The 72,089-nt window shown below is 35.2% G+C and overlaps 3 protein-coding genes across 3 annotated transcripts; 2 read left to right on the top strand and 1 right to left on the bottom strand.

Moving 5' to 3' along the window:
- Nucleotides 1-7,307: 7,307 nt before the first annotated feature.
- Nucleotides 7,308-8,990, top strand: LOC139874838 (uncharacterized). Its single transcript, XM_071862231.1, has 3 exons — nucleotides 7,308-7,511; nucleotides 7,721-8,152; nucleotides 8,892-8,990. The coding sequence occupies exons 1-3, from the start codon at nucleotides 7,308-7,310 to the stop codon at nucleotides 8,988-8,990; spliced, it is 735 nt and encodes a 244-aa protein (XP_071718332.1).
- A 32,395-nt stretch (nucleotides 8,991-41,385) lies between these two features.
- LOC139877901 (putative cyclin-D6-1) lies at nucleotides 41,386-45,471 on the top strand. The gene is made up of 6 exons (XM_071865303.1): nucleotides 41,386-41,683; nucleotides 41,792-41,872; nucleotides 41,976-42,074; nucleotides 43,255-43,456; nucleotides 44,892-45,022; nucleotides 45,106-45,471. The coding sequence occupies exons 1-6, from the start codon at nucleotides 41,528-41,530 to the stop codon at nucleotides 45,274-45,276; spliced, it is 840 nt and encodes a 279-aa protein (XP_071721404.1). The 5' UTR covers nucleotides 41,386-41,527; the 3' UTR covers nucleotides 45,277-45,471.
- A 99-nt stretch (nucleotides 45,472-45,570) lies between these two features.
- On the bottom strand, nucleotides 45,571-48,576 carry LOC139874837 (uncharacterized). The gene has a single exon (XM_071862230.1). The coding sequence runs from the start codon at nucleotides 48,574-48,576 to the stop codon at nucleotides 45,856-45,858; it is 2,721 nt and encodes a 906-aa protein (XP_071718331.1). The 3' UTR covers nucleotides 45,571-45,855.
- Nucleotides 48,577-72,089: the final 23,513 nt, after the last annotated feature.

Here is a 72,089-nt window from a genome sequence, read left to right as displayed (position 1 = left end):
TATGGCTCGTTACGACTTGATTATGTAGCATGTGAATCACGTTGTCAAGTTTCATGCGAGAATCAAGTATAAAATACGATTAAAACGATTGCATAAATGTTTGGTTAAGTTTGACTAAAAGTCAAACTTAGTCAAAGTCAAAATCAACGGGGTCGGGTCGGGTATCCGACAATTTTTCCACGATGAGAAAGTATATATAAGCATGTTGGCCAAGTTTCATGTTAATCGGAGTTACGAGTAAGCGGGGGTGAAAACGTGAAAAACAAAAGAATTTGGGACAGTCCAGAATGGCGCGCCGCGCGGGGTTTTGGCGCGCCGCTCCATTTCTCGGTTCAGCAAGTCTGGCAGTTTTCAAGTGTTCCAAACGAGCCAAACTTCAAACAAACATAATTTACGAACCCTAAACACTTAAAATGCGTATCTTATATCGTTGGAAAGGTATTTTGACAAGGAATACAACTAACCCCTTTTCATCAAGTAAAAACATCATTTACAATAGCCGAAATCTCGTCAAGTGATCATTAAATGTTCAAAATCATCGTTTCAAGTTTACAAAATGCATTTTAAGATTCGGGAATCCAATTCACACATATGATATGCCGTTTTGAAGGTAATGAAACATACATTACAACTAAACACTTACTAATAACATTTCATGGCATTCGAAACATCAAAAGTTCGTTTTAAGTCTATCAAACCCTAACCAAATTCACAAAAATCAATAATCATGTTCTTGAAGTTTTCTTACTCAACCTACGCATCAAAACGAAGCTAGTGATACTAGTAACACAATTAAATCATAAACTTTAACAAATTAACAACATTAACTCATCCAAAATCAAAGATTAAGCACACCCATTTCAAATGTTCAAACTAGTTACTCAAAACAACGAATCGAGCAAACAAAACATATATTCATGTTATACACGAGCCATAGACACTAACTAACACCATTTCAAGTCAAAAATAAGAATTTAGAGAAATCTATAGTTTTAGAAATGTTACCCAAACTTGATGAAATTGGTACCAAAATGTAGAGGATGAAGAGAGGATCACGAAAATGTAATTTGTTTTGATGTTTGCTTCTTGATTCGAATTTAGATGAAGATTTTGTGAGTTGGGTGTTTAAGTTCATAAAATAGAAGTAGAGGGAAAATGGGAAGGTGGAGGATGGAGTGAATGAATGGTGGAGAGTGGGGTTTGACTAGTTGACCTAGTCAACTAGTTAGGCCCCTTTGCAACTTTGGTCCCTCAAGTTTCAAAGCGGGTGCGGGAATTAACCGAACGAATATTTTAAATGTGCTAAGTAAACGAGAGATGTTATAATCCAATAACGGGAATATCAAGAACATTAGTTAACGAAGGACACGAATTTAGATAACGGAAGATATTATCTAAAAAAAATAGACGGTGTTAAAATAAATTTAACGGAAAATCGCGGATTTAGCTTTCTACGTTTCCGAAACGGACTACACCTTTTCAAGGTGTGACTTTTAACATTATGCAGTTTCCCACATTGAATTCGAAAGATTTACGTCTAACATTGGCATAGCTCCTTTGGCGACTACGAGCCATCTCGAGCCTTTCTCGGATTGGAACGATTTTAACGGTTACTCCATGAATGAGTCCGGGTTCGGTGTCTTGATTATCATTTACTTGGTTCTACAAAAGGAGAATGACGTTTCCGGTCATATAAGATTTCAAAAGGTGTGACGTTAAGACTTGAATGATAACCATCGTTGTAAGAGAATTTGGTTAAAGGCAAAAACAGTTCTCAAGTAAATTTGAAGTTGATAACGCAACTCGTATTATGGTTTCCAAGGTTTGAATCATGTGTTTGCTTGGTCCATCGGTTTGTGGATGATACGCGGTACCCATGTTTAAACGTGGTCCCGAGGCTTTTTGTAAGGCACTCCGAAATCTAGAAGTGAAACGAAGATCTCGATCCGAGACGAGGTACATTTCTTTAAGGTATATTTGAACAAGTTTGTTAGGACTTGAAAACGTTTGTTGGAACAAGTTTCTATTTCTCAAGAATTTTGCGCCACGGAAGATTTATCGGTTTCCGAAAACGTTCGTTAGGAATATTCCCCCTCATGGCGAATACTAGTAAAATGTGAAGAGTCTCTCTCTCCATTGAGAATTTAGATAAAAGATTTCCTTAAACGGAAGTACGAGTGTAATGCGACAGAAGTTTTCGCCTCGATGTGAGCATACCAAACATTTTGTAGTTCGTCGATAAAACTGCGCGAAGACGAGATAGTATACACGTGTATCATATGTTTGAAGTCGAAAGAATTTGTCATTCATTCGGAAGCATAACTATGGTTCGACAATAATCGACGATGTGTCCCGGGTATGGTTGTTATCAGTATTCTCGGAGTTTTCGGATGTTCAAACAAGAAAAATGAAATCATGTACATGGCACATGGTGGTGATTAGGTTGATCGAGTCCAACCACCATCACGTGTCATTAGAACTTCGGTATGACTTACTATAATATAACCACGTTGATCGAGTGTCGTTATATTATACTAACTCATACCTCCATTCCCACATCACTCTATAGACTCAAGTTCGTATAATCGTGAAGATTTAAAATGAATAAAGTGTAACGACGTCTCTAACGTGACTTGTATTGAATCGAAAGAATTAGTGCAACTCTAAATAAGCGTTCCCTGAGGGAAGTGTATAAATGATTGTTCACGTCAATGCAGTTCAAGTCAAACAATAATGTATTCCGGTACGAGAAGTGTTACGAATCATGATAACGAATAGCACGCAACCGTAGTGATAAATAGTGATGACGATACTCACCTAGAGTAGTGATGGTAGTAACAAGAAGTGGTAGATAGAAAGGAACACCGGTGTGACACCAATAGTAAGTTGAAATGGTGGCGAAAAACAATCTGGGAGACAGAGTTCCCGAACAAGTGTGACTAATGAAGTCGTCATCATCCTTACGCGTATGAATCATGAATTTACGTGTGTTGCCAGAATGTGTAAAATACGGGTTCGTATGATGAAAGTTTGGTACCATTAAGAAGTTTGCCTAAGAATGATTCAAGTATAAATGCACAAGTAGTCAAGTAAGTGGTATCTATAGCAAATGTATGTCAGAATGCAATGGCTAACTATCCGGTTGTAGTCTAGATTCACTAATGCGTCCTAACGACTCTGTCAGACAGACTAATGCATATCCTAGATCCCTACAACCAACGCTCTGATACCATCTATGGCGACCCGCCAAAATCGTCATTGACGGCGCCGCTAACTTAGGTCCCGTTGCGTGGTCATAGTCCCTATATGAGACGCGTTTGACCAAAATTATGTCGCATTCATTTGAAAAGTACAAGACTTGCAAAGTTTAGTTTACCAAACGGTTCGACAACAAGTTTAAGTTTACAAAAGTTATAAAGTATAAATGAAATAAACTTGCGACATAATATAAGTTGAAAAATCACGGTTGCTATAATTAGCGTAAGTATGTAAACAAAAGTTTGAATCCAAAGGTGCTATCACTAGCGTATGTATGTATGTATGCTTGACCCCAAGCAAGAAATCAGAGTGTATGCAAGTATGCTTGACCCCAAGCAAGTATGAGTGTACGCGGAAGCATGTATCAAATAGCCAAGTATGAACCTGAGAAACATATAGAAAACTGTCAACGAAAACGTTGGTGAAATCATAGGTGTTTTAGTAAACGTTGTATTTGAACCACAAGATTTAATATAAGATGATTATCAAAATCATTTGCATTCCAAAGTTGTTGTTTGTATCGCGGGCACCCAATTATCAAACTTAACTATTTTGCACCCTTTGCGTAGTGTTAGAACATACACTATACACGAAAATATATTTCATCTGCTAACGGTAGCGAACCGTCCGAATGAGGCTCGTTAAGCCCATGTGGTCACATAATATAAGTTCTCGTTTACACCCTGCAAGTGTAACTAATGATAATTTAATTGAGGATTTTTGTACAAACCCGTACGTGGAATGTTTGTTTTCGTACTTGTGTTCAAAGTGTAAAAGTATGATACGTATATGTTTCTCATCCCATAGTTTAAAGCATAAAAGTTGTTGAAAGATGGGACTATGATCTCACCTCGAGTGCACGAGTATAAATGTACTTTACAAAGTAAACGTGTGCATGAAAGTTGCTTAGCCTTGACCTAAACAAGTAAGTTGTATCAATTAACCGGTTACGACACAAGGTCGGGCGAAATGTGTTCGATTAGTCCTATGGCTCGTTACGACTCGATTATGTAGCATGTGAATCACGTTGTCAAGTTTCATGCAAGAATCAAGTATAAAATACGATTAAAAAGATTACATAAGTGTTTGGTTAAGTTTGACTAAAAGTCAAACTTGGCCAAAGTCAAAGTCAACGGGGTCAGGTCGGGTATCCGACAATTTTTCCACGATGAGAAAGTATATATAAGCATGTTGGCCAAGTTTCATGTTAATCAGAGTTACAAGTAAGCGGGGGTGAAAACGTGAAAAACAAAAGAATTTGGGACAGTCCAGAATGGCGCGCCGCGCGGGGTTTTGGCGCGCCGCTCCATTTCTCGGTTCAACAAGTCTGGCAGTTTTCAAGTGTTCCAAACGAGCCAAACTTCAAACAAACATAATTTACGAACCCTAAACATTTAAAATGCGTATCTTATATCGTTGGAAAGATATTTTGACAAGGAATACAACTAACCACTTTTCATCAAGTAAAAACATCATTTACAATAGCCGAAATCTCGTCAAGTGATCATTAAATGTTCAAAATCATCGTTTCAAGTTTACAAAATGCATTTTAAGATTCGGGAATCCAATTCACACATATGATATGCCGTTTTGAAGGTAATGAAACATACATTACAACTAAACACTTACTAATAACATTTCATGGCATTCGAAACATCAAAAGTTTGTTTTAAGTCTATCAAACCCTAACCAAATTCACAAAAATCAATAATCATGTTCTTGAAGTTTTCTTACTCAACCTACGCATCAAAACGAAGCTAGTGATAATAGTAACACAATTAAATCATGAACTTTAACAAATTAACAACATTAACTCATCCAAAATGAAAGATTAAGCACACTCATTTCAAATGTTCAAACTAGTTACTCAAAACAACGAATCCAGTAAACAAAACATATATTCATGTTATACACGAGCCATAGACACTAACTAACACCATTTCAAGTCAAAAATACGAATTTAAAGAAATCTAGAGTTTTAGAAATGTTACCCAAACTTGATGAAATTGGTACCAAAATGTAGAGGATGAAGAGAGGATCACGAAAATGTAATTTGTTTTGATGTTTGCTTCTTGATTCGAATTTAGATGAAGATTTTGTGAGTTGGGTGTTTGAGTTCATAAAATAGAAGTAGAGAGAAAATGGAAAGGTGGAGGATGGAGTGAATGAATGGTGGAGAGTGGGGTTTGACTAGTTGACCTAGTCAACTAGTTAGGCCCCTTTGCAACTTTGGTCCCTCAAGTTTCAAAGCGGGTGCGGGAATTAACCGAACGAATATTTTAAATGTGCTAAGTAAATGAGAGATGTTATAATCCAATAACGGAAATATCAAGAACATTAGTTAACGAAGGACATGAATTTAGATAACGGAAAATATTATCTAAAAAAAAAGACGGTGTTAAAATAAATTTAACGGAAAAACGCGAGATGTTACATTAGGGATTAACCTTGGGCGGTTTACACATTTGTTATATATATATATATATATATATATATATATATATATATATATATATATATATATATATAGTCGTATTATTGTGATGTAGCTAACCCTCCGGGTGTAGCTTGATGGCGTTGGTCTTATCGTTGTTGGTGTACTTACATTGTTGATTTATTAGCCTGTTGTATAGCGATCGTACAGTATGTTTAGATTAGCTTGCCTTTATGCTCGGACTCAGGTATGTGCTACTTTATTATTGTTGTGTGGTGTGTCCATTTTATGCATATATATGTATGTAGTATATTCTCACTCACTAAACATTAGCTTACCCTCTCGTTGTTTACATTTTTATAGGTTCGCAAGGTGGCGGCTTGGGTAAGCATGGGGACTAGTGCTTTGCGGGTTGCTTTAGAAGATTGTGCTTTAGACTTTTGATTAGGATTGGGTAGCATTCCCAATCACCATGCTCGGTTTTGTTGAAAAGTAAAATAGTCGGGTCAAGGTTTACCTTTTGGTTATGTCAAACGGGTCTTGGGTTGTATGCCCATTTTGTATTTCAACTTATGTAATGTATGTTTTAAAGTCGATTAAACTTACTATTGTAATGAAGATGTTTTTGGAAACATAATTGGGACCTAAATGTTGTAATTATTATTACGTTAAAAAGAAAAAAAATATGGGCCGGAATACGACGGGTTGGGTCGTTTCACTTCAATAGAATATTAATGTGTTTAGATAGAAGCCTACAGAAACACTTTATGAAGCTTGTACTCGGTTTGGTAAGACGTTGAGAGAGTGTCCACAGCACGGGCTAGACACCTTTCACAATGTCCAGATTTTTTTATAAAGGGTGTGATGTTGCCACCTGTATTTCTATTAATCAAGGTGCGGGTGGATCGATTATGGATAGACCGAGGAGGAAGCCTATGAAAAATATAGAGAAACAAGCTGAGTATTCCACGAGTGGCATTAAGAGAAAGTGGTGACCTGATCTTCTACAGTCGTGAGCAGCGGTGCTTTCGACGATTTTGGTTCTATTAGTTCTAAGTTGGAAGGTATCTAGGAATATGGAGAAACTGAACAAACAAATACATGCCATGAAGGTAGGATGTGATTTCTGCGTGGGTCTTAATTTGGGTAAAGACTGTGATGCGGGTTTGACCATCGTTCAAAAGGAGGAGATATCCTACATATCCCAACAGAATAATAACCAGTTATAGCGTAGGGGTCAGTATAACCATAACTTCAATAATCCTTACAGCCCGCAAGGTCAGAATCGGAATGACAATTTGAAGTTCATGAGATTTTAGATTGTGTCATATTTGATTGACCGCTTGAAAATAACTCAGATGGAAGCTTTGAAGGATGAACTCCTGAAAGCTGAAATATTATGAAATGAAAATAGGATATAATCAACGATTCTCGTAGTTTAAAGACTTTTAATAATAGAATTTAGGTTCCATTACGATTCTCATATATGCGATCAGGTATAAGCAGAACACCAAAAATCCTATGGATCGTTCGCCAACTCAAGATCCCTGTATGGAAGTGGGAGTACATAAGGGATTTTGTAACAAAGTTACCCTGAACCGAGAAGGGACACAACATGATCTGGGTGAAAGTTGATAGATTGACCAAAAGCACACAATTTTTGGTTGCACGTGAGACATCTTCACTTAATAAACTAGCTCAGTTGTATGTGAATGAGATTGTAGTTCGTCATGGGATACCGTTATCGATAGTGTCAGACAGAGACTCGAAGTTTGTGTCCAACTTTTGTCAGAGTCTACAACAGAATTTGGATACTTGTGTTAATCTCAGCACAACATATCATCCTCAGACAGATGATTAAAGTGAGCGTACTATTCATACTTTAGAGGATATGTTAAGAGCCTGTGTATTAGAGTACGGTGGATCGTGGGATTCTCATTTACCTCTGATTGAATTCGCCTACAACAACTCGTACCACTCTAGTATAAACATGCCACCTCATAAAATGTTGTATGGTCGCCGATGTAGAACTCCGACTTGTGTTTAGAAACTGGGGATAAACAATATGCGGGTCAAGAAATAGTAAAACAAACTACAGAGAAAGTAGTTATTGCGCGTGAAAAGTTAGAAGCTGCGAGAGATGTACGCAGATCCGCGCAGACGACCGGGTACCTTCGCGGTTTCGGTAAGAGAGGCAAGTTAGCACCAAGGTACATTGGGCCTTTTAATATTCGAAAAGTGTTGAATGATCAGACAGTAGTTTTAGATCTTCCTGCAGAGTTGGATGGTATTCACAATACATTTAATGTATGTTACCTCTGTAAGTTCAAAATACACGATGAAAGTCAAATTCTACCACTACAATATTTGAAAGTTGATATGAGTAAAAAGTTAGTGGAAGAGCCTGTTAAGATTGTAGGCCAGAAGATTACAAAGTTATGTCATAAGCAAATTCTAATGGTATTGATCGAGTGAAAGCATAGTTTAGTTGCCAACCTAACTTGGGAAACAGATGAACTGATGAGAACTCGTTACCCTTATGTGTTTGGCCTTGACCAGTTTCTGAGGACGGAATCTTCTTAAGGAGGGGGGGGTAGAGTTGTAACAACCTTAAATTGGCCTAGCGGTAAATGACCATTTTACCTTTCTCTTATATTAATTTACTAATTTATAATTATATGCTTATAACTACTTGATTGGTCAGTTATGTGCATTTTATGACAAGGGTCACAGAACATATTGGTTTGTTGAAATTGGACCTCGTTAGGACAGTTGAGGTGTCAAGATTTTAGATAACAGGTAAATACTCGTGTGTTGCATGGAAGAGGTTTTCTTCATGTGAAGAAACCCCTTTTGCTTTAAAACTTCTGCTTCTACTCCTTGCTTCCATATTCTAGAAACTTGACTCACACACATATAGAACCTAAGTTCCTATAAACCCCAATTCCCAAATATTGTGTTTGATCTAGTTTAAAAGCTGATTTTCATTTCTTGTGATTTCAGTGATTCAATAAGGTATTTTACAGCTGATTTCATGTGCAAATTTGAAGTGAAATCGTGATTTTTATTAGGTTTCGTACAAGAATGGAGTTTGAATCAAAACTAGCATTTGAAGGTGTTGTAAACACCAATTGTTGTTAAAAAAACATTTTCATATGGTCTTTATATGATCTCTATACCAGTTTTTGTGTCAAAACAGTGCAAAAATGATATTTTAGGTGAATTAGCTCGAAAACCTGCTAGTGCTGCTTCAAATAAACTGCATCCGTACGGATGTAGACTGTATCTGTATGGATGAGTCTTGCAACAGTATGGATGGGTGTAACCATACGGATATAGATATCATAGAATCATATGGATGGGATACCAATCCGTACGGGTGGGTCATGGATTCTTACGGATGATCCAGATCCGTACGGTTGGACATCAGCATATATAGTGTGTTTCATTAAATTATTTTTTAAAGCCGTTATGCTGTCTGTGTGTCTAATTTATGTTTAGAACACTGTTATGTCTCTGTTTGTGTTATCTTTAGATGATAAGGACATAGAGAAGTCTCGGTAACATTAGAATTCTAAGTTCTTGTTATTTATCAGGTGAGTGGGACTATCTTAACTATTGTATGTATGCAGTAGCGGGTTATGCTATTGTTGTCCTGCCATGTTTGACCTGATTTGATAGTATATAATGTACTATGTTGATTGTGATGATTATGTGCACATAGGTATTGTCGGCTATGATTTGTGTAGCTCAGCAACTGGCTATGATTTGTGTACCTGGGCAAGAGGTCAACTATGATTTGTGTGGTTGGGTTCAAGTGTTACTCTTCGTGTAGTATAGTTTGAATGACGCATCCCCTGCGTCCGGATTACTATACGAATGAGACAGTAACATGAACTATCAGTAAACTCCAGCCCGATCAGCTAGGCACATACAAGTCGCCCGTCCTTTTGTTACTGTATTGGTTGTTTAATTGTTGTGTCATGCAATTGTACTTAGCTTGATGCTAGATGCCTATAGTTGTTAGGATGTTTCCATTCACTTAGCCATGTGCAAGTTAGGTTACGCAATGTTGGATTTTGGGGAGAAGCTGATTTGATAGATTTGTTTGACATAGCTAACTCTGATGGCTGTATTTTACTAAAAATATACTAAGTTTTGTGTAATAACGTAACACTTGGATTACTGTAATAACTGCGCACTAAGTTAATGACTTAATTATGGTTTGATAATGTAACATATTTTCCGTTGTGCTTTAAAAAAACAGAAAAGAAAATATGGATGGTGTTACACAATTTATGTGCAGGGGTATTTTTGAAATTTTACCATTAATTTTAAGTCTCTGTTTGATATTTAAATAAAGAAACACATGGTTATGAGTTCTAAAAAGTTCTCCCTATATCCTTTCACTATATGTATATATGTATTTCGGTGGTAAATGGATATATCCGTGAATGATAAAATGTCATTCACATCCGATTTTTTCACACCATCCATATCCATATCTATTTGTAATCAATTTATATCATCCATACCCACTTTAATTGATCAGATCAGATGGATATCGGATGGATCGAATATTTATTGCCATCCTAATCATATGAGACAAGATTTAAACACGTAGGGGTCTTTTTCTTAGGCTAATTTTACACATGAATCACGATCAATGGTTAAATTAAAAAGTTCCTTAATTTTGAGAAAACTTTTTTTTTTCTTTTGAAAAACAAGTATTTTATAGAAATCGAGGGAAAAAACAACCATCGAGAACTATACAAGAAAACTAAACATTAACCCTTCAAACGTAAAACGAAACTACTGAAAACATTATACTGTATATGTTATATTATTTACAAGACATTAGGGCAATATAGATTCAGCCGATTCCTGATCTGGTGCTTGAAGAAGACACGTAGAAACACAGATTGAGTAGACATTGATGCTATTTCAACGAGAAAGTTCCTTGATTTCAAAATATATTTTTTTTTTTAAAAAAGAAAGCCTTTAAGAGAAATTGAGGAAAAAAAAAACAATCGAAATAAAAAAAACAAAAAAACTCAAATAAAAATAAAAATCTATAGATTTCGAGAAACCTTCACATTTCAAAAGCAAATAAATAAACGAAAAAAATAGGAAATAATAAAAAGTTATATGATGATTAAATTAAACCTTAAACATATGAACAAAAACCTTAATTTTACAAAATTGATGTTTTATCATGAAGAAAGATATATGAGCTAATAGAAAATCATCTTGACGCCAGAATTATTGAAGCTCCTCCTTGGCTAGGTACTCACTTCGATCTTCGTTAAAAATATAGAACACTAATAGTTATTAGGGAAAAAGTTCACATTTTGAATAAACTATAATGATAAGTCCACACACAAATTAATTATCAAAAAGTCATTGCAAATCACAAGGATACCTCACGACCTTGTGAATTGTTATTTTTCGGCAGAGGCGTCTCCAAAACATGTGTGAACTGTGCAGCTGAACATGTTCCAAAATTTTGAAATAGTTCAAAATTAAAAAAAAATCTATATAATAATCCGTTCAACTATACAATTTTCAAAATCAACTCAAGAATTTTATCAAAAAGTTGAATTGCACCAGATTTTTTTCCCTATTTTTTTTTATATCATCATCTTCTATTCGTTTTAAAAAATTTAATGTTTATAAGAACTCAGTTTTTATTTATCCCACAAGTACTGTCAAACAAATGAGATGACCCTGTTCGATCGTGACCGAAAATTTAATGTCGCAACAAATTTATCAGTCATGACCGGTAGTCTCCAGTCAAATTGATCGTGCAACTTGTAAGTGACTTTGCTACTGCTGATTAAACACGATTATTCACAATGTCAATTTGCTCGGGGGATGTAATATACTAACAATAACAACATAAGTACCATATATATAATATATAATAATATATATAATATAATATATACCATAATATGATAAGCGTAAAGTGAATAGGAGACTATTCTATAATCAGTTGGGTATATAACTAGGTTTTGAGCCCGTGCGTTGCACGGTACTCAAAAATCGTTTCAAATGAGTCGGTTATTTTACAACGCTTGATGTTCATTTTCAGAACATATAGTTTGAAATGAAGCTGATTTTGGTTTTTTTTTTTAATTTTTCAAGCTTTATAAAAGGAATGGTGGTTAAAGCTTAAACCCGTTTCAATTTATATACGGAGTAGTTATTAATTAATTCTATTTAAGTAATAATATTAAATTAATAAATATTATTTAGCTCCTTAATTTTTGGATAATTATGAAAGATACATGTGGAGTTTACACATGTCACAATTAGTTACAATTAAGGTGCAAATGACATGTCATGTTTTTTACACTCTCTTTTATATAAATATATAGATATATCATTGATTCATGTGATTATAAAAAAAAAAGTTAAACACTTGAAATAAACTTTTAAGTTGTTTTTAACAAATAATGTATTATTTATATACTCAACTTGATTGTATAACGATCACATGTTCTTCATCCTCACATAATACAATACAATACTAATATAATATTATCATTAATATAATAATCATTTTTCAACCTCAATATAATTGTATTCATATGAAAAAAGAAACTCAAATAGTTTTGAAAAAAAACGATCATTAGAGCACTGGGTGTCGTTCAGTGTCAGTTTGATAATTGAATGTTGACTGAACTGACACTAAAAACTGACATTACTAAGAGAGAGAGAGAGGAATTCGTTTAGTGTCAGTTTTCAATATCTTGAAAAGAGAAAATATTTATTATTTAATATTTTACGTATATATTTATATATTTTAATATATAGTAGAATTAACACACTCGGAATTAACACAATCTTAAAATACAAATACATTTCCTAAATACGATTATTACATAAAATAAAGTCCTAAAATACATAAAATAAATTCCTAAACGAAAATACTATAAAACTAATCAGTATAGTATCCGTCTTCGTCTGGATACACGTGCATATATCCAGGCTGATACTCATCAGGATTGAATTCAAGATACACATCAATTTTGCGTTCGTGTATGTTAGCCGCCCCTACGATTCCATACCATTTTTACGGATAATCAAGATAATCAAATTTCTTCGTATCTTAATTGAAATACAAAACCGAAGTGTAGATGTAGCGTAGATGTTCATCAAGTAAACCTAACAATCTATGAAAATCAAAGCCACAGATGTTTATTTCATCAAACGAAATTTTCGATCTGTGATGACCCGGAAATTTCCGACCAAATTTAAATTTAATCTTTATATGTTTCCGAAACGATAAGCAAAGATTGTATTGTTGAATATCAAAATATTTGAATTGTTTCATATATTCAATTGATCTTTGACTGTTCCCGGCGATTCACGAACAATTGTTTGTAATTAAATATGTGTGTGTGTGTATATATATATATATATATATATATATATATATATATATATATATATATATATATATATATATATATATATATATATAAGTATATATGATAATTGAAAATAATAAAATATAAATTTTAAACACTAGAATTAAATATGTAAAAATAAGGTACAAAATAATTAAGTGTAATTTAAAATGAATTTATATATAATTATATATGATCTCCATGTATAATTATTATTATATATATTGTAATAAAATTTATAAATAATAAATATTCAAGAAAAGTTATTATATGATATACTATATGATGTTATATAATTAATAGTATATAATAAAAGTTAAAATATAATTGTTATATTAATGTTATTACTTTCATTATCAATATAAATAATAATATTAATATTAATATCTGCATTATTAATAATATTATATGGAATTTGATACTTTTGATTTGTCACATTATTATTAATATTATTGTTATCATTGTTAATATCATTATAACTATTAGTAAAATTATAATTTTAGTATTATGGTTAATATTAGTATTATTATTGGATATTATTATTATCATTATTATAGTTATTAGAAAATAATGCAATTTAATTATTTTTATCATTAATAATATTATTATCATTTTATGATTATTAGTATTATTGTTAGTATTATTATTATTATTATTATTATTATTATTATTATTATTATTATTATTATTATTATTATTATTATTTATTTTTATTATTATTATTAGTAATTAAAAATTATCAATTATTAATAGTACTAACATTATCATATTATTATTTGTCATTTATTATTATTATTATTATTATTATTATTATTAATATTATTACTAGTATTATTAATATTAACAAGTACTAAAATAATCATACTAGTTAATTATCAAAAAATAAGAATTTGATTTATATATACAGACATATAATCTTTTTATATAAATAGAGTTACATATAAATACATATACATATAAAAAGAATACAGATATACGAATAAATACATATACAGTTACTGTGATACATAAATTGATACAGATAATCTTCGTATTCTATTTTCCATCATTTTCAAACTATAGATAATTTGTTTCTGTTTCATAAAGCGTACCAATTAAGAATTTCATCACCAGAATCAAAAAAAATCAGTTGGAGTCGACGTGATCTTTTTATTTTTTTATTTCTGACAGAATATTGTGATGTCGAGCAAATCAAGCTATAATACAAATGATAAAGGAGTTAATCCAGCTGTAATTATACCTGTTAAACTCCATATAAAACACTACTAATGCAACTTGAGCGAAAAGAACAAAAATCAAAACTTAAATTAAAGAACCCAGGTCGTATTCTCTGTTCTTGGTCGTTCTCAGGTACTTCGAATTCGATTGCCATTTTAAAATATTTAAATGTAGATATGTTAGAAAACCAATACTTAAACTATCTGGGAAGTCTTAAGGTTCGATTTTTCTTATCAAGTCTGAATTCGCGAGTCAAAGACGATTTTCAAAAAAGTCAAAGATTGTGTTCATCATAAAATTCGGATTCGTTTTAATGTTTTATGATCAATTGATGATGGGAAAAGTTTCTAGGAGGGATTTAAAGTCTTTTTCATCTTGAAATTACAAACTAAAACTGTCTAGATCGTTGGATTGATGTTAGAGTTCAAAACGTGTTCTTGAGAAGTCTGTTACAGCTATTTCTTTTATTTTCTGTTTAAAATTTATTTAATCAATTATTGAGGGTCGTTTCAGTTTGTCAATAAGGCCTAGTTTCGATCCTTAAATTGTTATAACAAATTGTTATCTTCGATTCAGTTCTGTGATGAAGAAGAAAGTGGGAACAAAATTTAAATAGGTTAAATAAAATAAAAGGGGGAAATGAAACAGATATGTCAAGGCAGAGGGACGGTTTAGTGAGTGTGCAGGTGAGTGAGAGGTCTCGGGTTCGAGTCTTGCAGCAGCCATATTTTTTTAGAAAATGCTTTATGAGGTAGTTTACTCTCACTTATTATTATTATTATTATTATTATTATTATTATTATTATTATTATTATTATTATTATTATTATTATTATTATTATTATTATTATTATTGTTATTATTAATAATATTATTATTATGATTATTCTGATTTTTATTTATTTATTTTTTATTATTATTATTATTATTATTATTATTATTATTATTATTATTATTATTATTATTATTATTATCATCAATTATTGTTATTATTATTATGGTAACATAACTATATGATTATTATTATTACCCTTTTGTTAACTAAGTAACATTTGTAAGTATTATTAATGTTATTATTAGCATTGATATAAGTATTATTATGATTAGGATTATTATTAGTTACTATTAATATTACAAGTATTATAATAATTATTATTATTACTATCAATGCTAAAATAAGTATTAAGTATCTTTCATTATTATTATTATGATCATAATCACAAAAATGAATATTATTATTATCATGGTTAAGTTGATTATTAGTATTACTATAATAATGCGATTACATATTATTATCATTAAAATGAGTATTATTAACATAACTATAAATATTATATTCATCATTAATGTTAATATTAAAATTATTAATATTATTACCACTAATACGATTATAAGTATTACTATTTATATTATCATGAGTATCATTATTACGTAATTACTAAAATCATTATCATAACCAACACTAACAATAAAATTAATATTTTTACAATTATTATTATTAATATCATTATTTTTATCACTAAAAGAATTATTATCATTATTATTAATATTAAGTATTATCATTATCATTTTTTTACAAAGGATATATATATGTAAAGATATATTTAATACCTATAACATAACAATATTTTTAATATATATATAAATGAATATATATATAATATACATGATATTAATATAAAAATAATATAACTAATATATATATATATATATATATATATATATATATATATATATATATATATATATATATATATATATATATATATATATATATATATATATATATATATATATATATATATATTGTTCGATTACAGTTATGTATATTAATAAATATACAAATGATATAGGTTCGTGAATCCAAGGCCAACCCTACAATTGTTCAATGCCGTCATATGTATTTTTACTACAAAATACATTATAGTGATTTTATTAATGTTTTACGAAATAGACACAAGTGATCAAAAACTACATTCTATGGCTGGATTATGAATATTAAATATCACCCCTTTTTAGCTTGGTAACCTAATGATTAGGAAACGGGTATGGCCCCTAATTGACGCGAATCCTAAAGATAGATCTATGGACCTCGACAAGTCTCATCCGGGGTAAGGATTCTTTAATACTTCGAGATTATTATTATTATATAGACGAGAGGTTCTGTTTGGGGATATTCTGTAGCGACCCGACCAAATCATGTTTGACGGCGCCGACTACTTAGGTCCCGTTACATGGTCATAAGTCTTTAAGACAACGTTTGGCCGAAAACATGTCGTATTCATTTCATAAGTATGGATGTTTCAAGGTTTACAAAGTAGTTCGACAACTAGTTACATAAGAAAGTTTAAAGTACAAATGAAACATATACGACACAATTTGAAAGTAGTCAAAAGACGCTCCACGTATGCAAGTATACACGACATCCAAAGCAAGTATCAAAAAGAAATGTGCGGAAGCATGTATCACCTAATGATCAAGGACCTGAGAAAAACATAGGAAATCTGTCAACGAAAACGTTGGTGAAATCATAGGTTTAATTAAGTAGGTGAGTAAATGTAAGTAGAACCACAAGATTTGCCACATTGATAAAAGAGTAATACATTCTAAAAGTTAATATTCACGAGCACCCAATTATCAAAGCTTAACATTTCCTTCCATAGTACCCCATCACAATAGTGCTAGAACATACACTGTTTCTCAAAATATATTTCATCCGAATAACGGTAGCGAACCGTCCGAATGAGAGTTTGTTAAACCCATATATCCATATAACATAAGTTTATCGCTTACACCTGGCAAGTGTAACTAATGATAATCGAATTGAGGATTTTGTTCTAAACTCGTATGTAGAATGTTTATTTTCCTGTACTTGTGTTCACTTAGTAAAAAGAAACGTTTATGTTTTCTCATCCCAAATATAAGTTCAAAAGAGTAAAAGTGGGACTATGATCTCACCTTGAGTGCACGTTGAAATGTCCCGTTCTTATTGATTAAAAATGTTCCATATTAATTGATTTCGTTGCGAGGTTTTGACCTCTATATTCGACGTTTTTCAAAGACTGCATTCATTTTTAAAACAAACCATAACCTTTATTTCATAAATAAAGGTTTAAAAAGCTTTATGTAGATTATCAAATAATGATAATCTAAAACATCCTGTTTACACACGACCATTACATAATGGTTTACAATACAAATATGTTACATCGAAATCAGTTTCTTGAATGCAGTTTTTACACAATATCATACAAACATGGACTTCAAATGTTGTCCTTATTTTAGTATGCAATAGCGGAAGCTCTTAGTATTCACCTGAGAATAAACATGCTTTAAACGTCAACAAAAATGTTGGTGAGTTATAGGTTTAACCTATATATATCAAATCGTAACAATAGACCACAAGATTTCATATTTCAATACACATCCCATACATAGAGATAAAAATCATTCATATGGTGAACACCTGGTAACCGACATTAACAAGATGCATATTTAAGAATATCCCCATCATTCCGGGATCCTCCTTCGAACATGATATAAATTTCGAAGTACCAAAGCATCCGGTACTTTGGATGGGGTTTGTTAGGCCCAATAGATCTATCTTTAGGATTCGCGTCAATTAGGGTGTCTGTTCCCTAATTCTTAGATTACCAGACTTAATAAAAAGGGGCATATTCGATTTCGATAATTCAACCATAAAATGTAGTTTCACGTACTTGTGTCTATTTTGTAAATCATTTATAAAACCTGCATGTATTCTCATCCCAATAATATTAGATTTTAAAAGTGGGACTATAACTCACTTTCACAGATTTTTACTTCGTCGGGAAGTAAGACTTGGCCACTGGTTGATTCACGAACCTATAACAATATATACATATATATCAAAGTATGTTCAAAATATATTTACAACACTTTTAATACATTTTGATGTTTTAAGTTTATTAAGTCAGCTGTCCTCGTTAGTAACCTACAACTAGTTGTCCACAGTTAGATGTACAGAAATAAATCGATAACTATTATCTTGAATCAATCCACGACTCAGTGTATACGTATCTCAGTATTGATCACAACTTAAACTATATATATATTTTGGAATCAACCTCAACCTTGTATAGCTAACTCCAACATTCACATATAGAGTGTCTATGGTTGTTCCGCAATATATATATATAGATGGGTCGACATGATAGGTCAAAACATTGTATACGTGTCTATGGTATCTCAAGATTACATAATATACAATATAAGTTGATTAGGTTATGGTTGGAATAGATTTATTACTAACTTTCACGTAGGTAAAATGAGTAGTTTTTATCAATCTTGTTTTACTCGCCATTTCTTCGTTTCTAATCCGTTTTGAGTGATTCCAGTGGCCACGGTTTTGTATTGAACTTAAATTTATGAATCTAAACAGAAAAAGTATAAGTTTATAGTCGAAAATATAAGTTACAAGTCATTTTTGAAAGAGGTAATCATTTCCGTCGAAAGAACGACATCTTGATGACCATTTTGAAAAACATACTTTCACTTTGAGTTTAACCATGATTTTTGGATATAGTTTCATGTTCATAAGAAAAATCATTTTTCCAGAAGTATAGCTTTTAAATCAAAGTTCTTCGTAGCTTTTAATTATCCCAACCAAAACAGCCTCCGGTTTTACTACGACGGCGTATATCCAGTTTTATGGTGTTTATCGTGTTTCCGGGTTTTAAATCATTAAGTTAGCATATCATATAGATATAGAAAATATGTTTAGTTGATTTTAAATGTTTAGTTAGAAGGATTAACTTTATTTGCGAACAAGTTTAGAATTAACTAAACTATGTTCTAGTGATTACAAGTTTATAACGTTGAATAAGACAGCTTTTTATGTATGAATCGAATGATGTTATGAACATCATTACTACCTCAAGTTCCTTGGATAAACCTATTGGAAATGAGAAAAATGGATCTAGCTTCAAAGGATCCTTGGATGACTTGAAAGTTCTTGAAGCAGAATCATGACACGAAAACAATTTCAAGTAAGATTTCCACTCGAAATAAGATTGTTATAGTTATAGAAATTGAATTAAAGTTTGAATATGATTATTACCTTGTATTAGAAAGATAACCTACTGTAAGTAACAAAGGTTTCTTGATCTTGAATGAATACTTGGAATGGATTTAGAAAACTTGGAAGTAAACTTGCAATCTTGGAAGTATTCTTGATTTTATGAAACTAGAACTTTTGGAATTTATGAAGAACACTTAGAACTTGAAGATAGAACTTGAGAGAGATCAATTAGATGAAGAAAATTGAAGAATTAAAGTGTTTGTAGGTGTTTTTGGTCGTTGGTGTATGGATTAGATATAAAGGATATGTAATTTTGTTTTCATGTAAATAAGTCATGAATGATTACTCATATTTTTGTAATTTTATGAGATATTTAATGCTAGTTGCCAAATGATGGTTCCCACATGTGTTAGGTGACTCACATGGGCTGCTAAGAGCTGATCATTGGAGTGTATTTACCAATAGTACATACATCTAAAAGCTGTGTATTGTACGAGTACAAATACGGGTGCATACGAGTAGAATTGTTGATGAAACTGAACGAGGATGTAATTGTAAGCATTTTTGTTAAGTAGAAGTATTTTGATAAGTGTCTTGAAGTCTTTCAAAAGTGTATGAATACATATTAAAACACTACATGTATATATATTTTAACTGAGTTGTTAAGTCATCGTTAGTCGTTACATGTAAGTGTTGTTTTGAAACCTTTAGGTTAACGATCTTGTTAAATGTTGTTAACCCAATGTTTATAATATCAAAAGAGATTTTAAATTATTATATTATCATGATATTATGATGTACGAATATCTCTTAATATGATATATATATACATTAAATTTCGTTACAACGATAATCGTTACATATATGTCTCGTTTCAAAATCATTAAGTTAGTATTCTTGTTTTTACATATGTAGTTCATTGTTAATATACTTAATGATATGTTTACTTATCATAATATCATGTTAACTATATATATAACCATATATATGTCATCATATTGTTTTTACAAGTTTTAACGTTCGTGAATCACCGGTCAACTTGGGTGGTCAATTGTCTATATGAAACCTATTTCAATTAATCAAGTCTTAACAAGTTTGATTGCTTAACATGTTGGAAACACTTAATCATGTAAAATAACAATTTCATTTAATATATATATAAACATGGAAAAGTTCGGGTCACTACAGTACCTACCCGTTAAATAAATTTCGTCCTGAAATTTTAAGCAGTTCGAGGTGTTGACGTATCTTCTGGAAATAAATGCGGGTATTTCTTCTTCATCTGATCTTCTCGTTCCCAGGTGAACTCGGGTCCTCTACGAGCATTCCATCGAACCTTAACAATTGGTATCTTGTTTTGCTTAAGTCTTTTAACCTCACGATCCATTATTTCGACGGGTTCTTCGATGAATTAAAGTTTTTCGTTGATTTGGATTTCATCTAACGAAATAGTGAGATCTTCTTTAGCAAAGCATTTCTTCAAATTCAAGACGTGGAAAGTGTTATGTACAGCCGCGAGTTGTTGAGGTAACTCAAGTCGGTAAGCTACTGGTCCGACACGATCAATAATCTTGAATGGTCCAATATACCTTGGAATTAATTTCCCTCGTTTACCAAATCGAACAACGCCTTTTCAAGTTGCAACTTTAAGCATGACCATCTCTCCAATTTCAAATTCTATATCTTTTCTTTTAATGTCAGCGTAGCTCTTTTGTCGACTTTGGGCGATTTTCACCCGTTGTTGAATTTGGATGATCTTCTCGGTAGTTTCTTGTATTATCTCCGGACCCGTAATCTGTCTATCCCCCACTTCACTCAAACAAATCAGAGACCTGCACTTTCTACCATAAAATGCTTCAAACGGTGCCATCTCAATGCTTGAATGGTAGCTGTTGTTGTAGGAAAATTCTGCTAACGGTAGATGTCGATCCCAACTATTTCCGAAATCAATAACACATGCTCGTAGCATGTCTTCAAGCGTTTGTATCGTCCTTTCGCTCTGCCCATCAGTTTGTGGGTGATAGGCAGTACTCATGTCTAGACGAGTTCCTAATGCTTGCTGTAATGTCTGCCAGAATCTTGAAATAAATCTGCCATCCCTATCAGAGATAATAGAGATTGGTATTCCATTTCTGGAGACGACTTCCTTCAAATACAGTCGTGCTAACTTCTCCATCTTGTCATCTTCTCTTATTGGCAGGAAGTGTGCTGATTTGGTGAGACGATCAACTATTACCCAAATAGTATCAAAACCACTTGCAGTCTTTGGAAATTTAGTGATAAAATCCATGGTAATGTTTTCCCATTTCCATTCCGGGATTTTGGGTTGTTGAAGTAGACCTGATGGTTTCTGATGCTCAGCTTTGACCTTAAAACACGTCAAACATTCTCCTACGTATTTAGCAACATCGGCTTTCATACCCGGCCACCAAAAATATTTCTTGAGATCCTTGTACATCTTCCCCGTTCCAGGATGTATTGAGTATCTGGTTTTATGAGCTTCTCTAAGTACCATTTCTCTCATATCTCCAAATTTTCGTACCCAAATCCATTCAGCCCTATACCGGGTTCCGTCTTCCCAAATATTAAGATGCTTCTCCGATCCTTTGGGTATTTCATCCTTTAAATTTTCCTCTTTTAAAACTCCTTGTTGCGCCTCCTTTATTTGAGTAGTAAGGTTATTGTGAATCATTATATTCATAGATTATACTCAAATGGGTTCTCTGTCCTTCCTGCTCAAGGCGTCGGCTACCACATTTGCCTTCCCCGGGTGGTAACGAATCTCAAAGTCGTAATCATTCAACGATTCAATCCACCTACGCTGCCTCATATTCAGTTGTTTCTGATTAAATATGTGTTGAAGACTTTTGTGGTCGGTATATATAATACTTTTGACCCCATATAAGTAGTGCCTCCAAGTCTTTAATGCAAAAACAACCGCGCCTAATTCCAAATCATGCGTCGTATAATTTTGTTTGTGAATCTTCAATTGTCTAGACGCATAAGCAATCACCTTCGTTCATTGCATTAATACACAATCGAGACCTTGCTTTGATGCGTCACAATAAATCACAAAATCATCATTCCCTTCAGGTAATGACAATATAGGTGCCGTAGTTAGCTTTTTCTTCAATAACTGAAACGCCTTCTCTTGTTCATCCTTCCATTCAAATTTCTTCCCTTTATGCGTTAATGCAGTCAAGGGTTTTGCTATTTTGGAGAAATCTTCGATGAATCTTCTGTAGTAACCAGCCAATCCTAAAAATTGATGTATATGCTTCGGAGTTTTTGGGGTTTCCCATTTTTCAACTGTTTCAATCTTTGCCGGGTCCACCTGGATACCTTCTTTGTTCACTATATGACCGAGAAATTGAACTTCTTCTAAACAAAATGCACACTTTGAAAACTTAGCGTACAGTTTTTCTTTCCTCAATACTTCTAGCACTTTTCTCAAATGTTCTTCGTGCTCTTGATCATTCTTTGAGTAAATAAGTATATCATCGATGAAAACAATGACAAACTTGTCAAGATATGGCCCACGCACTCGGTTCATAAGGTCCATGAACACAGCTGGTGCGTTAGTCAATCCAAACGGCATAACCATAAACTCGTAATGACCATAACGCGTCCTAAAAGCAGTTTTTGGAATATCATCCTCCTTTACTCGCATTTGATGATATCCAGAACGTAAATCGATTTTCGAATAAATCGACGAGCCTTGTAGTTGATCAAATAAGTCGTCAATTCTCGGCAGTTGATAACGGTTTTTGATGGTAAGTTTATTCAACTCTCTGTAGTCAATACACAACCTAAATGTACCATCCTTCTTCTTAACAAACAAAACAGGAGCTCCCCATGGTGATGTGCTTGGTCGAATGAAACCACGTTCTAATAGTTCTTGTAGTTGGCTTTGCAGTTCTTTCATCTCGCTGGGTGCGAGTCTGTAAGGAGCACGAGCTATTGGTGCAGCTCCTGGTACAAGATCTATTTGAAATTCAACGGATCGATGTGGGGGTAATCCCGGTAATTCTTTCGGAAATACATCGGGAAATTCTTTTGCGACGGGAACATCATTGATGCTCTTTTCTTCAGTTTGTACTTTCTCGACGTGTGCTAGAACAGCATAGCAACCTTTTCTTATTAGTTTTTGTGCCTTCAAATTACTAATCAGATGTAGCTTCGTGTTGCCCTTTTCTCCGTACACCATTAAGGGTTTTCCTTTTTCTCGTATAATGCGAATTGCATTTTTGTAACAAATGATCTCTGCTTTCACTTCTTTCAACCAGTCCATACCGATTATCACATCAAAACTCCCTAACTCTGCTGGTATCAAGTCAATCTTAAATGTTTCGCTAACCAGTTTAATTTCTCAATTCCGACATATATTATCTGCTGAAATTAATTTACCATTTGCTAATTCGAGTAAAAATTTACTATCCAAAGGCATCAATGGACAACTTAATTTAGCACAAAAATCTCTACTCATATAGCTTCTATCCGCACCCGAATCAAATAAAACGTAAGCAGATTTATTGTCAATAAGAAACGTACCCATAACAAGCTCCGGGTCTTCCTGTGCCTCTGCCGCATTAATATTGAATACTCTTCCGTGGCCTTGTCCATTCGTGTTCTCCTGGTTTGGGCAATTTCTAATAATTTGGCCCGGTTTTCCACATTTATAACAAACTACATTGGCATAACTTGCTCCGACACTACTTGCTCTGCCATTACTCATTCTGACACCATTTGTTCCTTTCGTTCTGTTAACCCCTAGTCCGTAGACCTCACACTTCGCCGCGCTATGACCATTTCTTTTACACTTGTTGCAAAATTTGGTGCAGAACCCCGAGTGATACTTTTCACACCTTTAGCATAGCTGCTTCTGATTGTTGTTGTTGTTGCAGTTGTTATTGTTATTGGGATGATTGTTGTAGTTGCTGTTGTTGTTGTTGTTGTTGTTGGGCCATTTGTTGTAGTTGCGATTGATGTTGCGATTGTTGGGATAGTTGTTGCGATTATTATTGTAATTGCTGTTGTTGTTGTATTGGTGATTCTTATCATCATTTTCCTCCCACTTTCTTTTGACTTGCTTCACATTGGCCTCTTCAGCCGTCTATTCTTTAATTCTTTCCTCAATCTGGTTCACTAGTTTGTGGGCCATTCTACATGCCAGTTGTATGGAGGCGGGCTCGTGTGAACTTATATCTTCTTGGATTCTTTCCGGTAATCCTTTCACAAACGCGTCGATCTTCTCTTCCTCATCTTCGAACGCTCCCGGACACAATAGGCACAATTCTGTGAATCGTCTTTCGTACGTGGTAATATCAAATCCTTGGGTTCGTAACCCTCTAAGTTCTGTCTTGAGCTTATTGACCTCGATTCTGGGACGGTACTTCTCGTTCATCAAGTGCTTGAATGCTGATCACGGTAGTGCGTAAGCATCATCTTGTCCCACTTGCTCTAGATAGGTATTCCACCATGTTAACTCAGTACCTGTGAAGGTATGCGTAGCGTACTTCACTTTGTCCTCTTCAGTACACTTACTTATGGCAAACACCGATTCGACCTTCTCGGTCCACCGTTTCAATCTGATCGGTCCTTCGGTTCCATCAAATTCCAAAGGTTTGCAGGTAGTGAATTCTTTATAGGTGCATCCTACACGATTTCCTGTACTGCTAGATCCAAGGTTATTGTTGGAATGTAGCGCGGCCTGTACTGCGGCTATGTTTGAAGCAAGAAAGGCACGAAATTCCTCTTCACTCATATTCAAGGTGTGTCGAGTAGTCGGTGCCATTTCCTTCAAAATAGTAAAATGAAACGAGTTAATCATATAGAATATCAAGAGTAGTCAATAGTATTTCGTAGCGTAATATGAACTTATTTATAAAAGCTCTTTCTTCATATTAGCGTTTTATACTCTTTAATTCGGGTAGTACCTACCCGTTAAGTTCATACTTAGTAGCTAACATACCATTTCAACTACTACAATTCTATATGAAAAACTAATCACAAAAAAAAATATAGCATATTCAAACCTTTATACAATAACTTGCAAACTTACAATACCGCTATTTTACATATTGCATGAAATATAACACATAAAACTTTGATACAAAGTAGTTGCGAAGATAATTCTAGTTAATAAATAAGGCGTTCAGCAAAGGCAATAAAGACACGTAATTCATACGTCCAGAAACAAGTCATGCATTCTGGTTTTACTAGGACTACTTCCCATCCTTGGTCTTGTGGAACATAACCGTTATGGCCGTTGATAAGACAGCGTGTTGTAACATCGTCAAAGGGACGAGGGTTACGTAATGTCCAACAGTCCCGTAACAATCTAAAAACCTCATTTTTTGCCCCAATTAGCGACTCCGTCACTTGTGGGAACGTTTTGTTTAATAGTTGTAGCCCGATGTTCTTGTTCTCACTTTGGTGAGAAGCGAACATTACTAACCCGTAAGCATAACATGCTTCTTTATGTTGCATGTTAGCCGCTTTTTCTAAATCACGAAGTCCTATATTCGGATATATTGAGTCAAAATAATTTCTTAACCCGTTGCGTAAAATAGCATTTGGGTTCCCCGCAATATATGCGTCAAAGTAAACACATCGTAACTTATGGGTTTCCCAATGTGATATCCCCCATCTTTCGAACGAAAGCCTTTTATAAACCAAGGCATTCTTGGAACGTTCTTCGAATGTCTTACAAACTGATCTCGCCTTAAATAGTTGTGCCGAGGAATTCTGACCGACTCTAGACAAGATTTCATCAATCATGTCTCCGGGTAGGTCTCTTAAAATATTGGGTTGTCTATCCATTTTGTGTTTTTATACTGTAAAATAGACAATAGTTAGATTCATAAAAAATACTTATTAATACAAGCAATTTTTACATATATCATAAAGCATAAGCACACTATATCACATATATTACACCACACAAATACAACTATCTTATTCCAACTCGCTCGTTTCTTCTTCTTCGGTTTTGGTTCGTTTTGCCAAGTTTCTAGGGATAGTTGATGTTCTCCTAATACGAGCCGTCGTTTTCCACATTGGTTTAGAAAAACCTGGTGGTTTAGAGGTTCCCGGGTTATTGTCACAACTTAAGAAATACGGGTGTTGACGATACATATAAAGTTCATCGGGTTTGGAATCAAATTTCTCTATTTTTATGCCCTTTCCCTTATTGTTCTCTTTTGCCTTATTAAATTGTGTTGGGGTAATTTCTATAACATCATCGGAATTCTTGTCGGGATCCGATTCATCGGAGAATTGGTAATCCTCCCAATACTTTGCTTCCTTGGCGGAAACACCATTGACCATAATTAACTTTGTTCGGTTGGTTGAGGATTTTCTTCTACTTAACCGTTTTATTATTTCCCCCACTGGTTCTATTTCTTCTTCCGGTTCCGATTCTTCTTCCGGTTCTGATTCTTCTTCCGGTTCCGACTCTTCTTCCGGTTCCTCTTCGGGAACTTGTGAATCAGTCCACGAATCATTCCAATTTACATTTGACTCTTCATTATTATTAGGTGAGTCAATGAGACTTGTTCTAGAGGTAGACATCTATCACATAATATCAAACACGTTAAGAGATTAATATATCACATAATATTCACATGTTAAAAATATATAGTTTCCAACAAAATTTGTTAAGCAATCATTTTTCAAGTAAACACGGTCGAAGTCCAGACTCACTAATGCATCCTAACAAACTCGATAAGACATACTAATGCAAAATTCTGGTTCTCTAAGACCAACGCTCGGATACCAACTGAAATGTCCCGTTCTTACTGATTAAAAACGTTCCATATTAATTGATTTTGTTGCGAGGTTTTGACCTCTATATTCGACGTTTTTCAAAGACTACATTCATTTTTAAAACAAACCATAACCTTTATTTCATAAATAAAGGTTTAAAAAGCTTTACGTAGATTATCAAATAATGATAATCTAAAACATCCTGTTTACACACGACCATTACATAATGGTTTACAATACAAATATGTTACATCGAAATCAGTTTCTTGAATGCAGTTTTTACACAATATCATACAAACATGGACTTCAAATCTTGTCCTTATTTTAGTATGCAACAGCGGAAGCTCTTAGTATTCACCTGAGAATAAACATGCTTTAAACGTCAACAAAAATGTTGGTGAGTTATAGGTTTAACCTATATATATCAAATCGTAACAATAGACCACAAGATTTCATATTTCAATACACATCCCATACATAGAGATAAAAATCATTCATATGGTGAACACCTGCTAACCGACATTAACAAGATGCATATTTAAGAATATCCCCATCATTTCGGGATCCTCCTTCGGACATGATATAAATTTCGAAGTACTAAAGCATCCGGTACTTTGGATGGGGTTTGTTAGGCCCAATAGATCTATCTTTAGGATTCGCGTCAATTAGGGTGTCTGTTCCCTAATTCTTAGATTACCAGACTTAATAAAAAGGGGCATATTCGATTTCGATAATTCAATCATAGAATGTAGTTTCACGTACTTGTGTCTATTTTGTAAATCATTTATAAAACCTGCATGTATTCTCATCCCAATAATATTAGATTTTAAAAGTGGGACTATAACTCACTTTCACAGATTTTTACTTCGTCGGGAAGTAAGACTTGGCCACTGGTTGATTCACGAACTTATAACAATATATACATATATATCAAAGTATGTTCAAAATATATTTACAACACTTTTAATACATTTTTATGTTTTAAGTTTATTAAGTCATCTGTCCTCGTTAGTAACCTACAACTATTTGTCCACAGTTAGATGTTCAGAAATAAATCGATAACTATTATCTTGAATCAATCCATGACCCAGTGTATACGTATCTCAGTATTGATCACAACTCAAACTATATATATATTTTAGAATCAACCTCAACCCTATATAGCTAACTCCAACATTCACATATAGAGTGTCTATGGTTGTTCCGCAATATATATATATATATATATATATATATATATATATATATATATATATATATATATATATATATATATATATATATATATATATATATATATATGGGTCGACATGATAGGTCGAAACATTGTATACGTGTCTATGGTATCTCAAGATTACATAATATACAATATAAGTTGATTAGGTTATGGTTGGAATAGATTTATTACTAACTTTCACGTAGGTAAAATGAGTAGTTTTTATCAATCTTGTTTTACTCGCAATTTCTTCGTTTCTAATCCGTTTTGAGTGATTCCAGTGGCCAAGGTTTTGTATTGAACTTAACTTTATGAATCTAAACAGAAAAAGTATAAGTTTATAGTCGAAAATATAAGTTACAAGTCATTTTTGAAAGAGGTAGTCATTTCCGTCGAAAGAACGACATCTTGATGACCATTTTGAAAAACATACTTTCACTTTGAGTTTAACCATGATTTTTGGATATAGTTTCATGTTCATAAGAAAAATCATTTTTCCAGAAGTATAGCTTTGAAATCAAAGTTCTTCTTAGCTTTTAATTATCCCAACCAAAACAGCCTCCGGTTTTACTACGACGGCGTATATCCAGTTTTATGGTGTTTATCGTGTTTCCGGGTTTTAAAACATTAAGTTAGCATATCATATAGATATAGAACATGTGTTTAGTTGATTTTAAAAGTCTAGTTAGAAGGATTAACTTTATTTGCGAACAATTTTAGAATTAACTAAACTATGTTCTAGTGATTACAAGTTTATAACGTTGAATAAGACAGCTTTTTATGTATGAATCAAATGATGTTATGAACATCATTACTACCTCAAGTTCCTTGGATAAACCTACTGGAAATGAGAAAAATGGATCTAGCTTCAAAGGATTCTTGGATGGCTTCAAAGTTCTTGAAGCAGAATCATGACACGAAAACAATTTCAAGTAAGATTTCCACTCGAAATAAGATTGTTATAGTTATAGAAATTGAATTAAAGTTTGAATATGATTATTACCTTGTATTAGAAAGATAAACTACTGTAAGTAACAAAGGTTTCTTGATCTTGGATGATTACTTGGAATGGATTTAGAAAACTTGGAAGTAAACTTGCAATCTTGGAAGTATTCTTGATTTTATGAAACTAGAACTTTTGGAATTTATGAAGAACACTTAGAACTTGAAGATAGAACTTGAGAGAGATCAATTAGATGAAGAAAATTGAAGAATGAAAGTGTTTGTAGGTGTTTTTGGTCGTTGGTGTATGGATTAGATATAAAGGATATGTAATTTTGTTTTCATGTAAATAAGTCATGAATGATTACTCATATTTTTATAATTTTATGAGATATTTCATGCTAGTTGCCAAATGATGGTTCCCACATGTGTTAGGTGACTCACATGGGCTGCTAAGAGCTGATCATTAGAGTGTATATACCAATAGTACATACATCTAAAAGCTGTGTATTGTACGAGTACAAATACGGGTGCATACGAGTAGAATTGTTGATGAAACTGAACGAGGATGTAATTGTAAGCATTTTTGTTAAGTAGAAGTATTTTGATAAGTGTCTTGAAGTCTTTCAAAAGTGTATGAATACATATTAAAACACTATATGTATATATATTTTAACTGAGTCGTTAAGTCATCGTTAGTCGTTACATGTAAGTGTTGTTTTGAAACCTTTAGGTTAACGATCTTGTTAAATGTTGTTAACCCAATGTTTATAATATCAAAAGAGATTTTAAATTATTATATTATCATGATATTATGATGTACAAATATCTCTTAATATGATATATATATATATATTAAATGTCGTTACAACGATAATCGTTACATATATGTCTCGTTTCAAAATCATTAAGTTAGTAGTCTTGTTTTTACATATGTGGTTCATTGTTAATATACTTAATAATATGTTTACTTATCATAATATCATGTTAACTATATATATAACTATATATATGTCATCATATAGTTTTTACAAGTTTTAACGTTCGTGAATCACCGGTCAACTTGGGTGGTCAATTGTCTATATGAAACCTATTTCAATTAATCAAGTCTTAACAAGTTTGATTGCTTAACATGTTGGAAACAATTAATCATGTAAAATAACAATTTTATTTAATATATATATAAACATGGAAAAGTTCGGGTCACTACACACGTATGAAAAGTACTTCAAAAAGTAACGTGTGCAAAGGACAATGCTATTCTTGACCTAAATAAATAGGTCGTATCAATAACGGTAAACGCGATAAGTCAAAGATGTTCAATTAGTCCTATGGCTCAATATGACTCGATTATGTAGCATGTGAATCAAATTGTCAAGTTTCATACAAGATACAAGTATAGAAACAAATTAGAAAGATTGCATAATCATTTGGTTAAGTTTGACAAAAAGTCAAACTTTGGTCGGTCAAAGTCAACAAAAAAGTCAACACGTTCGGGTCGGGTCCCGAACTATTTTTCTGAGATTTTTATTCATATATAAGCATGTTAGAACAAGTCTAATGTGAATCAGAGGTCCATAGTGTGCCAAACATTTTTCTTATTTTGACCAAGGAGGTCAGAACCTGGACACGGCTTATGCCATGCCGCGGCCCCCAATTATCGCGCCGCGACAATACACGGGAGCTGGTACCTGGCCAGTTTCAGTTTTTCTAAGTCCAAACCAAAATCTTTTCATGCACAAAACACAAACCGCAAACACTTAGAACTCGCACCTTATATCGTTGGAAAGCTCTTTTGACAAGGAAGACAACTAAGCACATTTCACCAACCGAAAACATTATTTGCAATAACCGACTTTTTAAATCAAATGATCAATCAATGCACACATTTAATACTCAAATTTGATAAGTGCACATTTATGATTCGGGCATTTAATGCATACAAACAACACACCGTTTTGTAGGTAATGGAGCATACAATACAACTAACTACTTACTAACAATAATTCATGGCATTCAATGCATCAAATATTCATTTCAAACTTATCAAACCCTAACCCAAATTCACCAAAATCACTAATCATGTTTATGAAGTTTTCTAAAACAACCTACACACCAAATTGAAGCTAGTGATGTTAGGAACACATTTAATACATGCATTTATAACATTTAACATCATTCAAATAACCAAATCACCAAATCAAATACACCAAAGTTTATGTTCATGCTAGTTACTTCAAATAACAAAATCGAACATATAAATCATATATTCATGTTAGACTTGAGCCATAAACACTAATTAACAACTTTATAAGTTAAAAAACATCAAGAACACAAAATCTAGTGATTTTAGAAAGTTACCCAAATGTAATGAAATCGGTATGGAATCGAAAAGGAAGTTGCAAGGATTCCAAATATGTAATTTGTTTTGGTTGAAGCTTGCTTGAACGAATTTAGATGATGATTTCTTTGTTTGGAGAATTGAAAGAAAAATGGAAAGTATGAAGAGAAAAGGAAAAATGAAAATGAAAAATATGAATGGATGGGAGTGGTTTGACCACTTTGACCTAGTCAAAAGTTTAGTCACATGGCAAGATTGGTCCCTCTAGTTTTAATCGGGTGCGTGAATTACCTAAATGAGATAATTTAAAACGCGTATTAACGGAAGGTGTTATAAACATATAACGGACTTTAAATAATTAAACGGAAAAGTAAACGGAAAAAGGCGGGATATTACATTACCTACTCCTTAAAAAAAATTTCGTCCCGAAATTTAAGTAGGCGTAGTAGTCGTTGTTTCTTCCTCGGAATCTGACGTCTCCGGAACCAGGAATAGATGAGGGTATTTCCTTTGCATTTGATCTCGCCTTTCCCAAGTAAACTCGGGTCCTCTTTTAGCGTTCCACTGGACCTTAACAATTGGAATTCGGCTTTGTTTCAATGTCTTGACGGAGGTGTCCACAATTTCAACCGGTTCCTCCACAAAATGAAGTGTGTCATCAATAGTAAGTTCCTCGAGAGGGATGACGATATCGGGTTCGGCAAGACACTTTTTCAAGTTAGATATATGGAAGGTAGGATGAACAGAGTTCAATTGAGGCGGAAGATCTAAACGATAAGCGAAGGTTCCTATACGCTCCAAGATTTCGAAAGGACCAATATACCGCGGATTTAGCTTCCCGCGTTTCCTAAAATGGATTACACCTTTCCAAGGTGCGACTTTTAACATTACTCAGTCATCGACTTGAAATTTGAGGCCGTTGCGTCTTTTGTCGGTGTAGCACTTTTGACGACTCCGGGCCGTCCGAAGCCTATCTCGGATTTGTACGATCTTCTCGGTGGTTTCGTGAATGAGTTCGGGTCCAGTGATTTGCACGTCACCCACTTCGGCCCAATAAAGAGGTGAACGACATTTTCGGCCATATAGCGCTTCAAAAGGTGCGGCTTTAATACTTGCGTGATAACTATTGTTGTAAGAGAACTCGGCGAGAGGTAAGTGCTTGTCCCAAGATTTTCCAAAATCAACCACGCAAGCTCGTAACATGTCCTCTAGGGTTTGAATCGTGCCTTCGCTTTGCCCATCGGTTTGAGGATGATACGTGGTGCTCATGTCTAAACGCGTTCCCAACGCTTATTTCAAGGTACGCCAAAATCTAGAAACAAAACGGCCATCTCGGTCGGAGAAAATCGATAAAGGTACACCGTGTCGGGCTATGATCTCCTTGATGTAAAGTTGTGCAAGTTTCTCCATTTTGTCGGTCTCCTTCATGGCGAGAAAGTGTGTGGATTTGGTGAGACGGTCAACAATAACCCAAATGGTATCATAACCGCCTGTTGTTTTTGGTAGTTTGGTGATAAAATCCATCGTTATCCTTTCCCACTTCCATTGCGGGATCTCGGGTTGTTGAAGTAGTCCGGACGGTCTTTGATGTTCGGCTTTGACTTTGGAACATGTTAAACACTTGGCAACGTAAGTAGCTACGTCCCTTTTGATGTTCGGCCACCAATATTGTTCTTTAAGGTCGTGATACATCTTATTGGCACCGGGGTGAATCGAGTATCGTGACTTATGGGCTTTATCTAAAATAAGGCTTCGTAGGCCCCCATATCTAGGCACCCAAATCCTTCCAGCGAAATATCGAAGTCCGGTCTCCCTAACTTAGAATCGAGAGACGAGAATGTTCAAGAGCTCGTGTGAAACGTTTTCATCCTTGAGAGCCTCATCTTGGGCTACCCGAATTTGGCTATTAAGGTTTGTGTGGATGGTAATGTTTAAAGCTCGGACACGAAGAGGCACCGCTCTTTCTTTTTAACTTAAGGCATCGGCTACTACATTTACCTTGCCGGGATGGTAACGAAGCTCGCAATCGTAATCGATTAAGGTTTCAATCCACCTTCGTTGTCTCATGTTCAGTTGTTTTTGATCGAAGATGTGTTGGAGACTTTTGTGATCGGTAAAGATAGTACTCTTGGTTCCATAAAGATAGTGTCTCCACATTTTAAGTGCAAAGACAACGGCTCCGAGTTCGAGATCATGTGTCGTGTAGTTTCGTTCATGAACTTTGAGTTGTCGAGAAGCATAAGAAATGACTTTCGTTCGTTGCATCAACACGCACCCAAAACCATGTTTCGAGGCGTCGTAATACACAACAAAATCATCATTGCCTTCGGGAAGTGACAAGATAGGAGCGGTGGTTAGCTTTGTTTTCAAGATTTGAAATGCGGATTCTTGTTCGGTTGCCCAAACGAATTTTCTTCCCTTATGAGTTAACGCGGTTAGAGGGCGAGCGACCAAAGAGAAATCTTTGATGAATCTACGATAGTATCCGACGAGACCCAAGAATTGACGAATGTGAGTAGGTGTAGTAGGAGTCTCCCATTTACTAATGGCTTCGATTTTTGATGGATCGACTTTAATACCTTGGTCACTTACAACGTGACCAAGAAATTGAACTTCCTTCAACCAAAATTCACACTTGGAGAATTTGGCATAGAGTCGTTTTTTTCTTAAAAGTTCAAGCACAAGTCGGAGGTGTTCCTCGTGTTCTTCTTCGATTTTAGAATAAACCAAAATATCATCGATGAACACGATAACGAATTTGTCAAGATACGGTTTGCACACGCGGTTCATAAGATCCATGAACACCGCCAGTGCGTTAGTGAGACCAAATGGCATTACAAGAAATTCATAACTACCATAACGAGTCCGGAAAGCGGTTTTGGAGACATCTTCCCCTTTAACCCTCAGTTGATGATAACCCGAACGGAGATCGATTTTTGAATATAAACAAGACCCTTGTAGTTGATCAAAGAGGTCATCGATGCTAGGAAGAGGATATCGGTTCTTAACCATCAATTTGTTTAATTCACGATAATCAATGCACATTCGTAGGGACCCGTCTTTCTTTTTAACAAACAAAATCGGAGCGCCCCAACGTGAATGACTAGGTTGGATAAAACCACGATCAAGTAGTTCTTGGATTTGACTTTGCAATTCTTGCATTTCGGATGGAGCGAGTCTATATGGTGCACGTGCTACGGGTGCGGCTCCCGGAATAAGATCGATTTGAAATTCAACCGGTCGATGAGGTGGAAGACCCGGCAATTCATCAGGAAATACATCGGAATAGTCACTAACAATCGGCACATCATCGATGTGCTTCTCATCGGACTCGACTTTCTTAACGTGAGCAAGGATCGCAAAACAACCCTTACGGAGTAGTTTTCTAAACTAGGTTGAGTCCGGTGCAACTCTTATCGCCATAAACAATCAAAGGTTCACCATTCTCGATAGGAATTCGGATTGCGTTAAGATCACAAAGAATGTGAGATTTCGTTTTGGCTAGCCAATTCATACCGATTATTACATCGAAGCTTCCTAGTTCCATGGGTATCAAGTCAATTTCAAACTCATTACCCAAAATGTTTAACGTACACCCCCGATAATATGTGTCAGCACTCAATAGTTTCCCGTTGGCCTCTTCAATGGTATAAGTGGTATCTAGTGGAAGTGGTGGAGTGCAAAAAGAATGAGTCAAAGTCTTGGATACAAAACTCTTATCGACACCCGAATCGAATAAACAAGTAACATAAGTGTTGTTGAGAAGAAACGTACCCGTGACCCTTTAATTGTCATCCCGGGCTTCCTCAGTGTTAATGTTGAAGGCTCGGCCGCGTGTGTTGGGGTTGGCCTTCTTCTTCGGGCATTCGTTCCTATAATGGCCCGTTTGGCCACATTCATAACAAGTGACCGTTTTAGAGGATTGGGCCCCTTTCGAGCGACGGGGGCAACACTTGTGCAATTGTTGGCCTTATGACCAACTCCTTGGCACCGGTGGCAAATTAGCTTGCCGCATTCACCCGAGTGGTGCTTGTGACATTTGTTGCAAAAAGGTTGAGTTCCGGCATAACCTTTCTTGCCGTCGTTGGTGAAAGGCTTTTTGGTGAAGGTGTTGTTGTTGTAGTTGCTTGATGGAGTGGCTTCCCATTTCCTTTTGTTGCCACCCGATTTGTCCTCGGCCTTAGGAGCCGGCACTATGATTTCATCAAACGTTTCAATCAATTGGCGGGCCATGTTCAAAGCGGCTTGGTGATTAGCGGGTTTGAAGGACATCACAACTTTTTTGATGCTCTTTGGAAGACCATCCATATAGAGTTCAACCCTTTGAAATTCGGGGTTCACGAGGTTAGGACACATCAAAGATAGTTCAGCGAATCGTTGATTGTAGGCCTTGAGATCGTTTCCGACCGCCTTCAAAGTTCTTAGCTCTTGTTCGAGCTTTCGGGTTTCTTCGCGAGGGAAATATTCAACAATCATCTTTTCCCTTAAATCGGCCCAAGAGAGGGCATGAGCTTCATCGGTACCCACCGATTGTACATAGGTGTTCTACCATGTAAGAGCGACGCTGGCGAGAGTGTGGGTGGAGTACTTGACCTTATCTTGGTCCCGACAACCGCTTATGCTAAAGACGGCCTCCGTTTGTTCGAACCATCGAGTGAGAGTAACCGGTCCCCCGGTTCCATCATAAGTGTGAGGTTTGCACCCCATAAAAGCTTTGTAGGAGCACCCTTCGCTTGAGTTACCGGCCCCTTGATTGTTGTTGTTGTTATTGTTATTGTTGTTGTTGAAGGAGTGACCGGCCATGGCCGCCTCTACGGCGGTGGTCACCATTCGTTGTAGTGCTTGTTCGGGAGTTTCACGGCGTGGCACACGGTGAGGAGGCATTGTTCCTTCAAAATAAAAGAATACCGTTGGTTAGTATTCTAAATAATACTAACCGTGATATGGAAATAAAGATAGAGAGACAATTTTCCTTGACTCGCCTTAAATTCTTTATGTCATAATGTCGGAACGTTCATATGAGTCACCGTAATATAATCCCAGAAATTATATTACCCTAATTCATATGTGCATTCAACATTACTTCATATAGTCAAGGTGGCGTGTCAATCAAATTAGTCAACGTGAGATTAAGGTAGAATAAGAATAGATATGAGTAGGAGAGTTCGAGTATAAATGCACAAGTAGTCAAGTAATTCCTATGTCAAGTCTATATGCCGGTTGTAGTCTAGACTCACCAATGTACCCTATGACTCGGGGTCGACACCAATGAACTCTAAATCCCTACAACCAAGGCTCTGATACCATCTGTAGCGACCCGACCAAATCATGTTTGACGGCGCCGACTACTTAGGTCCCGTTACATGGTCATAAGTCTTTAAGACAACGTTTGGCCGAAAACATGTCGCATTCATTTCATAAGTATGGATGTTTCAAGGTTTACAAAGTAGTTCGACAACTAGTTACATAACAAAGTTTAAAGTACAAATGAAACATATGCGACACAATTTGAAAGTAGTCAAAAAACGCTCCACGTATGCAAGTATACACGACATCCAAAGCAAGTATCAAAAAGAAATGTGCGGAAGCATGTATCACCTAATGATCAAGGACCTGAGAAAAACATAGGAAATCTGTTAACGAAAACGTTGGTGAAATCATAGGTTTAATTAAGTAGGTGAGTAAATGTAAGTCGAACCACAAGATTTGCCACATTGATAAAAGAGTAATACATTCGAAAAGTTAATATTCACGAGCACCCAATTATCAAAGCTTAACGTTTCCTTCCATAGTACCCCATCACAATAGTGCTAGAACATACACTGTTTCTCGAAAATATATTTCATCCGAATAACGGTAGCGAACCGTCCGAATGAGGGTTTGTCAAACCCATATGGCCATATAACATAAGTTCTCGCTTACACCCGGCAAGTGTAACTAATGATAATCGAATTGAGGATTTTGTTCTAAACTCGTATGTAGAATGTTTGTTTTCCTGTACTTGTGTTCACTTAGTAAAAAGAAACGTTTATGTTTTCTCATCCCAAATATAAGTTCAAAAGAGTAAAAGTGGGACTATGATCTCACCTTGAGTGCACGTATGAAAAGTACTTCACAAAGTAATGTGTGCAAAGGACAATGCTAGTCTTGACCTAAACAAATAGGTCGTATCAATAACGGTAAACGCGATAAGTCAAAGATGTTCAATTAGTCCTATGGCTTAATACGACTCGATTATGTAGCATGTGAATCAAATTGTCAAGTTTCATACAAGATACAAGTATAGAAACAAATTAGAAAGATTGCATAATCATTTGGTTAAGTTTGACAAAAAGTCAAACTTTGGTCGGTCAAAGTCAACAAAAAAGTCAACACGTTCGGGTCGGGTCCCGAACTATTTTTCTGAGATTTTTATTCATATATAAGCATGTTAGAACAAGTCTCATGTGAATCGGAGGTCCATAGTGTGCCAAACATTTTTCTTATTTTGACCAAGGAGGTCAGAACCTGGACACGGCTTATGCCGCGCCGCGGCCCCCAATTGTCGCGCCGCGACAATACACGGGAGCTGGTATCTGGCCAGTTTCAGTTTTTCTAAGTCCAAACCAAAATCTTTTCATGCACAAAACACAAACCGCAAACACTTAGAACTCGCACCTTATATCGTTGGAAAGCTCTTTTGACAAGGAAGACAACTAAGCACATTTCACCAACTAAAAACATTATTTGCAATAACCGACTTTTCAAATCAAATGATCAATCAATGCACACATTTAATACTCAAATTTGATAAGTGCACATTTATGATTCGGGCATTTAATGCATACAAACAACATGCCGTTTTGTAGGTAATCGAGCATACAATACAACTAACTACTTACTAACAATAATTCATGGCATTCAATGCATCAAATATTCATTTCAAGCTTATCAAACCCTAACCCAAATTCACCAAAATCACTAATCATGTTTATGAAGTTTTCTAAAACAACCTACACACCAAATTGAAGCTAGTGATGTTAGGAACACATTTAATACATGCATTTATAACATTTAACATCATTCAAACAACCAAATCACCAAATCAAACACACCAAAGTTTATGTTCATGCTAGTTACTTCAAATAACAAAATCGAACATATAAATCATATATTCATGTTAGACTTGAGTCATAGACACTAATTAACAACTTTATAAGTTAAAAACATCAAGAACACAAAATCTAGTGATTTTAGAAAGTTACTCAAATGTAATGAAATCGGTATGGAATCGAAGAGGAAGTTGCAAGGATTCCAAATATGTAATTTGTTTTGATTGAAGCTTGCTTGAACGAATTTAGATGATGATTTCTTTGTTTGAAGAATTGAAAGAAAAATAGAAAGTATGAAGAGAAAAGGAAAAATGAAAATGAAAAAGATGAATGGATGGGAGTGGTTTGACCACTTTGACCCAATCAAAAGTTTGGTCACATGGCAAGATTGGTCCCTCTAGTTTTAATCGGGTGCGTGAATTACCTAAACGAGATAATTTAAAACGCGTATTAACGGGAGGTGTTATAAACATATAACGGACTTTAAATAATTAAACGGGAAAGTAAACGGAAAAAGGCGGGATGTTACATATTCTATGCATTAAAGTTAAGTCGGTTATCAAGCGTTCACCCTATGAACGATTTTTAATTCGCGGGTTACGCGTGTTATTTTGTACTCGGGTTACGTGTACAATTAATTATATGAAATCTTGTGGTCTATTAAAATGATAGAAATGAATGTTTATAATAAACTAATGAACTCACCAACCTTTAGGTTGACACTTGAAAGCATGTTTATTCTCAGGTTTGAAAGAAATCTTCCGCTGTGCATTTGCTCATTTTAGAGATATTACTTGGAGTCATTCATGGCATATTTCAAAAGACGTTGCATTCGAGTCGTTGAGTTCAACAAGATTATTATTAAGTCATTGATAGTTTGATATATTATGAAATGGTATGCATGCCTGTCAACTTTCGATGTAATGAAAGTTTGTCTTTTAAAAACGAATGCAATGTTTGTAAAATGTATCATTTAGAGGTTAAATACCTCGCGATGAAATCATATGTTATTGTATTCGTCCTTATGGATTAGGACGGGTCGCTTCACGATCCACCCGTGTACGTCCTTTTATCGTCGTCAAACTGACCCCCAACATGAACATCTATCGTTGTGAAATCGACATTTTTATTTGAATTGATAGAAATTTAGATGGTGATTTTTGAGAGAGTTTAAAGAGAAATAGTGTGAAAAATAGTGTGTAGTTAAGTGGTATTCATAGGAAAAAAAAAATCAAACTCAACATATACAAATTTGAAAATGGGTCAAAGTCGAATTACACCATCGAGCAGAAGACTTTGGTCCTCAAAACGGGGAACCGACGGCGGGAGGTGTCGGCCGACCGCCGATCACCTCCAACACCGAAACCGACGGCGAAAGTGTTGTTCGATACCGCGTGCTCTTACTACTTACTTTATAATTTTACTTTTAATTAATTTATTTAAGAGATATCTCACCTTGATTTTAATTTTAATTAATATTAGTAAGAATGATACATTAAACTTGATTAAATTTACTTTTCACATTTAACAGTGACTAAATAATTTAGTAAAGTTAAAAAGTAATATTGAACTATTATAATGTAATAGAGAAGTAATATAATATCTACACACAATGGAGTAATATATGTAGTGTAATATTTAGTACTATCTCTCGGTAACTTCAACATAAAAAATCTTCTACCTTTTACCTTTTTATTTAGTATCTTCTCCGTCCCAATGTAATAGTCTTATATTTATTTTTCAAATCTTTCTTTACCAACTTTGACTTACAATACTTTTTTTTATTGCGTTATCAATTTGATGAAATTGATATAAATGTATTAGGTTTTAAACGTGGTTTTATTTATATAAATTTCATAAATAGTATATAAAAGAAATCAAAAATATTTTAAGTCAAAGTTGGTAAAAAAATGTTTAAAAGTCAAAATGATACTATTAAATTAAAACCGAAGGAGTACTATATATATATATATATATATATATATATATATATATATATATATATATATATATATATATATATATATATATATAGTAGAGGGATCAAATGAGAACTTTTTTGGTGTGAGAACCCTGAGAACTCAAAAATACACTGAAATTCGAGTAAAAAAGAAAATTCGAGCAAAAATGAGACACGGACGAACAAAAAAGGGGTAATTCGAGCAAAAAATGGGGTAGTCGAACAAAAAATGGGAAAGTCGAACAAAAAAAAAAACACGGCCGAACAAAAAAAAGAAATTCGAACAAAAATTGTTGAATTCGAACACAAAATGTGTTCTACATTTTTGTATTCGAACAAAAAAATGTAGAATATATAGGTAGTCGAACAAAAAATTTGATATTCGAACAAAAAATGGTTCTACATTTTTTTTCGAAAATTTTTTTTTTTTTTTGCTCGACTATGAATTTTTTGTTCGTCTGTGTTTTGTATTTTTGCTCGAATTCCTCTTTTTTTGCTCAAATTTAAGTGTATTTAGGTATTTTTGGAGTTCCTAGATTTCTCACACTAAAAAAGTTTTCAATGGATCATCTCTCTCTCTGTATATAAATAATGGTAAGTAAATATGAATATGATGCGTATGTATATATGTGTATTATATATATACTTGCATAACAGCTGTTGAAAACTGAACAAATAAGTTTCTAAACTTGCTGCCAAAAATGTCTGCACACCCTCTTCACTTGTGTTTCCTTACTTCACAAAACAAACTTCAATTCAATGTCTCTCACAACACAAACTTATTTTGAACTAAGTATATCCCCAATAAATAAATTAATTAATTTTAATGGATGATTTCCTATTTGATCTCGAAAACCCATTAACCACCTCCAAAGAACATCAATCCGACATCGTTCCGTCTTTGTTTTCCGATGAATCTGGTTTCCTTCTCCACAGTTTTCCCGCCAATTTTCGCAATGAAGCATTGCTGCTTATTTCAAAGGTTTGGAATTAACTAATTATGCCTTTTAAGATCTATCTATTATTAGGGTATAATTTGCTGTTTTATATTCATTTATTTTATTATTATTTTTTGGGTGATGGTATGCAGTTTTGTGAAAATGTGGATCCTTTTGTGAGTTACCTCGCTGTTAATTATATGGATCGATTCATTTCTACTAAAAAGTTTGTGGTAAGATTTTATTTTAATTTTTTAATATAGTTTTTGTTTAAATTTAAGTTGTAATTGTGGTTTTGTTAATTAATTGCTATAATTATAATCATGGTTGATGTAGAATCAAGAGAAACCTTGGATGGTTGGACTACTAGCAATTTCGTGTGTTTCTTTGGCAGTTAAAATGAAGAATTCTGACTTTCCTATTCCTAATTTACAGGTAAATAAGTCGATTTTACTGAATGGCGTTTGAGATTGCTTATTTTGAATGACTTATATGCTAATTGTGTTTCTTTCTTTTAGGGGTGTTTAATATTGTTTATTTTCAAAACGTTTAACTATCGCAAAATGTTTAACTATCGCAAAATGTTTAACTATCAACGGTCACGGATAACCTAGTTAAGTCGCGGATGTCTGAGTTAAAATACTCCCCTGGAAACAGGGTAGCCTTAACATCAGTGGCGGGCCCAGGAAATTTTTTCACCGGGGCGAATTGTTTTTTAAAACGTACAGATTTTTTTTTTGGCAAAATATAGAGTTTTTTAAAGCAAAATTTGGAGGTTTTTTGGGCAAAATACGAAGGTTTTGGGGCAAAATATGAAGGGTTTGGGGAAAAAAAAAATTCTACCGGGGTCAAAATCGAACCGAAAAAATTTGCACTAAAATTTGCAAATCCACTGGGGCTGGGCGCCCCACCCTCCCCTTCTTTGGTCCGCCCCTGCTTAACATGGAAAACTTAATCCTTTACCCTTTACCCTTTTAATTATAAAACGTTTATCCGCTAAAAAATATGTTACCAACCTGCTTATATTGTAGTGTTTATTCCTGGTAATATAAGTAAGTGAGCATTTTTAAAGAATATGTTGTGATGTTTCTAATTTATAACGAAAATAAGAATATATAGATTAATGCTTAAATAAGCTATTCCAAACACACCCTTGTAAGAAAAGTAGATAAAGTGTTTGTACTAATAAAAGCAGTTATGAAGACCATAAAGATGGTTGGAATGTTTGTTAAAAGTGCTTATATTCTTATTGCATTTTTTTTTAAAACCATACACTTTTTACTTTTTAGTGTTTGGATAAAGAGATATGTTTATGTATAATGTCTAGGGGTGTTTGGGATTGGTTTTTGATGAGCAATTTGGAGTGTTTGGGTGAATTATGGCAGAGTAAATAAGCAGTTTCAATAACTCTAAACACTTGACTTTGCTTTTTTCCGAAATGATCATTATGTAGTCAGATTTTCAAGTTATACTTTTTAGGGTGAATTAAGTTTTTTTTATAAGCTTATATATTTTCTTATCTTTAATTTTATTGGTTTCAGTGTAATGATATATGTGTATGTATGTTCTATAAGCACTGGCATAAACTATTTAAATGCAAATGTTGATGAAACAGGGGTATGGATGTCTGATTTACGATTCAAAATCGATTAGTAGAATGGAGGTTTTGATTCTCACGTGTCTAAATTGGCGAATGAGATCAATTACGCCATTTGCTTTCCTCAATTACTTCATATCATTGTTCGAGTTCAAAGACACATGTTTATCACAAGCTGTTAAAGATCGAGCTTCACAGATAATTTTGAAATCTTCTTACGGTAAGTCTAATCATCATTATTACTGCATAATTCTGTTTGGTTAAGCACAAAATGAGCAACATTTCAACTTGTTCTAACATAATGTGTAGGCCCATACAGTCAGATTTACATCATTATGTATTGTTTATTGTTTATATACTCATAATAATAACAACAACAACAACAATACCCAATCCCACGAGTGTAGGGTATGGGGGAGGTGGAGTGTAGACAATCATTCCTTGAACCCTTAATAACAACAACAACAACAACAATACCCAATCCCACGAGTGTAGGGTATGGGGGAGGTGGAGTGTAGACAATCATTCCTCGAACCCTAGATTAGAGGGAAGTCACTACTCCACCCGCGGGTATAGAACCCGCGCCTAGATAAGATCGTCCCACCCTCTACTCGTAATAATAACTGGTCCAAAAATCCCTGCTGTGCATTTTTCCCTTTACTTTTTGTTCCAAGTTGATGATGTTGAATAGTCCAGCCTAACAAAAGCTAAAGTAAGATAATGTAATTAGTATGTTACTGATACTATAATCAAGGTTTGCAATGTAAAAACTCATGTAACTTATTTTGTCCTCAAAAAATAAGACAGAAAAAAAATAAAAATTCCCACCTCGATTTAGGGGTGTTTGGGTGGGCTTATTGGGAGCTTATTGCTTATAAGAAAATAAGCTCCCTCACAAATAAGCACAACCAAATAAGCTTATCTATTCACTAATTTCAAGCTTATTATGCTACAATAAATAAGCACAACCAAATAAGCTTGTCTACGCAAACACTCCCTTTAAGCTTATCCCATATGGGAGGTCACGACTTCCACTCGCTGCAGAATTTTCCTTGTTGTTACCCGCCAATTCCATGAGCCAAGAGGTTGCGTACTTCTTGTGTTCGAACCTCACCCGAGGGGGTTTTACCACACGCGATGCTCGTATAAATTCCTCGTGGGGGTTTCCTCCTGAGGGGCAGTAGGACTGTAATAGTTTGACCAAGGAAATGATCGGGTGAGTGGGTTCCGATATCGCGTTCGGGCCCCGTCAGTTACTCCTAACCGCCATTAAAAAAAGCCTATGCAAACAAACACTACCGTTAATTTTTTTGTTCCTTGCCACACACTTAAAGAATTATTTTCTTATTGCATCGATTACTGGATATAAAGCCACAAATGATTCACTAAATTTTTTTTTGGGTTAATATGATTATCCAACCCACTTTGCGAACCGACTAATCTCAGGGCTTTATTTATGGGTAGCCCGGAGTCACATCGCAGGTGAACCTGTGGCCATAAAGGGCCACAAAGGGGCATATTTATTCTGTTCCTTGGATTTGAACCTGGGACCTCTTGGTATTTTTACCCACATATACCAAGTCCTTACCACTAGGCCCCACCATCCTTGTGGTTATGATTCACTGTAATTGATGGATTGCCTTTTGTATTTACAGAATTTAAGTTGTTAGAGTTTAGACCTTCAGTAATTGCAGCATCAGCCCTTCTTCATGCATCTCGCGATCTGATTCCTCCTCAACATTCACATTTCAGAGCTGCAATCACCTCTTGTAAATATCTAAACAATGTAAGCAACTACACACTTCCCGAATTCATGCATTTCTACTTGTACAGTACTACATTCTGATTTATGTTTGTTATCAACTGCAGGAAAGCTTGGACGATTGTTTTGGTATAATGCAGGACATCACATCGGATTCAAACGAGTCGATTAGTGTTCTTGATTACCAATGTACGAGTAGTGAAAGCGAGAATAGTACAAGCATTAAAAAGAGGAAACTGAATGGGGCATTAAGCTTTTCACAGGTTCAAAATCATTGAACTTGATAACGTTTCATATCTCTAGCTATGCATTAAACACTTGTACAATATCTATTGCGCTTATGATGCCGATGGGTTAAATTGCCCATAGTGTACAAGTGTTTATTGCTTATTTAAAGTTTTCGGATCAGTGAAAAAGTTCAGTCAACTGGGCTGGCTTTTGCATCTAGGTTGATATGTAACTATTACATTTGATGAACCTTTACATATATATTATTAGTCTATTATATAAATTTAAGATGGTAATATTCGATTCGAAAACAATGGTATTATTCGTTTATTTACATTCGTGTCACGATATATAATGAAGGACCCTTAATTGTCCCAAACACATAACTTAACATACTTAAACGGTGGGTAATGATATTTCCAGCCATGTAAGTACTTAATAAATCCACTGATATCATGCATTAGATACGTGTACTGTACATACACGTTAAGCACGGTTATGAGTGAAATTATCAAAAATATGAGTGGAAATATCAACACTTATTCCTCAAACATAGATAGTAAATCAGCATTAGTAGTTATATCAAACTGTGTCCGAAGTTACCGATTGCGAGAATTTTCGTAGTATCATCAGGTTGTCGTTGACGGTTTATTGCTCCAGAGACCACGCGAGTCGCAAGGGAAAAGCGTGAGCCACGGGCATTTAACCTTCTCCAATGACGTCATATTCGGGAACAATTCCTGCAACTCTCTCCATTCCATTTTCAGTTCGTCCAAATACTTCAATCGCAATACCTCAATGTTGTTCCATCTTTCTTTAGGTGGAACACGCGAATCATCCAACTCAAGTGTGTCCTGATATTGACCTAAATCCGAGAATTGTCCACCACGAATGTAAAGTTTCTTTAAACCCTTAAGGCTACCCGGGGTTAGCCAATTTGGCGTTACATTGTGTGGAAAACACTTAAGATCTAGCTTTTCAAGTCGAGAACCTAATGTCGAATTATTGAAAGCATTCATTCTTCTCATGGAACCTTGTACCCATGTTTTCGTACGAACGAGTTTCTTTACTCTTGACGAAATATTGTTTTTCTTTTTCTTTTCTTCTTCTTGTTTTGATTCGTCGTTTTGAGGCTTTGATTCTTCGTTTTGAGGCTTTGATTCACGCCCACCCCACAAGATCGTTAGCTTACGAAGCATTTCTAACTTTTGTAGCGCGTCAAGATGTTGTTCTTGAGGGAAGTCTCTCATATGTGTATACATGCTAAGTTTTACAAGATTTTCGAGTTTTCTCAAATCATGAAGTGTGCACTCGTGTGGTCCTGGTGACTCAACGACGACAAAACCTTTGAGAACTTGAAGAGATTCGAGTGTCGAAATCTCTTTCGGTATGTCTTTTAGCAAGTAACATTCAGACATATCTAAATGTGTCAAACACTTTAGTAAACCAATAGTTTTTGGAATTACCTCGAGATTATGGCATGCTCTAAGGTCTAGAATTACAAGACTTCCAAGTTTCGAGATCGAATTTGGAAGCTCAGAAACCCTCGAAACGCCTTGAAGACTAAAGAATCTCACATGATTCATATTCACTAAACTCTCTTCGAAATTGAATTCTTCGACTTCAATATGATGAGCTGGCAAACTTTGCCACCTTCCTAGGAAAACGACGTTAACATTCTTCATCCTTAAAAACCACTCGTGCTTAAGCTCGAGTATGTCATCGTAAACATTAAACACCATATGAAGCTTCTCCCATTTAATCCCTTTTGATAGCCCACTACCCATTAAACACACCTTATAAGACCTTGTAGTAATACCCTTTTTTCTATAGTAATAGTACTTACTATTATTAGTATCTATTATCTTCCCATTATGATCAACAACCGGTACATCTTTATCATGAAGATCTTCATTAGGGGGATAAACAGCAAACTGTACCCCATCGCCAAAATTGATCTTTTCCGACGTGGGTTGCTTTTGTTCATCAAAGAAATCGAAAAACTCTCGTGCGTCACTAAGGGGAGCGATTTTCGCTACATCTTCCGGGCTTTCGATCTCGTCGAATTTACCAAAGTCTTTCGGGTTACCATACTTATCGAAATCAAAAAACTTTACTTGATCCGCAATCATAACCAATGCAGCTCGAACCATCGGGTGCATTTTGCACTTAGCTACATAACGGCTTTGACTTTTCAACGTAGCAGGCTCGATGAAATCTTTCTCCATAATCTTTTCAAAAAAACCGTTAGCGTAATCCTCAGCCGTTTTCCCATTTTCTTGCGGTGTTAGTCCTTCTGCGATCCACCAATACACCATTAACCTTCTACTTATGAGTTCGTTTTCAGGGAACACCGAAAAACAGAGCAAACAGAGCTTTAATTCGCGCCCAAACTCTTCATCTTTAAGATCATAAAAACGTCGTTGTACATCCTTACAAAACGAACTCCCTTGGAACAATTTGTTATGCAACCGAGGCATATTTTTGAGTAAATCATCGCGAATTTTGCCTTTATTCTTACCATCAGAACGTTCGTTCTTTTGTTGCTCGCTATCATCATATCTCCTATACTTAGCTGGGATCTGAAGCTTTAATTTAGTAACTGTTTTTTTAAGATCTTTGAGTACTTTCAGATCACACTTTTCTTTTTCTAAACTTTCATACTGTTTTAAGGCTTCTTTTGCTGCTTCCGTTATATGCATTTCGTCTTCTCCGAGTTTTGGACATATTTTTTGAACGAATTTGAGCTCTTGATTAATTAAATTCACAAGATATATTCGCTCTTGTTCTGACGCATCCTTGCTCGTTTTCTTATTAGTTGCTTCCTTGGTTCCATTATCCGCTTTTGAAGAACTAGCTTGATCTACCGTTTTAGGGTTTTGAGAGGTCGAAGGTTTGACAGTTTCAGCAGATTGGACCTGAGGGATTTGTTGTTTCACAGATTCTGAAGGAACTTTATTTATATATGAAGTTGATGTTACATGGTCATGAGCGGTTGAGGTTTCAGTTATGGTGGTTGATTGAGCTTCAATAGGTGGATGATTTACGCGGTTATTAGAGGCTGCCAATGTGGCATCTGCATCTAAAGATGAATCAGGAATCGGATTCGTAGCAGTTTTAGTCGAGTTAGTAGGGATGGTTTCAACTTCAGGTGTAGAAGAATTGTTATTTTTGATTGTATCTGAAGTGGCTTTTTGGTTAAATTCTTCATGAACATTTTGGTCTACTGGTGATGAGGATTTTTTATGGTCATTAGAGGTTGTTGTTGTATCGTCGTTTTTGGTATTGGTAGTTCGTATTGGCTCTTTAGCTTGAGTCGCCAGTAACGAAGAACTTGTGTCTTCAGACATAATGTGTGCTGTAAGACAACATAATAATACAATTAGAGAGTTTTATACTTGTAGTCACTATAGAAATAAGTTTCATTTTTTGACGGTTTCATTATTTTTGACGGTTCAAAGCATTAATAATTTGACATGTTTTAACATGTCACAAATTTTTTGACGTTTAAAAGCGTCATAAAGAGAAAAATACAATGACACTTAAAAGTGTTAATAACACTTTAAATTTTGACATCAGAACTTTTTACGTTATATTTTCCACGTTTCTAACTTATATTCACACTTATAGGTGTGAAGAACTCACTCAAAATGTGTCAAACTAGAAGCTTATTTGTAGTGAGTTCTTTCAACTTTTACATGGAACGAACAATAAAAGTTCTAATTCAATGGTAACTTTGAGATATTTTTAATCTTAATCTGCATCAATATTTACATGTGATTGAATTTACTCATGTCTGAAATTTCGTATAATGAAAACTGCGAAAATGAACAAATAACAAGAATGTTGTTATACATGTAGCTGCAACAAATCATATATAATTGTAAATTTGTAATTTAGTGCTTATAATATTGACCAACAAAATCTAATGTTTTTTAGGGGTGATCAGTCGATCATCGACTTGTAATTAGGGGATGATTTTAATTGACATATAGAAGCACAAATTGAGGGTAATACAACACTCATAGCACATTGGGCTAGTACGGATTCATACCGAAGTTGAAATTATACAGTTGAGATTCAGAGATATCATCTCAGCTCGAGAGAGGACACTTGCAGATAGAACTAGGATACAAAAGATAAATAAAGATGACAAAAGAGAAGAAAAGAAAACGATTTAATCATGTGAGAAAAAAAAACATATTAAGATTTGTAGAGAAAACGTCAATATAATTAGAAAACAAATTATATTTATAGGATGGCTCTAGCCAAGGAGGACTATAGCCAGTGGCGACTTTACATGGTGGGGTCACGGGACACCGGTAATTTAAAAATTATTAGTAGAAAATACCCTGTAAATTGTATAGGAAACCACTAAATTTAACTAGAGAACCCCATATCTTTTTCCAATTTATAGTTTTTCCCTTAAAATGTATAGGACACCACTATATTTAACTACTCGGACCTAATATAGATTCCGAACTTGTAGTTTTTCTAAAGTAAACAACCACTAAAATAACATTCAAATATAATTAGTACTGAAAAAAATTTCGAGGACCCTATTGAGTTTGCATCCTGGAATCGCCACTGATTATAGCTCTAAAATTATCAAATGAATTAAAAAATGAAATCAGTGAAAGCATAGCTTAAGAGGATGAAATTAAGAAACGATGGAAAGTGTATTCCTCATCCAGTTTTACTGAGGGAAGACCATAACAAAGTGAAGAACTCGAGAACACATTTCTTAGAATAAAGTTTAAAACAATCGATTTTGCACAAGGATCAACAAGGACCAAGTAAGATGGCCCTACTAAAGATGGGGAGAAGTAAAGAAGTAGGACCAGGTTCCTATAGAGGCATGACAGTGCCAAGGAGACGATGAACTGATGAAGTGTGGCGGTTGATCAATCTATTTAAAAAGACATTCAAAAACGCTGAAATTTCAGAAGACTGTAAACTCGGCGAGTTTGTTCCCATCTATAAGAGCAAGTTGAATGTGTAAATACATGACACTTATAAAGGTATAAGACTATTTAGCCACAATATGAAACTTTTGAGAAAGTGATAGAGACAAAGCTTAGACGTGAGTCAAAGGTAGCTGAGAACCAATTTAGTTTCATTCCATGTTGTTTTCTAATCGAGACGATTATTAGGAGTCTTCTGAGAATTAGAGGGAAACAAAGGACCTTACACATGGATTATTTAGATATTCAAAATCATACGATAGTAGTCCATGTGACTAGATTTGAAAGACCGTTAATGTTATGGATGCTTCGGGTAGGTATTTTAGAGTTATTAGAGATATGTTTGACTGCATGAGGGGATGATGACATGTGTCCGAATGCTGGTGAAAAACACAAAGTCTTTCCCAGCGAAAATAAGTTTATACCAAAGATTAACCCTTAACCCATACCTTTTCGCTATCGCGAGGGGTACATAAGAGCATTCCATGGTGTTCTAGTTTGTTGATGATATAGTGATTGTATCAGAGACCAATGAGGAGATAAACAGAAGACTGGAGAAATATAGGGAGACCATAGAACATAATGGTGAACGGATCAGCTAATAAAAAATGAAATACCCTCGACGTGACTTCGACATGAACGAGGAAAAGCTTGAAAATGTTGATATTTGCTTTTGGAACAAGCCTGACATCCGCAAGACTCTTTTAGTATCTAGGCCTAGTGATACACAATTCTGGTACAATAGGCGATGATGTGACCCACCGTTGAAATGGAGAGCGATGACAGAAGTCATGTACGATAGGAATGTTCATCTTAATTGAAGAAAAATTACAGAGTGATAATTAGACCTTCCATGTAGTACGAATCAGAGTGATAGATGATCGCGAAGGCACACGGGAGGAAGATGAAAGTGGTTTAAATGAGGATGTTTAAGATTGACGTGTGATAAAATAAGTACATATGTTATTAAATAAACTTTTTAGTGAGTAAACTAGAATTTAAGAGTGTATATTAATGACTTGAGATAAGGCTGATAGTGGAGTTGGACATGTAAAAAATATAAGCAAGTGGCAGAAATTTTAAATTTTTTCATTTTGTCCTCAGTGGATTTTTTTCTCAGAAATCTTCATATTTTGTCCCCAAAGCCTATATATTTTGCCCGAAAAACTTTATATTTTGCAAAGACCTTCATATTTTGCCAAAAAACCTCCATAATATTTTGGTCAAAAAAAGTTGCTACGCTTTTAAAAGTTTTTTCACCCGTGAGTGATTTTTTTTTTCTATTTTCGCCACAACTGACAGTGCCTGTTAGGAAAGAGAAAGCCTCACGGGTTGAAAGCTTAAAAAAAGAGGTATACCTACATTTAAATGTAGATTGACTTATGACTTACGAGTAATGATTGTGGACATTTACCATTATAATGCTTACCTCACATTCAAGAAAGCGAAATGATATATTCAACACTACTTTTGATAGATCTATTTAAAATTACTGACATTCTCTTAAATTATGTCTTACACATATTTTTTTGATAAAATTTATTTGAGAATATTTTTGAAAAGTAGCATCAAATCATAGTGGATTTATCAAAATTGTGTTTGAGATATATCACCTCCCTTCATGAAATTATGTGTTGTTGATTTGTTGTGGAATAATTTTCATACTATGAATATTTTCAGATTTTTAAAACATTTGATATAATTGTCTTCAGTTTTCTCATTATCTATAAATTTAATTGGTATAAAATGCAATTGACATTATTCATTAGCAGCCAATTTTGACATTTTGAAAATCCACATTTTTTACAGTTAAATACTCAATAACTTAATTATACAAACAAAGTAGATAATGGATAATTTGTAAAGCGCTCAGTTACTAAACTAACTAGTGAGTGTTTGGAAACTTGGAATCCCTTCAACTTCCATTTTTTTCAACTTTTTACCTCTCCACTTTTTTATTTTTTTTTATTTTTATTTTTTTTTGTAACTTCTCTCCATTTTTTTACTTTCTAATTTACTCCTTCCACCATCCCCATCTCATTTGATTTTTTATATTAAAATCCCTCACTTTTTTATATAATTCTTCCCCAACCTTTTTTAAACAATCTCTTTTTTTTTTCTTTTTTTTTGTTTAATACTTTTCTTCATTTTTTCTTTATATTTCTCCGACATTTTACTATTAATCAATAAAGGTATCCAGATTAAGTGTGTTTTAATTAGTCTAATATCAAAGATTAACTTATATGTGTTTAATCTTTTAAAAAGGATTGTTATCTTTTTTTTTTATGTTAAACTCTTTATCGTTAAAATATTTTAATTGAAACATATAGTCATGTATACAAAAAATTACCGCTTGCAGTGAAGCGCGGACCCCGTTGTTTGTTGAGTTAAATTTGTGAATTTTAGTTATTCACTAAATTTATTCAATACATTAAACAATCGCTATTATTTATCAACGAATTATTGATAACCTACATTATATATTCACACATGCATATTATCAACTCGATGAGAACCTAACTAGAAAAGAAAAATAAATAAATGTCCTTAAAAAGTATATTCACACATGCATATTATCAACTCGATGAGAACCTAACTAGAAAAGAAAATTAAAATTTGAAAAGCGCCTCTATTTTTTCTTTTTTGCAGAAAAACTTTAATAATATTAAACAGAGCCAAAGATCAATAAATACAACTAATACAAAAGTAAACCGAAACCGAACCATAGCCAACAAACTATCATAAAAGCGTCTCGTGGGGCACATTTTTGTAAAATTTCAACGCGAATATATAACAAAAAAATTATTTGAAAACATGATCATTAATTATGATCTTTAATTATCCACAGACAAAAACAGTGAAGGAGAGAGAGAACCTAGTGAAGGAGAACCCCTCTTCGTATCTTGTTTATTAAACACAAAGGGTTAGAGAGAGAACCTAGTGAAGGAGAGCCCCTCTTCGTATCTTGTTTTTTGATGGTGAAATTTGATATGTTTATAAGCAAGTAGATATAAATGGATGTGATAAGTTTATAAGCAAGTAGATATATTTTGATGTCAATCCAGATTTATAAATGGCATTTTATATTGGGTGATATATGACATAAAAAAAGAATGTGAATCTATGGATGCTGCAAGTTAGGAATCACAACTTTATTTGATGTTTTTCCTCTTCCTCACTCTTCCAATACTTTTCTTTTTTATTTTTTGTTAAATTAAAACAAAAAGAATATATGCGTATTGTATTTTTGGCTTTCTATGAATATTTTTTTTTTTTTTTTTTTTTTTTGTTAAAAATTGTAACGATCTCGTAAAGATGATGAAATAATTGATATGTCAAATTATTGTCATGTCATTAGTGTGTAATAAAGAGTGACACTATTAAGAAGAGCACTTGGACTTGTGAAGTTGTGATAGTCTAATTCGGTATTTAATTTAGTGTCTAGAACGACTTTAAAAATTAGACTTTGAGAGAAAAATAGAAGAGTAAATATTATCTAATTCGATGTCTAGTATTATATTTATAAGTTAATTATCCCATTGACCCCTGTGATTTATCGAAAATTACAATGGTAGTCCTTTTCTTTTTAAAATTATACCAACATGATTTTTTAAAATGCACTGTGCGCTGATCGTACATTTAATTCCAATTAAATTCTTCCCTTATATAAGTACATGTGCATTTCACATGATGAGCAATTAAGTAATTTTATCCTTGACGTATAACACAAATAAACCTACAAAGTTGCATTGAAAAGGGTTGATGATGAAGATTTTACAACGTGGTGAAGATTATTTAGAATATCGAGAACATTGTGAAGATTATCATATTGGTAAGTTATATTATTATAGATGTATATTTAATACTTAAGTAATAGTCCTTATAAGTTTATGTATCTACAATAATATTACAATTTGTTGTACATTGTTGAATTGCAGTTTGTATTGCAAATTGCTGACTTGCAGTTTGGTATATTTATCGTAGGTGCAGTTTGTATTTATATAGTTGTGCATTTGTATTCCAATTTGTTGTAGGTGCAAGTCTGCAATAGCTACAAACATGTTGTACACCATTCTCATTTAATAAAAGCTACAATGCTATAGCTTCTCATTTAACACCTAAAGGCTAAAGCTACAACTGGTTAACCAAACAAAATTTTCTAACACTTTACCATTACAATTCAATTGAATTTAAGATGAATGATTTGAAACCCTAAATTTTAAAAATCATACAGTAATTCATAAGATGTGGAGAAAAGGAATAACATTTAACAGATGAACGGTAGATACAAGATTCGTATGTTTGAGAGTTTTTAATATAGCTTTGTTTAGATAAAATTATCTAATTGCACATCCTGTGCAATGCACACGTACTTATTTAACGGAAGAATTTAACCGTCCTTAGATATTGGACTAGCTTCCTGCATTTTAAAAACAATAGGAACTACCGATATAATATGTAAATGAAAAGGACTACCAATTAATTTTGAGTAAAGTATAGGGACCAATGATATAATTAACTCTACATATAATTATCATTTTTAATACTTACATAAACATTTAATTTATTTCAAATAAAACGACAATATATATATATATATATATATATATATATATATATATATATATATATATATATATATATATATATATATATATATATATATAAACTAAATAAAATAAAAGTTCCATTAGTTAAAAAAATACAATACAAAAAATACAAAAACAAGTAAATACGATAAATCAAAAATTACAATCACTAAATTTTAAGATTAGTCCAAAGATGTTATCAAGGGCAGAAATCTTGCAAGACAAGAGAGGGCCATGGCCATCGTAAGAGTTAGTGGTACTTGTGTAATTTATTTGTAACTTAAGGTAACTAATTACTTGTACATTGAGTAGCCCTCCTAAAAGTATTTGACATAGAATTCTTAGAACTCTATCATGAATCTAGGTTGACCCATTAACTAGATGACACCTAACAGATTATTCGTAATAAAAGGAATGACGTGTATGTTAATGATACGATGTCTAAACCGACGTTTGTTGATAGACTTAATAACGTGTTGAATGATAAGAAAAAGAAGCAGTGTGCAAAGTCGAGAAGGCGTGTTGATGTAAATAAAATCGACATCCTTCACCGATCTTAATTGGAAGAAGTGCTAAATTCTATTGTGATTGCGATTTAAATTCTTGTTTTGGTTTTTGCAAAGCTTGGTACGTATTAAATAGACATGTGCCTAAAACGCAACTTGTGACCATTAAGAAGAATGCGAATTTGAAGGGGAAGGAGGTATGTGACGAGGGATTGTTTTCTTTAAAAGGCAATTTTGAAGATTTAGATTGTGGGGAGGCGACACAAAGATTACTTATGGATGCCAATGATGGGGGCCCTTCGGTTTGTGATAAAAATAGTTTTTTCATGAGTTTAAGGAACAAGGATTTCCTTGGGTTCCTGGGACCCGCTTTGGTCGTTCTTCTTCCAAAGTTTTCTCGTACAACATCAAATCTCGGAATGGTAAAGGGCTTCATATTGACAAAATCAATGGGTTTACAAAGCGCCAGAATTTGAGGAATGGTAAAAAGCCCTTTTAGCTTTTTCTTTGTTTGTAGGTTTTTAGTTGGTTTGCTTTTTATTTGGTAGTTTACTTTTCGTTTGTGATTTATCAATGGTGTGTGTCATGGTTGTGTTTTTCATGTTATTGTGTTGTGGTAGTGAATTGGCTAGGTTGGAGGTATCGTCAACTTGTGACGTTTACATGTTTCGAGCCGTTCGATTTTCCTCCTTTGGTGTATTGGTTGGATCTTCTTTTTTCTATGAAGATCCCGTTTATATAGTATATAAGTTCACAGTAATTGAACTATGAACACCAGACTCTCAATTGAATAATAAATATGAATTATAAGAACAATAATTGAGAGAACACGATATGAAGATATATGAAAGACAATGTTAATCGTGCAAAAGGTACATTATGAAGTAAACCGTTCACCCCTATTTATACAGTTTAACACCAAATCTAGGGATTTGGTTTCCTAAACAACTTGACTAAAATTAAGGAAAAGATAAACTTAAACTAAACAAATATTCGAAATCAATTCTAGAGTATATCCTCCGGAGATAAAATCAAATCAAAACATATCTTCTTAAAATATAAACATATCTTCAAAATCCTCCTTATCTTAGCCATCAAGAAAACCAAAAACGTTGATTTCACCAAACATCAGAGTCTGCAACTTCAGACTCTAAAACTTCAGACTCTAAAAACCTGCAAAATGTTTTTGACTCATCAGATTATTTTTCCAACAATCTCCCCCTATCTGATGATGTCAAAACCATCTGTCCATCTACTTGTTCAACTCTTCAAACTCTCTTTCAATCAACCTGCACTTGTTCTTCATATACTTAATTTTCTTCAACATGGGAAGTTTACTATACAAGTGATTCACCAATTTAACTCTGAAAGGATAAGTCTGCTCTGTCACACACCTAGTCAACAAACCAATCAACAACTCAATACTAGCTCCTTCAAACTGCTCAACTCTGATCATCATCCTTTGATTTCCATTTGTTTTGAACATTAAAACATCTAAATACTCAATATACCTTTCATCAACAAATTCTAAATGCTCTGGAACAGCATACCTCTCTACATGACCCTTAACCCTCCTCTCCTTCATCTCTTGATCAAACATCCCACAAAATATCTCATAATCCTTGAAACTTATAAACCCTTCTTCAAATACTAAGTGTACCAAACTAGATACCCTCTTCAATACTTCTTGCACTATAGCTTGATCATCTGCACACTCCTGGATACACATAGCTAACCCTTTCCATTCACAAAACCCTAAACGAACAATTTGGTTCAACTTAACTCTTAACCTCCTATCAGAAAAATGTGTCATAGTTAACAACAAAGTTACACCTTCAAGCTCTGATTTATCAATCTCAACCTTGACCACATCCCCTGCATACCTTCTGAATTTAAATCTTTTATTCATCTGAACCCTTAACTTATCTTGCATAGCAGCAACAGCAGTAGCATTCTCCTGATCATTACCAACACCACCTGTTTGAACACCATCTGTTTGAGTATGACTAGCAACCACCTGAGTTTCAACTCTATCAGCATCCTCCCCCTGAATCTGTTGCTCCCCCTCAACTTGAGCTTTCTTTGATGACTCCCCCTCAATGCCTTCACCATCTAACCTTTTCCTTTTCTCCCCCTTTTTGACATCATCCACAGAGAGAGTAGACAAAAACTTCCAAATCTCAACTTGTTGTTCTTGGAGTGTCTTAACATCAGAAGAAAAACCTGTAAAACATTGCCTGATTTCATCAACACCTTCCAACCTCTTCTCTAAAGCATTCAATCTATCACCAATATCTGTTACACCCACTGCATCATTAGAACCACCAAAACCCTGCATATCCCCTACCATCCTCCTGACCTCCATCAATTCATGTTTAGAAACAAAATTATTATTCAAGTGAAGCTTAATTTTATTAAATTGAGACTGCACACCCAAAAGTTTGTCATCAAACTTCTTAGTCAAAGTAGTCAAAGCCTGATGCAGGCCAACCACATTGACTGGTGCCTCAGCCTGTGAAGTGGAGCCAATGTTTAGGGGTAAAGTTTGCATGTCCTCACAACCTTTCTGGTGATAAGTAGGGCGATCCCTAGACATAGAAGGGTTTGAGACCTGTATTTCATCCTGTGACATGGATGAAACATTGGCAGCCTGTGCAAGCAAGTGTAAGGATGGAACATCTGGAGGGAAAAGTGGCAGACTTGTGTCTGGGGTAATTGTAGGTTTGGCCATTGAAGATGAATTTTGGATTTGGTTTGATGAGTCCAGGATTGGGACTTCTTGATTTAAGTTAACTGAGGGGGTTTTCTCAGCAACTGTAATGTGGGAATCCAAGCTCACTATCCTAGCAGGTTCTGGTTGGGTCAAAGTACTCCTCTCACCAACCTCTAGCAGAGGTGATGGAGTTGTACTGGTAGCACCTTGCCTAATAATTTTTTTATGTGAATCCATGGGTGCTAAATCAACTAAGTTTTCAAGTATGGGAACATTCTCAATATGAGTTGGTGAGCTCATAAGGTTGGTTGTGTGGAGATTTTGTTCAGTAGCAGTGGGAGAAGGTTGGTTAGAAATAAGTTGGTGTTCCTCATTCATACCTTCAGCCTGCTCAAATTGTTGAACAACATGGGGTGGAGTGACTGTGTAACATCCCGCATTTTTCCGTTAAATTATTTTAACGACCGTCTTTTTTTTTATAGATAATATCTTCCGTTATCTAAATTCGTAGTTTCCGTTGACTAACGTTCATAATATTTCCGTTATTTAATTATAACATCACTCGTTTACTCGAGCGTTTTCACAATATTCGTTCGGTAAAATCCCGCACCCGCTTCTAAACTCGAGGGACTAAAATTGGCACGGGGCAAACTAGTTGACTAGGTCAACTAGTCCACCCCAATCACCACCATTCAATCATCTCCATCTCTCTCTCTTTCTCTCTAGCAAGAACACACACACATTTACCCAATTCAATCATTCATCATCTAAATTCGATCTAGGAGGCCAACATCAAAACAAATTACGTATTTGGAATCCTCTCTTCATCCTCTACAATTTGATACCAACTTCATCTCGTTTGGGTGACATTTCTAAAACTCTAGATTCCTCTAAATTTGTGTTTTTGATTTGAAATGGTGTTAGTTAGTGTCTATGGCTCGTGTCTAGCATGAATATATGATTTACTTGCTCGATTTGTTGTTTTGAGTAACTAGTATGAACAATTGAAATGGGTGTGCTTAATCTTTGATTTTGGATGAGTTAATGTTGTTAAATTGTTAAAGTTCATGTTTTAATTGTGTTACTAGTATCACTAGCTTCAATTTGGTGTGTAGGTTGATTTGGAAAAACATCACTAACATGATTATTGATTTTGTGATTCTTGGCTAGGGTTTGATAGCTGTGACACCGCTATTTTTTTTTTATACGTGGCGGAAGCATAATATTAATTTAATATGATATCCACATTAACTATTGTTAATACAACCTGTGTCACTTGTCATTACAAAATACTTGTTTATACAGAGAAGACATATTTACAAAAAGATTATTGTTTTCATAAAGCAAGACAACATCAGAGTTGACTCTTGTCAAACATAACATCTTCATGCCCGTCTTCTCCCCAAAAGCATAATCTACAAAAGCTAATAACCTGCAGGGAGGAGATGGAGGGGAATTAGCACGAAGCTAAGTGAGTACGACTAACTACAGCCCATAGCATACATAAGAGTTATACTAATCCTGTCACATAGTCTAACACACAAACATCACCCAGTAGTGCAGTCTACAGAGACTCCGGCGGCTCGGCCAAACCATTAACCACCAGCTGATCGAACTGGGGCTTACCAGAAGTTCCTCCACCACCGTGTGTATATACATAATCCACACGCGACGGACGCGTCATTCACATATATATACACCACGGCTGTCTAGGCCACCACATGAGGAACCCAACCCGCAGGTTGATCTCTCCTACCGAGGCCACCACACAATAGGGACGCACTGGGCTCCAGCAGACAAGCATCAACCAACATGCAGTCATCACAATGTACCAACTATCCACAACAATAAGTATATCTAACAAGCATGGCAGTCATAATATAACATGCTACTATATACTATATACTCCAGTTAGTCCCACTCACCGATTACCAGCAAACGAGAAGGTGTTCAGCTATCTAATCACTGAACCTTCTCTTTCTCCTTTTCTCCTGAGAAATACATATACACGAGTTAGTTTATGTCCATAAACACAAAATAACACAATACAGAAAATTTTGTCAGAAAACTGTCCGCTAAAAATTTTCTCCTTAACACTTATGCACTTTCAAAATTTACATCATAAACATCAAAATACAAACGGGCAGCATAACAGCTAAAAATCAACACTTAGGTAAAATATTCTGCCCTGGATACTCAGTCGGTCGACTGACACTGACAGTCGGTCGACGGTCTACACAATCGGTCGACTGACCTTCTCAGTCGGTCGACTCACTTGGTATTACATCAATCGGCCGAATGTAAATCTCAGTCGGTCGGTTGTATTCGTTAAACGGTCAGTTCAACCCTCAGTCGGTCGACTGTCGACCGACAGTCGACCGACTGTGTTCATCTTCATCAGAAACTGAACAAAGGCTACGGACTTCAAGCTAAATTCACCAAATCTTGATCTAGAGCTCGTTTTCGACACCAAAACTTGCCACAACTCAATTACTACATGTTATAGACTATAAACCCACAAAGTTTTGACCATAACAACATCAAATCCATGGATTTTGACACAAAATCAAGTTTTTTTACAAAACTTACACAAAACTATGAATTTAACCATGAATTGAACACAAAAACACATGTTTCTTACCTTGTTAGAATCAGTAGACAACAAGGAACAAGATTCCAAGATCAATTTGAGCTCAAGAACAAGTTTTGATGATTAGGGTTTCAAAGGAGAAAGAATTAGGTACGGGGTATTATTTGGGAAGGGTCTGGAAAGTGCAAGAAATGCACTGCACAAGTCATCAAAAGTGGGTTAAAATCCCACACTGTGTGACACACGGGTATTTATCAGTTATCTGATATCTTTCGTACATCATTTGGAGACCCAAACGAAGTCCAAATTAAATAAACAAACCTGTTCTGTGACCCTTGTCACAAACTGGTCCTAACCACATCATTATTTAATAGTAAACATTAAATAAAAATAAAAGCATATAATAACACAATACTAACTTAAGGGCAATCTAGTAATCTTACATCTAGGCCCGATTGAGGATGTTACAAATCTAACCCCCTTAAGAAGATTCCGTCCTCGGAATCTGGTTAAGGTCAAACAAATGGGGATAACGCGCTCTCATTAACTCCTCGGTTTCCCACGTCAAGTTAGAACCTAAACTGTGCCTCCATTCCACTAACACCATTGGAATCTGTTTCTTTCTCAACTTTGTGACTTTCTTGTCCACTATTCTAACCGGCTCTTCTACTAGTTTGTTAGTCAGGTCGACTTTCAAATCTTTCAATGGAAGAATCTAACTTTCATCGTCTATTTTGCACTTTCTCAGATAGCACACGTTGAACGTGTTGTGAATTCCTGCTAACTCTGATGGAAGATCTAAAACAACAGTTTGATCATTCAGAATTTCTATGATTGGAAATGGCCCAATAAACCTCGGAGCTAGTTTACCACGTTTGCCAAATCTGATCACCCCTTTCCATGGTGATACCTTCAAGTATACACGATCACCTACATGAAATGTTACCGGACGTCTGCGCGGATCAGCATACATCTTTTGTCGATCTCTAGCTGCCTTTAATTTCTCACGTGCAATTTCAACTTTTTCTGCAGTTATCTGAACAATCTCGGGACCTGCAAATTGTTTCTCACCTGCTTCTAACCAACATGTCGGAGTTCTACACTTACGACCATACAACATTTCATACGGTGGCATTCCGATACTCGAATGATATGAATTGCTGTAAGCAAACTCTATCAATGGAAGATGCGAATCCCAAGAACCACCATACTCTAAGATACATGCTCTCAACATGTCTTCTAACGTTTGAATCGTTCGTTCACTCTGACCGTCTGTTTGTGGATGATATGCTGTACTTAAATTCACACGCGTACCCAGATTCTGTTGTAGACTGTTCCAGAAGTTCGATACAAACCTAGTATCTCTATCGGAAACTATTGACAACGGTACACCATGACGACTAACGATTTCTTTCAAGTACAACTCTGCCAAATCACTCAACGAGGCTGTTTCACAAGTAGCTAAAAAGTGAGCACTCTTTGTTAAACGATCCACAATCACCCAGATCATGTCGTGACCTTTCTGGGTTCGGGGTAACTTGGTTACAAAATTCATCGTTATATGATCCCATTTCCACTGAGGAATTTCTAACTGTCTTAGAGATCTATACGGTTTCTGATGTTCTACCTTAACTTGCGCACAAATATGACATTTTTCGACAAAATTTGCAACATCTGTCTTCATTGTTGGCCACCAATACAATGTTTTCAAGTCTCTATACATCTTTGTACTACCTGGATGCACTGATAATCTCGATTTATGCGCTTCAGTAAGGATTAAATCTCTCAAATCTCCAAGCATAGGCACCCAAATTCGGTCTTTATAGGTCTTTAATCCTCTAGAGTCATTGCATAGGTCAAATTTTCTTTTAGTCATTTGTTCAGTCTTTAGGTTTTCGTCATTCAAAGCTACTAACTGAACGGTTTTCAATTGATCAATCAAGTCTGAAACTATTTCAATTCTCATAAATCTAACATTTTCGATGGTTTTCTTGCGACTCAGAGCATCTGCGACCACATTTGCTTTATCCGGATGGTACTTAATCTCACAATCATAGTCTTTAATCAATTCTAAACATCGACGTTGACGCATATTTAATTCTTTCTGCGAAAAGATATATTGAAGACTCTTATGATCTGTATAGATTTCACAATGTGTACCATACAAATAATGTCTCTAAAGCTTCAAAGCAAACACAACTGCAGTTAACTCTAAATCGTGAGTAGGGTAGTTTCGTTCATGATTCTTCAACTGTCGTGAAGCATACGCTATAACTTTATTTCTCTGCATCAAAACACAACCCAGACCTGCACATGGCGCATCGCAGTAGACCACAAAATCTTCTGTTCCCTCTGGTAAAGCTAAAACCGGCGCTTGACATAACAACTGTTTGAGAGTCTGAAAAGCCTTTTCTTATTCATCAGTCCATCGAAAGGCTACATCTTTTCTAGTTAACTTATTCAATGGACCTGCTATTTTAGAGAAGCCTTTGATAAATCGGCGGTAATAACCTGCTAAACCCAAAAAACTCTTAATTTCTGTCGGCGTTTTCGGTGAGTTCCAATTCATTACGGCCTCTATCTTAGACTGATCTACTTTAATACCCTGTTCACAAATCACATGACCCAAAAATTGTACTTTCCGCAACCAAAATTCACATTTGGAGAACTTAGCGTACAATTGTTCCTGTTTCAAAAGTTCTAACATCAACCTCAGATGCGTAGCATGATCTTTCTCGGTTTTCGAATTTATCAAGATATCATCTATGAAGACAATCACAAACTTGTCAAGATACTGACGACACACCCTGTTCATTAAATCCATAAACACTGCTGCCGCGTTTGTTAACCCGAATGGCATAACTAAAAATTCATAATGACTATACCTAGTTCTAAACGCTGTTTTCGGTATGTCGGTCTCTGCAACACGTACCTGATGATACCCTGGACGTAAATCAATTTTTGAAAAGTAGGAAGCACCCTGTAATTGATCAAATAAGTCATCTATTCTTGGTAACGGATACTTATTCTTGATTGTTCTCTTATTTAAGTCGCGGTAATCTATACACATACGAAGCGACCCATCTTTCTTTTTCACAAACAAAACAGGAGCACCCCACGGTGAAGAACTTGGCCGGATAAACCCCTTATCTAACAGTTCCTGAATTTGAGACATCATTTCTCGGATTTCTGACGGAGCTAATCTGTAAGGAGCTTTTGCAACTGGCGTAGCACCTGGAACCAAATCAATTTTATACTCTACTTCACGTACTGGAGGTAATCCTGGTAAATCATCTGGAAATACTTCTGGAAATTCTGACACAGCGGGAATATCGGTCACCTGCTTCTTCTCTTTTTTAACATCAATCACGTAGGCTAAGAATGAATCACACCCTTTCGTTATTGCCTTCTGAGCTTTCATTAGGGAAACCATAGGGAAGTTAAATCCACTGCGCTCTCCCCTAGCTATCACTTGGGATCCGTCGGCCAAACGGAAAGAAATCATCTTCTTATAACACTTAATATTAGCCCTATTAGCTCTTAACCAATTCATACCTATGGCCACATCAAAGCTAGGTATAGGCATCAACAAACAGGTTAAAGGGAAGGAATGGCCGTCAATTTCGATGGTAATTCCAGACACAGATGATGTGCATGGAACCATTTTACCATCAGCTACTTCTATTCCCAAAGGCTCATTTAACATCCTAACAGACAACTTCAACTTATCACAGAAGCCTAAGGACATAAAAGACCGATTCGCTCCAGAATCAAATAACACACGAGCTGGCAAGGAATTAACCAAGAACATACCGGTAATGACGTCATCGGTAGCGGTTGCAGCGTTTACCGTCATCTGAAACGCCCTTGCCTCTGCTGTTGGAGGATTCTTCCTCTTCTGCCCGGCAGAAGAAGCAGAAGATCCCCCGGAAGTAACAGACCTCGCCCCTGACCCTGCCCCAGAACCAGCTCTTGACGCAGATGGACAATTCGCTGATCTATGACCTATGTGATGACAAGTCCAACACACATCGGACTTAAAGGAACAAGTTGTTGTTTCATGACCTAGTACTCCACATCTCAAGCATCTTCGGGTCATTGGAGAACATGGACCGGCATGAGTCGACTTACAAACATTACACCAACCAGACTGACTAGAACCCGATCCACTCATACCAGACTTACTTCTCTGTTTAATCCCACCTGACTTCTTACCACGAAAACCAGATTGCTTACTCGACTGCTGAGTCGACTGTCCACCTGATTGACCTTCTGATTTACCCCCAAAAGGTCCACCTTTTGAACTTTCTCTTTTCGCTGCCATTATATCACCTTCTGTAACTTTAGCCATCTCATGAGCCTGTGCCAATGAGGTTGAAAATCTTGCAACTGTCCTATATTCTGGCCTAATCACCCGCATAAAATGCTGAATCTTATCTTTCTCAGTTGGTACCCACTGTTGAACAAACCTTAACTTCGATGTAAAATCTCTGAAAACCTCATCAATCGTCATGTTTTCAGTCATTTTCATACTCAGAAACTCAGTTTTCAATCTTTCCATCTCATACTCAGAACAATACTGCTCCCGAACCTTAGCAGCGAACTGTTCCCAAGTTATTTGACTGATCTGTTCTTTGGGTAAATATGCAGTAATAGAATCCCACCACTCCATTGCTTCAACTTTGAGAAGCCTACTAGCAAACAGTACCATAGATTCAGGCTCACAAAAACATGCTTCTAATGCTCGTTCTACTTCTCTTAACCAATTGAGCGTCGCTGTAGGGTTTGTGTGACCACTGTACTCAGGAGGTTTGCAGTCCATAAACTGTTTATAGGTACACTTCCTTCTTGTCTCAGGGACTTGAAATGGGTACATCATTTGATTAGGAAAAGTCTGGTTAAACGGAAATGGCATTTGATTGTTTTGATAGGTATTTTGTGGAAATTGTGACTGAGAACTGCCACCGGATTAATTATAAAAATTAGGAGGAAAGGTTGTGTTCAACGCAGTGGTATTTGGGTTCCATTGCGCCCGTTCTTGTTCTAATTCCTTAATTTTCTCCTGAGCTTCTAGTAACCGACTTTGAAGTTCTATTACTTCTTGAGAAGTTTCTTCTTCTGAAGACACATGTCCATCTTCGTCAGGGGCTCTAAAAGTACCAGTTCCAGGGACAGTGGGGCCAGTAGCGTTAGCTTCGTTATCTGCCATTACTGCACTACCACAACACTCACACCAAAGCTTAGTATAAACTCTGTTAGTACTAACGACTAACACATAACCTGTCCTAATACTCACTTAACCCATCCCCAGCATGTTATGTTTGACATGACTCTTCTAAGTTTGGGAACATGACATGTAGATCACAATGCACATGCTGCCAAACTCAGCTCTGATACCAACTTGTGACACCGCTATTTTTTTTTTATACGTGGCGGAAGCATAATATTAATTTAATATGATATCCACATTAACTATTGTTAATACAACCTGTGTCACTTGTCATTACAAAATACTTGTTTATACAGAGAAGACATATTTACAAAAAGATTATTGTTTTCATAAAGCAAGACAACATCAGAGTTGACTCCTGTCAAACATAACATCTTCATGCCCGTCTTCTCCCCAAAAGCATAATCTACAAAAGCTAATAACCTGCAGGGAGGAGATGGAGGGGAATTAGCACGAAGCTAAGTGAGTACGACTAACTACAGGCCATAGCATACATAAGAGTTATACTAATCCTGTCACATAGTCTAACACAAAAACATCACCCAGTAGTGCAGTCTACAGAGACTCTGGCGGCTCGGCCAAACCATTAACCACCAGCTGATCGGACTGGGGCTTACCAGAAGTTCCTCCACCACCGTATGTATATACATAATCCACACGCGACGGACGCGTCATTCACATATATATACACCACGGCTGTCTAGGCCACCACATGAGGAACCCAACCCGCAGGTTGATCTCTCCTACCGAGGCCACCACACAATAGGGACGTACTGGGCTCCAGCAGACAAGCATCAACCAACATGCAGTCATCACAATGTACCAACTATCCACAACAATAAGTATATCTAACAAGCATGACAGTCATAATATAACATGCTACTATATACTATATACTCCAGTTAGTCCCACTCACCGATTACCAGCAAATGAGAAGGTGTTCAGCTATCTAATCACTGAACCTTCTCTTTCTCCTTTTCTCCTGAGAAATACATATACACGAGTTAGTTTATGTCCATAAACACAAAATAACACAATACAGAAAATTTTGTCAGAAAAATGTCCGCTAAAAATTTTCTCCTTAACACTTATGCACTTTCAAAATTTACATCATAAACATCAAAATACAAATGGGCAGCATAACGGCTAAAAATCAACACTTAGGTAAAATATTCTGCCCTGGATACTCAGTCGGTCGACTGACACTGACAGTCAGTCGACTGTCTACACAATCGGTCGACTGACCTTCTCAGTCGGTCGACTCACTTGGTATTACATCAATCGGTCGAATGTAAATCTCAGTCGGTCGGTTGTCTTCGTTAAACGGCCGGTTCAACCCTCAGTCGGTCGACTGTCGACCGACAGTCGGCCGACTGTGTTCATCTTCATCAGAAACTGAACAAAGGCTACGGACTTCAAGCTAAATTCACCAAATCTTGACCTAGAGCTCGTTTTCGACACCAAAACTTGCCACAACTCAATTACTACATGTTATAGACTATAAACCCACAAAGTTTTGACCATAACAACATCAAATCCATGGATTTTGACACAAAATCAAGTTTTTTTTACAAAACTTACACAAAACTATGAATTTAACCATGAATTGAACACAAAAACACATGTTTCTTACCTTGTTAGAATCAGTAGACAACAAGGAACAAGATTCCAAGATCAATTTGAGCTCAAGAACAAGTTTTGATGATTAGGGTTTCAAAAGAGAAAGAATTAGGTACGGGGTATTATTTGGGAAGGGTCTGGAAAGTGCAAGAAATGCACTGCACAAGTCATCAAAAGTGGGTTAAAATCCCACACTGTGTGACACACGGGTATTTATCAGTTATCTGATATCTTTCGTACATCATTTGGAGACCCAAACGAAGTCCAAATTAAATAAACAAACCTGTTCTGTGACCCTTGTCATAAACTGGTCCTAACCACATCATTATTTAATAGTAAACATTAAATAAAAATAAAAGCATATAATAACGCAATACTAACTTAAGGGCAATCTAGTAATCTTACATCTAGGCCCGATTGAGGATGTTACAATAGCTCTTAAAATGGACTTTTGATGATTTGAATGCCATGAAACATTGTTAGTAAGTGTTTAGTTGTATTGTATGTTTTGTTACCTTCAAAACGGCATATCATATGTATAGATTGGATTCCCGAATCATGAAATGCATTTTGCGAACTTGAGACTTTGATTATGAACATTTAACGATCTCTTGACGAGGTTTTTGTTGTTGTAAATGATAAACTCGATTGATGATATGTGGTTAGTTGTATCCTTTGTCAAAATACCTTCCCGATGATATAGGATACATGTTTTGATTATTTGCGGGTCATAAATTGGGATTGTTTGAGTTTTGGTTCGTGCATTTCTTTGTTGCAGCAAAACAGGGCCTGGATACAGATTCTTGGACGCCGTCCAGCCCTTCAAACTTGGACGCCGTCCAGCCTTTTGGACGCCGTCCAGGCCTTCAATACTGGACGCTGTCCAGCCATTTTGGACGCCGTCCAGATGAACTATCAGGGGCTGTCCAAAATTGTCGTTTTCTGTTTAATTCTAACTATGCTACGCACCTCCGATTAACATGAAACTTGACCAACATGCTTATATATGATTAAAAACCTCGGAAAAATAGTTCGGGACCCGACCCGAACGTGTTGACTTTTTCGTTGACTTTGACCCGACCAAGTTGACTTTTAATCAAACTTAACCAAATGTTTGTGCAATCGTTCTAACATGCTTTTATACTTGTACCTTGCATGAAACATGACAATTTGATTCACATGCTATTATGATCGAGTCTTAATGAGCCATAGGACTAATTGAACACATTTCGCCCGACCTTGTGTCGTAACCGGTCAATTGATATAACTTACTTGTTTAGGTCAAGGCTAAGCAACTTTCATGCACACGTTTACTTTGTGAAGTACATTTATACTCGCGCACTCGAGGTGAGATCATAGTCCCATCTTTCAACAACTTTTACACTTTTAAATTATGGGATGATAAACATATACAGTTTTATACTACATACTTTTATACTTTGAACACAAGTACAAGGAAACAAACATTCCACAGCGAGTTAGAACAAAAATCCTCAATTCGATTATCATTAGTTACACTTGCAGGGTGTAAGCGAGAACTTATATTGTGTGGCCATACGGGTTTGACAAACCCTCATTACGGACGGTTCGCTACCGTCTACGGATGAAATATATTTTCGAGAAACAGTGTATGTTCTAACACTATTGTGATGGGGTTCTATGGAAGGAAACGTTAAGTCTTGATAATTGGGTGCTCGCGAACAAACTTTTGGAATGCAAACGATTTAGATAATCAATGTTATGGAAATACAAAATCTTGTGGTTCAAAAACAACGTTTACAAACACCTATGATTTCACCAACGTTTTTCGTTGACAGTTTTCTATATGTTTCTCAGGTTCATACTTGGCTATTTGATATATGCTTCCGCGTTCACTCATACTTGCTTGGGGTCAAGCATACATGCATACACTCTGATTATTTGCTTGGAGTCAAGATACATACATACATACGCTAGTGATAGCACCTTTGGATTCAAACATATTGTTTACATACTTACGCTATTTATAGCAACTGTGATTTTCAACTAATTATGTCGCAAGTTATTTCATTTTTACATTACTACTTTTGTAAACTTAAACTTGTTGTCGATCCGTTTGGTAAACTAAACTTTGCAAATCTTGTACTTTCAAATGAATGCGACATAATTTTGGTCAAACGAGTCTCGTATAGGGACTACGACCACGTAATGGGACCTAAGTTAGCGGCACCGTCAATGACGATTTTGTTGGGTCGCTACAGATGGTATCAGAGCGTTGGTTGTAGGGAACTAGGATGTGCATTAGTGTGTCTGACAGAGTCGTTAGGACGCATTAGTGAATCTAGACTACAACCGGATAGTTAATCATTGCATTCTGACATACATTTGCTATAGACAGCACTTACTTGACTACTTGTGCATTATACTTGAATCATTCTTAGGCAAACTTTTTAATGGTACCAAGTTTTCATCATACGAACTCGTATTCTGCAACTTTCTGGCAACATGCATAAATTCATGATTCATACGTGTATGGATGACGACGACTTCATTAGTCACACTTGTTCGGGAACTCTGTCTCCCGGATTATTATTCGCCACCGTTTCAACTTACTATCGGTTTCCCACCAGTGTTTCTTATTATCTACTATTTCGTGTTACTACCATCACTACTCTAGGTGAGTATCGTCATCACTATTTATCACTACGGTTGCGTACTATTCGTTATCATGATTCGTTACACTTCTCGTACCGGAATACATTATTGTTTGACTTAAATCGCTATGACGTGAACAATCATTTATACACTTCCCTCGGGGAACGCTTCTTTAGAGTTGCACTAATTCTTTCGATTCAATACGAGTCACGTTAGAGACATCGTTACACTTTGTTCGTTTTAAAACTTCACTATTATACGAACTTGAATCTATGGAGTGATGTGGGAATGGAGGTATGAGTTAGCGTAATATAACGACACTCGATCAACGTGGTTATATTACGGTAAGTCATACCAAAGTTCTAATGACACATGATGATGATTGGACTCGATCAACCTAATCACCACCATGTGCCATGTACATGACTTCATTTTTCTTGTTTGAATATCCAAAAACTCCGAGAATGTTGATAACAACCATACCAGGGACACATCTTCGATTATTGTCGAACCATACCCATGCTTCCGAAGGAATGACAAATTCTTTCATTTTCAAACATATGTTACACGTGTATACTATCTCGTATTCGCACAGTTTTATCGACGAACTGCGATATGCTTGTTATGCTCATATCGAGGCGGAAACTTCTCCCGCATTACACTCGTACTTTCGTATAAAGAAACCTTCTAACTAAATTCTCAATGGAGAGAGAGACTCTTCACACTATACAAGCATTCGCCACGAGGGTGAATAGTCCTAACGAACTTTTTCGGAAACCGATAAATCTTCCGCGGCGCGAAATTCTTGAGAAACAGAAACTTGTTCTAACTAAAGTTTTCAAGTCCTAACAAACTTATTCAAATTTATCTTAAGGAAATGTACCTCGTTTCGGATCGAGATCCTCGTTTCACTTCTAGATTTAGGAGTGCCTTACAAAAGTCTCGGGACCACGTTTAGACATGAGTACCGCGTATCATCCACAAACCGATGAACAAAGCACATGTACAATTCAACCTTGAAAAACCGTAATACGAATTTGCGTTATCAACTTCAAATTTACTTGAGAAAAGTATTTGCCTTTAGCCGAATTCTAGTACTACAATAATTTTCATTCGAGTATTAACGCCACACCTTTTGAGAACTCATATAGCCACAATTGTCATTTTCTAAATTGTTGAACCGAAGTAGTTGACATGCAAACCACCGGACCCGGACTCATTCATGAGATAACCGTTATGATCGTTCAAATCCAAGAAAGGCTCAAGGCGGACCGTAGTCGCCAAAAGAGCTATGCCGATGTTAGACGTGGACCTCTCGAATTCCAAGTGGGTAACCGCGTAACGTTAAAAGTCGCACCTTAGGAAGGTGCAATCCGTTTCGGGAAATGTAGGAAGCTAAATCCGCGATACACAAAACCTTTTAAAATCCTGGGGCGTTTCGGACCCGTTACTAACCGTTTAGATTTTTCAACTCATTCGAGTCTCCGTGCATCCCACATTCTACGTATCAAACTTAAAGACGTGCCTTGCGAAACCAGGACTTGTTACCCTCTTCGACGAACCTACTATCGATGACAAACTTTCCTTCCTAGGAGAACCGGTTGAAATTTTGAATCATGAAACCAAACTCTGAAACAACGTAAAACCCCGACTGTCAAAGTTCATTGAAATGCCCGATGAAGTACCTTCACTTATTCGTAGAACCGACAGCGCAAGATCTCGAGGAAGAAACAACGACTACTACTTCCAACTAAATTTCGGGACGAAATTTCTTTTAAGGTGTAGGTAATGTAACATCCCGCATTTTTCCGTTAAATTATTTTAACGACCGTCTTTTTTTTTTTAGATAATATCTTCCGTTATCTAAATTCGTAGTTTCCGTGGACTAATGTTCATAATATTTCCGTTATTTAATTATAACATCACTCGTTTACTCGAGCGTTTTCACAATATTCGTTCGGTAAAATCCCGCACCCGCTTCTAAACTCGAGGGACTAAAATTGGCACGGGGCAAACT

Source organism: Rutidosis leptorrhynchoides, chromosome 11 (genome assembly GCF_046630445.1).
Source record: "Rutidosis leptorrhynchoides isolate AG116_Rl617_1_P2 chromosome 11, CSIRO_AGI_Rlap_v1, whole genome shotgun sequence".
In the NCBI taxonomy this organism is placed as follows: Eukaryota; Viridiplantae; Streptophyta; class Magnoliopsida; order Asterales; family Asteraceae; genus Rutidosis; species Rutidosis leptorrhynchoides.
This window is presented reverse-complemented; position numbering and strand designations above follow the sequence as displayed.

Bases quoted from the DNA above. Each gene is read 5' to 3' on its own strand.
- LOC139877901 (XM_071865303.1), top strand. From the start codon at position 41,528: ATGGATGATTTCCTATTTGATCTCGAAAACCCATTAACCACCTCCAAA. The intron at 41,684-41,791 runs GTTTGGAATTAA...GATGGTATGCAG, and splicing joins CATTGCTGCTTATTTCAAAG to TTTTGTGAAAATGTGGATCC. The intron at 42,075-43,254 runs GTAAATAAGTCG...TTGATGAAACAG, and splicing joins TTCCTATTCCTAATTTACAG to GGGTATGGATGTCTGATTTA.
- LOC139874837 (XM_071862230.1), bottom strand. From the start codon at position 48,576: ATGTCTGAAGACACAAGTTCTTCGTTACTGGCGACTCAAGCTAAAGAG.
- LOC139874838 (XM_071862231.1), top strand. From the start codon at position 7,308: ATGATCTGGGTGAAAGTTGATAGATTGACCAAAAGCACACAATTTTTG. The intron at 7,512-7,720 runs GTTAATCTCAGC...TCGCCGATGTAG, and splicing joins AACAGAATTTGGATACTTGT to AACTCCGACTTGTGTTTAGA. The intron at 8,153-8,891 runs GTATTGATCGAG...GTGTCAAAACAG, and splicing joins GTCATAAGCAAATTCTAATG to TGCAAAAATGATATTTTAGG.